Source organism: Malurus melanocephalus, unplaced genomic scaffold, assembly GCF_030028575.1.
Source record: "Malurus melanocephalus ecotype Western Australia unplaced genomic scaffold, MMel_1.1 scaffold_129, whole genome shotgun sequence".
Lineage (NCBI taxonomy): Eukaryota > Metazoa > Chordata > Aves > Passeriformes > Maluridae > Malurus > Malurus melanocephalus.
In genome coordinates, this window is record NW_026623361.1 from 107,032 (window position 1) to 169,048 (window position 62,017).

The window sequence follows — 62,017 nt, forward strand, 5'->3', positions numbered from 1 at the left end:
TCCCAATTGCTCCCGCACACAGGTGAAACAGTGTATTTTAAGACAGCTGCTGGATTTTTGTCCACTTCACAAATAGCAGCTAAGGACAGAGAGAGTTTCATTAATTTTCCTTTCTGTCTTTCTTGGGTGGGATACTGGTTAGAGAAAATCATTCTTAACTCTAGTCCCTGGCAGGAAATGGTAAATAAAGATGCTGAGATAGGTCTTTCACATTCTTATGTGCAGTCTGGTTTGCATCTTCTTTTGCCAATGTTAGGGCAATGGTATATTATTTGTTGGCATGGGACAAGCTTTTAACCTGTGATTGAAAGAAAAAAGCACACTGACATGCATAGGTAGACAAAAAATGGATCTTTTCTATCAGATAYGGTTCTCAGAAGATAAGGAAAAAGACTGGTATGGGTGATGAAGTGTGATAATATGAAAGGCTGCAAGACAGTTGCTTAAGAAACAAGAACAACAAAGGGATAAACTACTGCAGGCATCACCAGAGCTGGAATGACATTGTACTGTGTACTATGTTTCCATAGCAACTAGCCATAGGAAGATGAACGTCTCATATTCACTGTGCTCTGCAGTACATGTCTATAAATCAAACTTGCATAAAAGAGCATAAGATTTCTTCCATGGGGTGGCTCTGAAAACCAGGTTATTTTCTCATTACTAGATAATTACATGAAAGAAATATGAGACAATTAGGTCATTTTCTGTATGGAAAGTACCAATACATACAAAAGTACTAATATACCTCTACTGTGTGATACTATCAACCTAAAGGAACAGTAGCATAAAAACAGATCATGAATGCCTTCTTTTCTTCCTTAAGATCTGAATTATGCTTGTTAGCTTTAAAAGCTGTATGAGACTTTTCTGTCCACTTTTGGTTTGTAAGACATTATTCATCATTTATAGGTTCCTCCACATTCACATGCGGCTGGTTTTCAGCTTACTTCTGTCACTATTTCTATTATCATACTCTGAGGCTTTAGCATACAAATAAACTATTTTTTCTGAACAAATGCAACAAGTAAGACATATTTTGTCAGCATCTGTAATTAATAAGACGGTATAATTCGAATATAACAATGATATTCACAACAAAGAAGAGAAACAGTACTTAAAATAGTTTTTTAAGAACGTTCATCCCATGTCTTTAAAAGACAACATGTTCACTTACAGACATATATTTATCAGAAGTTAGTGTTGCAAAGGACTTGACACACTTCACATACATGTAGTTTCATGAAGATCAGCAGCACTAGTATAAAGAAATTCTTCTGTGTGCTACCCGTTACAGAGAACCCCACCAGGAAAGAACACATCACCACACCATTCACATTAGCAGGCACTTCTACAACTCCTCTGTCAAGAACATTGAGTTTTTATGGTACAAAGGCATTTTAATCAGGTGCACACCAGATGCATTATAAACCCTTAATAATTTTGTTCAATATGATTGCAATATTAGATCAGAAACAATAAATGTTACTCTACTGTTCAGGCAAGATTACAGTCAGTTAAAACAATCAAATATAAACTGAAAACTTGTCTACATTCCCCAAACTTTAGCAACAGCTGTGTGCAGTGTATTACTGATATTTGTAAGAAAACAACCCCTGAGGAAAAAGAACATCTACATTAAATATTATTTTATCAGTATGAGATGATATTAGATATCACACTCAAGAGATTTCAGTAAATTCAGTACAGCCACTGCWAAAAACAGGCCATAAACTCTGTAGTGAGTTTGCCAGGTCTGAGKACTGAGGCTTATCAGATTTTGTCTGAACTTGTTCAACCTGCCCTGGAGATTTTACTTGCTTTATCTGTTACAACAGTTCTTTCAAGGATCAGGTGGCTATGCCTAGCTTGTTCTCCTTAATTTTAYACAGGATAAACATAGCTTTACACAGCCAGTAGTAACAAGAATTTCTTCTATGTAAAATGATATATTTATGTAGGAAAATATAGACCTGGCATGATAGCAGATGTAAAGACATGGCATATGGAGTGGTAAAGGCATGGGATGTTAAGATACAAGGCACAGGCTAACACTGGAGGACCAAGACTAAACAAGTCACTTACGGTCAGTTAAAGACATGCAGAAACAGGGGCTAGACAGAAGGATTTCTATAGATGACAGAGAAAATAACAAATATCAGAAATACATAATATGTTCTATATATAGTAAATTAGAATGCAATGCAGGCTTGCAGACCTAAGAAGAAAGGGGTGGGCAAACATATTTAAATGACCCAAAGTAGACACTAGAAAGAGAAGAAAATACGAATATTATACTCCTTCTGGTGAAGAAGTCGGGAAAATGATAATTCACTCTACCATGCCTGTCCTGAACCTGTCAGTGTAAGGAGTGAGAGAGATGGTGGAAGACTGAGAGTAAATGCAGAGAAGGGTGTAGATGTTAGGAGGTACATAGCATAATTAACAGCATTGAGACATTTTGCGGCATATTACTTTTTTCCCCCCAATTATTAAATCTGTACTAAAAATATGCCTTTGATTAGATTGCTAAGATTTTAGTATATAGTAAAGATAAATATTGGCTTTAAGTATTGGGGGGGGAGGGTCTCCTTTGTAGCCATATAAAGATTTTGAACATAACAGCTGTTTACAAGTTGAAGAATAATCCATTATTCTTTAGGTTCTTGCTATATTATATTGAACATTTTAAGATTGTTTTTATATTAATAATGCATACATATGAGTGATAAATAAAATTATTTCATTTTCAAGACTCAAGTTTGTTAAAATCAGTTCAACATGTATGGATGCCCATATTATGAGCATTTTGCATGCCTACAAATCAAGTCTACTTTCTCTGAAAGCTAAATTATTGTGGTGGGGCCCTTCATTCTTCACATAAATCAATTGCTGGTATTATTCCTTCCTTGTGTTTTGCATAGCTTGAATACCTTTGTTTTCAATTTTATATCTCAGAATACGTTGAGAATTACACTCCATAGCAGAAAATTCCCTGCTCTGTATGGTAAGTAGAGAAGCTAGATATTATGTATGTGCCTTTAAGTTTTTTCCTACTTCCCTTTCCTTCCTGCCTTTGTGACACTAAGCACAGACTGCTTATTCTGCAACATTTTACTGAAAGTATAAGAAAATAATGCACGCAATAATGCATTCCAAATTAAAGGAAYCAGCAGCTGACAAGGTTTGAAGATAGCATTTCCACCAAAGAGAAAATTTTATAAATATAAAAACTCCTTCTCATTTAACAATATCACAGACCTCTAAAATATACAAATTAAGTTTTTTTTTTAAGATCAGACAAGAGAGAAATAATGTAAATTCTGGGTTTTTTTAAAAACTACTTAATACAATGTTTGCATGTAAGCTAATCAACTCCCAGTTCTGAAATGATGATAAACTGTAAGTTACTGCATTTACTGSATTAGCAAAATGTTTTAGAAAGGCAGGTATATAAAGATGAACAATCTAAAACAGATTTTATATTGACTATTCCTTTCTGCCACTGTGAACTCTGTTCAAAAGTAATGTGTCTACAACATCTACAACTCTCTTATTTCAGCTTTTATTTTAAAAGCAGACATTTTGAAAAATTGAACAAACAACTTGAAAATTTCAAATTTGCAAACCTTTGAAAATGTAGCCTATAAGACAAGCAAAATTACTTTTCAAATCTACCCTTTTTATAAGACAACTTAGGTACTTCAAACATTGTGTTCTGAATTTTTTTCCCCACAAATGTTACAATCCAGTTATTCAAATTATTAGTTCAGCTTAATCCTGCTGAATGCACTATGTAAGAGCAGTATCAGCTGATCAATCACTTAGGTTATTAATTCAATCTCAGCATCTGGAAAAGCAAACATCTCAAAAAGGGCTACTGAAGACTGTGTGCAGCAGACAGCAAGACAAACAAAAGCACAGATCTTCAAAACAGTTAAGTCCTTTGAAATAACTCACTAAAAATAACACTTCAAAAGCTACTTTTAGTTCACAGCAAAAAGCTGAATGCATGCTTATCAGATCATCCCAACATCTGATCTGCCATATGTTTCACTTTTCCTCTTTTCAAGGACCACAGCCCTGTCTGAGATCTGGAAGAAAAAGGCAGAGAATCTGAAAGTCCATCAGCTCAGAGGTTCATGATAAAGTTTTCCCTTTTTCAGTTTCATGATGAGGCCTTCCTCTGCTGTTTAACAGCAATGAGAAAGAATCTTCACACCTACTTCCCAAGAAGAATGAGGAAAAATCCCTTGTTGCTTTGGTCTCCCTTCCTTGGTCTGTCATGAGAAGTAAAAAAAAAAGACTATAGCCACAATCAAGGAAATTGGTAAAACCTGTGGCATAAATGAGYGGAGGAATATGAGTGAGAGACATAATGAGAGGCAGTAACAAATAGCTTGGGGTGAATTGCTAGGGATTTCCTTTAACAGCTGGAGGAGCCCCAACCACCACAGAGAGAGCTACAGTCTAGAACACTGCAGTCCACTGACCCTGACTAYTTATAATAACATTATTGCCATCTTTATTAGTCTAGTACTGCTTTATTTAAAAGCATCCAGAACAACTCATCTTTGTAATTTCCTTCTTTGCTTAATTGTTTCAGAATTAAATTAATATTCCAAATATTAAGGAGAAAAATCCTTACACAGCATATCAAGAGCTGCAAATATTTACTTGTTTCAYTACTGTGTAACTGTGCAACCTACTTTGCACTTAGGAGATTTAACAAACTTTTCAAATAATGGACCTCAAAAAATCTAAAATCTAAATAAATCTCCATGCAAAAAATCCCCCGTTTCTTTTTTCTCCTTAAAAATATGTATGAATACAGTCTACTGATTATGAATAATTTTAATTATATAAACAAAAATAAAACTGAAATAACCTTCAAAGTTAGAGCATAATCTTGAAAACATTTCATTATAGTTTAATTTTTCTCACATATGCTCTATACTTGAGTATAATGCTTCTGTTTACCTCTACTTTTTTCTTCTTACCTGCCATCTCATGTTTCTTTACAGTGGAGAGAAACCTGGAGTTTTCTAAGCAAACAGCATTTGCATGGATAAAGATCCATGCTGCATAAACAATCTATCTGGCATCATTCCCAGAAGTAAAGTCTGAAATAATGCATAACCTCACCTACAGATTCCCATGAAACTGATAATAAAATTAAGTGTAAAACTGAACTGGTTATCCCTTCTATATGCTATAAGAAAGTCTTTACTTGTACATTTATTCTACCTTTCTAATGAACAGAAAATGAAAGAAATTGAAATGTAAATCTAGTTTGTAAACTTTTAATTGATCGTTTCTTCTAAAATCAAAGTAAAACATAAAAATTAAGAACCAAAAATCTGACCCCTAAAAGTTGAGGTCTCTCTATTGAACAAGCAAAATCCTGATACAAAAAATCTGCAGAGGCATGTTTTTTTTTGGAAAAGGGATCCCACTTCAGCTCAATATTTAAATACAGATGAATATTCTTTTCTCATAATTTTTGATATATGACTTACACTCATTATAAACAAATTCATTTCTTGAGAAGGCAACATGACTTTGTCCTACAGGAATTTTTCCTTTATCTAATAACATAACAAAAGCTCTGCACTGCCTTTTCTTTTGATTCATTCATATCCTCTTCTTTCTGCAGTGGTTTAAAAGCAAAACTCCTTCAGCTCCACCTGCTGTCTCAATTCAAGGTTGTGTACAAGTGTACAGATTTCCAGTGGCTCTTTGCTTATTTCTCCTTGGAAAATCATATATTAAGAACTATTACCATCTCAGTTTCCAGGATTACACAGTCTTGCTGCTTTCAACTGCTAGGTTCTGTAAACATACCATTTCTGTAATAACAGAGGTTGCCCAAACATGCTGAACTGGCCTGCATGAGCAGCTTTCCATTCAATTGGATAACTATGGAAGTGAAATGACAAAAAGCAGTATAAGCTTTCCATCCATTTGTTCTTTTTCTTTCAGAGTAACATAAGAGCCCAGAAAATTACAGTATACAATTTTCCTTTTATAGAATGACTCCTGTGATAAGAGTCCCGCCTATTCATTGATCTTGAGAGCTGCTGATTCATGTGGTACTAAGAACCAGCTGTGAAGCTATGTTAACACACAAATAGGACTTAAAAATTATATAAGCCATTAGGTATTAACAAAACAATAATCTATCTTTGTATCTTAGTTCACTGCTTGTGATTCAGACATTCACGTGGTTTTTCTCTTGGGAAAACAAACAAACAAACAAACAAAACATTCTTTCTTTTGTATTTGTTACCTAAATTGAAGATTTACAAGTAAAGGTGTGGCTTAATGAGCATGTGTTCTGGCCTCAACACTAGAATAAACAGAACCAGCTTCCATAATGCCTTTCAAATACATTGATACAAATACCTGTGGAACCMTGTGGCAAAAGGAAAGAGGGAATTTATAAAAAAAAATAACCTCAGTTTTTTACCACTTCATTTTTATATGAAAAATTTATCCAAGAAGACTTGCCATATAACCCCATAAACAGAACTTTGGGTGTAATTGGTAAGGTGAAGGACAACAAAAACCAAGCAGGACTATCTGAATGAGAAGCTTATTTATTGAATTATGGTGTAGGACTCCAGTATTTTTCCAAGTTAATAGTGTATCATTATCAAAAATCTCATAGAAATTTTCATTACTTACCAACTTGAACACTAAAAACTACTAAATACTTTCCTGTCATTAATCAATATAATGTTGMTATTAAGAAATGCCACTTTGAGTGCAAGAATAAGTTCAAGCTGAATGCAACTCAGAGTCACTAAAAGTATTAAAAACTAAATGAAATCTCTTTAATAGCCATGGTCGGCTCATTTAGAGAACCATAGATCAGAAYTACGAYGTCATTTAGATTGGAAAAGACCCTTAAGATCATTTAGTCCAACCGGTGACCCAGCACTGCCATGTTCACCACTAAACCATGTCCCTAAGTACCATATCTACATGTATGTTAAATACCTCCMGAACTTCCACCACTTCCCTAGGCAGCCAGTTCCAATCCTTGACAGACSTTTCGGTGAAGTCCTAATATCCAATCTAAACCTCCTCTGATGCAACTTGAGGCCATTTCTTCTTGAACTCTTGCTTGTCAGTCAGAAAAGAGACTGACACCCACCTAGCTACAACCTCCTTTCAGGTGATTGTAGAGAGTGWTAAGATCCTCCCTGAGCTTCCTTTTCTCCAAGGTAAACAAGCCCAGCTCCCTCACATGTTCCACATGTGACTGACTCTCCAGATCCTTCACCAGCTTTGTGACTCACACATATTATTCAACAATAGCATCTATGGCATTTAAGTAACAAAATATTTTATTCTAATTAAAATAAAAAAGCCTTTTAATCCAATAAACAAAGTATATATGCAGTCCCAATAGGAGTCCTAATCGATGTGCAAATCTTAAACTCAGTATGTTTAAACAAACATGCTTAACTTTATACAGATTTGAGTTCTTTATACATGAGGGAACTGTAATATTCAAACCTAACTTCTGGAGCATCAGCAGCCACATCTATTATTTCCTCTAAACAATGAAGGAAATTTCTAGTTTAATATTCAAATTTGAAACCATATTTACTGAAAACTAGCTGGATCAAAATCAATTTGGTAAATCTGTCTAAAATAAAAACTTCAATAAAAGGAGAATAAAAATGAGGAGGAACTGGAGAACATGTATTTGCATTATTGATGCTTCTACAGCTTTTCTGAAACCCACCTCACTTTATGTACTATGTATTTCCTTTGGTTCTTACCTCAGAATTTTATCTGATAGGAGCACTGGAGCGACACATGTTGAATAGCAAATTTCCAAGATTCACTAATACTCACTAATATTAGTGTGTTACTAAGATTCATTAACAGTAGAAAAGCAATATGCTAAATTAGATGATGAAAACAATTAAAAAATATATTTAGGAGGTCCAAGGAGATCCATGCAAAACCTCTTCAAACAATGTAAGGAAAAGAAAGGGAATATATAGCCAATTAAAGGAAAGAGGCCCACTCGGAGCTATATTTATAGAGTTTTTTGACATGACTGAGTGCTCATGAGTCTGAACTCTTGCATCTATGTTATCAGAGCACAAGGAGCACATAGTTGCAGCACTGAGACAACCACCTGAGAAGAGACCATATGTGGGCAGATTCCAGAGCAACTTAAGCTTATTCCACCCTGGAGAAAGGACAAGCCAAATATGCCATGACCAGCCAAGGCTGTGTGCTCCACCTGACCTGCAACACTTTCCCCACGACCATGTCAGGCATACAGCAGACTAGGGAACCCCTTTTAGAAAGCTCTGATAAGATGTGCCAGGAGAGCAGCTGGAAGCTGTAAGCAGCCWCGAGCTCAGACCACCCTTCTCTACTCTGGATGCCAGGATGCTTGGCAGTTGGCATCTTGCTCAGCAGCAGCTGTTGACCTACTGGTGTCCTCCTGTCAAGGTACAGCGTTGGGTCAAGGAAAACACTGGGCACTGGGGGCCTGGCCTCCCAGGAACAGTGCAGAGAGTGCTTTTAGTTAGAGCTAAATGTAACAGTACCAGGAATGAAACTTCAACTTAGGAAATGACATCTTTTCGTGACCACTATTCCTGCAGTCCCTTTTTCATTTGGAACATTAAATGCCACCATCTAGTTAGCTGAATAGTTGCTGAAATATAAGAGCATTTTAGATCACTTCAAATAATTTTGGGGAAAATAGGATCACTGAACCAAACAGAGAAAGAAAAAAAAAAAGTCACATACACACAATTCGCACAATATTGCTAGTTCCCAGAAATGGCAATATTTTTATACAAATATACATACAGAATCAGTCCAACAATCAGGTTAATCTCTGTTTTCATTTTACCCGGTTATTTGCCTCAGAAGGCTTAATTTTAAACACTGACATCCAGTAAAGTTCAAAATTTCTATGAATAACTACACTAAAGTAACATTTTAAAAGTAATATAGTATTGTTATAACAAATTATTTTTAAAAAGCAGGTGGAATAGGAATGTAATTCAAATTCTTAGTTCAACTTTTCAAATGAAGAGTTCTCTCCTGACATCTAGTGGGTAAAATTAGTATTACTKCTAATTGATAGAAAAAATGCAAACGTGACCCAAAAAAATAAAGCAACAATTTGCTAAAAATTAAGTTGTCTGATTGCAGTTGATGATACGAAGTAATTGCCATTTCAACGGAAAAAACTATATTAGTATATACTGTAGTTGAAGAAACACTTTCACATAAAGAAGTAATATGTGCACACTATTCCTATGTCTTGGAAAAGCAATTAGAAAGGACTCACCTTGCCAGGGCTCTTCTTCGTAGTTTCCAAAAAAATACAAGGGCTGTTCCTACAGCCTATGATTCTGAGAATTTTGACAGAGAAGCAATATGCACAATAACATCCTCAAGAACTGGATCCTAACAATCAACTCTTGGGATTGTAACATCTTTATTTGGCTCCTCTCTGGTGCACAGAGAAAGCTGTGATTCTCAGAACTAGTTTAAAAACCACACACACGTTAAAAGGAACACACACACGACCTAGCCATCAGCAAAAGCAAAACACGTGGCTGGGCCACAAAACTTACCTAATGCACGCTAGCGAAAGCCACAAAAAAATAGTATCTGCCTCCCCTGACACCATTTAGGGATCTTCGCAATGAACAGTGACCGGGTAAARGGCAACAGTTGCTGGACCTGGGCCCACTTAAGGAGCTAGCAAAACCACTAGAYGACAGAATCAGTTGTAGAACAAAGGTTTGTTAATTTTTGTGCAGCTGCACAGACAAAATGGTCTAACAGGTGGTCACARTAGAGCCTAAAGCCATTRTAGGTGTGGCTTGACACCTTTTCAGGAAAAAATAACTAAACCTGCATCTCCTGTCTTCCCAGGAGTCCTCTACTTCTATTCTCTTTCCAAGGAGATGCAATCAGTGACTCACACACAGAACCTGTTCTGGTTTAAGTGCCTTAAGCATGTTTTGAGTACTCCTGCTGGAAGAAACATCCAGGGAATTTGACAGAACACTTMATTTTTATATGGTAAAAATAGCTAGAAGAAGATAGATAAGAAAGAAGCTGAACATTTTCAGATTCATAATTCAGCAGTTAAGACTCATGTTAGAAGCCTGAAACAATTTTAGATCTGGCCATAGTTAATTGAGAAAATGCCCACAGCTGAAATGTATCAGAAATTACTACTTGCACAGTTTAATCAAACATTTTTGTGTGTTTTACGCTAAATTATCATAGACACAATTTTGTTTATGACCTTGTCAAGACAATTTTTRTAATGTATTTAATTTTACCAATAATAGTAATTAGCACCAAGTGGTCTTTGGGGAAGAAGATTGATCAAGCCAGATAAGAAAGATGATTCATCGTTGCCATACTTATATATATACTTTATAGTACATTGGTCTCATTTGTACTAACATGCCATGAGAAAGACGGTCAGAAACACACTGTTTATTCTGCAATCTTGTGTGTTCTTCATACTCTTTCTTCACTTGTACTCACTTGAATAAAAACATAACTTCCAAAACTATAGCAAGCCATAAAATTAATCCTGTATCTTCCTGTGAGTATACAAACAACTTATTTCTCTCAATTTCTCTCTTTTGTCAAGATTTTTATAGAGCTGTAGATTTACATTTGGGAAGTCAGGGCTAAAAATGGCCAACTATTAYTTGAAACTAAAACTAGATATATTTTTGAGAATACATGTTATTTTTAGGACCTGCAGCTTTTCACATTTACAGAAACCAATGAATAAAGAAATTGAGTGTACCACTAATAAAAACCAGTAACAAGCTCAGTAAGTAATTTACTTCATGTCTTATACACCTATGAAATACAGGCCACCCTTGTGCTAATCACAATCTTCAGCAGAAAAGGTACAGGTTTGTTACTTTCTTTTTAAATAAATACCAGCAGATTAGAAAATTACTTTTAGGATCTGCAGTATTTCTGTTCATCTCACCTACAGCAATCCACTCCAACTAGTGCAGACCAGTGAGTACACAGTGCTCTCAATAGTGAGACATCTATAAGCTGCATTTTCAGAACATAAATTAAGAAGTATATATCTTTAAGGATTTCTAGGAAAAAACATTACTAGACCTACTGTAGAGTCTTCTCTGCTAAATAGCCTTTGCTATCTTTMTTGAATCCTTCAAAAACCTACAGAAAGAAAGTGATTTGCATTTAAAAACTAATAAACCTAATGCAGGATTTTTTACTTTATGTATCTGGCATGTGAAAAATAAAATACGCACTTGTTGAATAAATGCTATTCATACACTCTCTTCGAATAAAATTGAAAACTGGCCAAGTCCATTAATTTTGGGATTTTTAAGTTAAAAATAATTTTTTTCATACTTCTACATTTTATGTGCTTACAATGAGAAAGCTTTTTGCAAACTTGGAATACAGTGTACAGACTTATAGAAAACAAATTACAGTAAATTTGCTTCGACAAGATCTCAGATTTTTTTCTTCAATAATGTCAGGTAGCTTTCATTCTTAATTAAGTTGGTATATAGATATGTGGGGAAAGCGCAATGTCAGCGTAGTCAGAGGTCATTACATTTTCTGAAGTAGTTGAGGGAAACAAACAAGCGTTTCCCGAGTCTATACTTAGAGACTATGCAYGTAACATCCAAAACCATCCAATGTTAAGAGCTTTTCCCATAGAAGACCTTCAGCAAGAGTTGATTGTACAGTAATTATAATAGCGAAGGATATATCCACAGAGCATTTCAGSAAAAAGCATTATGCACAACTCTACAGACAAGCACTAAGAAATTACACAAGCCAGCTGAATTTTCAGTTACCCTTTTCCAAGAGTAGCCTGCCAATTTCATTGTATGCTGGCACTTACGGAATTCATTAACTGCAGCCATAAGCAGACAATAAATCAGTGACGAGAACCAGCGCTCAGTTCACCGCAGCAGCCAAAACACCCTTTGATGCGGCCCGCGCCCATCCTTCGATTAAATTTACACCTGCTCTCCTCCCGCTCCTTCCCGAAGTCCTCACACAGTTATCTCATTAGCGGGGCACTTCAGACACACTAATTAATACCGGGCCAACGAACAAYTATGCAAATACCGCACCTACCCATTACTAACATTAAGGTCAAATAAAGGCTCATTAGAATAATTCAGTTCTCTGACACACGCCTACTGTGCCGGCGCAGCCCCCTGAGCGCCTCACGGCGGCCGCGCGGCCCCGGCTCGGGAGGCGGGGCRGGAGGAAGGCGGGTCTGGGCCTGCTCTCGCTCCGCATCGCGGGCGCTGCCGGGGCGCCGGGCGGGCTGTGAGTGAGTCACTGAGTGAGTGAGTGAGTGTGTGCAGGCGGCCGTGAAGCGCGGCGGGCAGAGCGGGCGGTGGGGCTGAGGGGTAGGAAGCCCGCGGGGTCGGAGCGGCCACCGGGATCCGCGCGGCGCCGTGGCCCGTGCAGCGCCTCCCCCGGCCGTGGGCGCCGCCTTCCCTGTTGGGCGGCGGGAACCGCGGTGGCGGCCGCATGGGCTCTCGGTGGCGGTGGCCGGGTTCTGCCGCCTGCGCGTTAGCGGGGAGGAGCGGCGGAGGGTCTCACCGGGGGCATGGTGGCGATGGAGGGAGCCCACGGTCCCGGAGCGTTCCCGCCGCGGCTGCCTGAAAGCTCGGCCCCGTGCTCCTGAACCTCTCCGGAGAGCGCCCTGGATCGCTCACCCTGAGGGAAATGTCTATAYCATGCAAATCACATCTCTGAATTTTTGGAATGCTTTCCCTTAGGTGCGTCTATCCTAGCTTGTTTTTCATGTGCAGATTTTCACATTAGCTGCTTCCCATTCGATTGTTGCCCCCATTGCACGTGTTTCTTTGTTGCCTGGGCACAGAAAAAAGCCTTGTAGATTATGAAGTTTTCCCCGAGGTTCTGCCAAGTACAAAAGCGCAGCTCCTGAGTGATAAACAAATGGGAAAGAGGAAGGGAAACAGACTTGAACATAGCAAAACCGTACAATTKTTGTTTTGTGTTTTGTATTTTAATCCCTAGGAACATGCTTCAGGAAGGTGCACACGGTAAATGGACAGTATCTAGCAGTGATGAAAGCGCTGAGGAAAATTCTGACAGTGAGAAACCATGCACATCTTCACTATCGGATGCTGCACCTGGTAGAGCAAGTGGACCACAATATCCATGCTCTGAAGCTAGAAAAGCTGCTCACAAGAGGAAAGCTTCTCCCCTGAAGCTCACTGATAAAAGTCTTTCTACAGAAACACCTCCAGCAGTAAAACAGAGACCAAGCCAAGAAGGCTCAGGCTGGTGTCTTTCTAGTAGTGATGAAGAGCCTGAAGATCTGCAAAAGCATGCCCACAAAGAAACAGTGAAAGAAGAAAAATACGATGCACCCAAAGAACATCCTCTGAATCTTTGCAAAGATGACAAACTCTCAGAGAATCTGAAAAAAGAGGAGCATGATGAAACACCCAGTGAAGCCCAAGATACCTGGGATTTATTGAATGGAGGGAATCCTTTCAGGTTTTTTCTCACTAAAGTCAGCGGAATTGGACAGAGCTATAATTCTGGAGCCCTTCACATAAAAGGTGAACAAGTGGCTTCTACCAAAGTGGGTTTTTGCGGGAATGCTTATTTTTAGTTGGTGGATATTTTTAAATGCATATWTTTTTTGATGTACCAGAGCTTTCATATTCTAAATGTGCAGGTAGAAATTTGTTCTGTTATCTGGACTTTTCTCTTTTAGAAGTATAGTTTATAATTCATTATTTGCTGATACTTCGTTGTAACTTGAGTTATGCTGCAGAAATGTAATGTGTATTTAGACACGGCAAGTCATGSTGCTTCTTATTGCTGCTTTCCCTGTGAGGTAATCTGTGGAAAACTGCTTGACTTTGTGGCAGTTAATGAGGTGCTTTTCTTGGATGCATAACTCCCTGAGTACTTGTTTGCACTTGCCTTCATGCTCCTGAGTGGTTTGGACGTAGTAATTCACTATTAGTTGATGCAGTACTTCTGAAGTTCTGTTTCTCGGATTCATGGGTCCAGTTAAACTCAGCTGGGAGAGAGCTATCCATCAGCCAAGATGGAGTAAAGTCTTTGTTGTACAATACTGATGCTTCAGGAATGCTCTGTAGTTGTAGTTTGATGTCRGGGGAAGAACTTTGTGCACCTGTGAACATCCCCTTAGTTAAAAAAATCGTATCCATCACAACACAGAATCAGAAATAAGTATTAATAAGAGAATTATGTATAGAAATACAAAAAGTCAGAAAAAAATCATAGTTCTTTGAGCGAGAAGAAATTCTCAAGACTTGAACAATTCGAATATAACCTTTCCTTATGCCTATGAGCTCTGATTACTGATGGAAGCTGGTGTCAGAGACCTCAGTTGCTTGACTGCTGTATGTTTTTACATGCTTTATGAATTTGTGGCTTTTGGCCTGTCCTCTCTTAGGTGTCCTGCTACATGAGTAGTTGAGTGGGTGGACAGGCAGTATTTTTGTATAACCTGCACAAACAGATTTCTATAGAGCTAGGGCATTAAGTATTTTTTGCATCCTAGAAGTTACTTGTAGGGTATATTTTCAAGTTGGTGCTGTGCTCCCATTGTTGAAGTTCTTAGTCACCAGTTGGGTTAGTTTCCTGTGTTGCCATGATTTAACGATGGATACACATATCCTACAATCAGTCTGCAGCAGATAAATAATATGCCGTTATTGCTGCTACCCTGCCACAGTTCTTCAAGCCCACTTGATAGGGGAGGGAGTAGTTTAATGTCCCTTTCTCAGTATGATCTTGTTCTTTTTCCTAATCAGCTTTTAAAACTTGCTTTCTGCTTTGAGAGGATGAATACTTTTTATGAGCATATGATCCTGAGTGAATCACAGGAGAGTCAGTGACTTGAATACTCAGAATAGTAAACTTACTTGTGAATGCCTCTGTTACATCAAGTGTAAGAACAATCTGGCCTTTGTGCTGTGGTAGTAACCAAGTTGTTCAAGATGCAAAATGTTTACTAGAACATTTTTTTAATTTAATTATGCTTTAATATTTTTAATAGATATTTTGTCTCCTCTTTTTGGAACTCTCATATCTTCTGCCCAGGTGAGTTTCCTGTTTGCCAAACTGATTTCACTTGCTTGTTACATTTTATTAACATTAAACTTGATATCCAGGCTTCTGTCACATAGCTGATATTAGCAGGGAACCTTGTTAAAATACAGAGGGAATTCTAAATGTTTTCAACTGTTCAACAACTTGTTGAAATATAAAAATTATCCTATGTTCTGCTGTAGAATTCAGGCAATTATAAGACTACTTTCTCCTGATTTTGAGGAATGTACAATTGAAAAGTGTAGTTATGTTCATATCAAGGAGGTTTTTTGAAAGAAAAAAAATGCCTTGCAGTCTAGGAATTATATCTTTGTTAGTGCCTAGAAGCTTTTGCTGTCATTCATAGTATAAACACAAGATGATGCTTGAACCTAAGCTTTAGTATTATGTGCATGTTTTTAATTTTTTTTTCCTGGATGGTAATTTTTGTGAGCACTAATGCACAGTTTTGAGAAAATTTMATTTTTGCATTGTTAAGAGAAATGAAAGAAAGGATGTGAAAGTGAAAAGTACACCTGTTTTTAGAATATGCTGCATATAATGTAAGCAGTAATGTGTGACAACTTTACATAGGAAGCTTTTTTGCTGTAGTTCATTGATCTAGCAAACTGTTTTTTCTTTTTAATGAATCTGTTTTCTTTGTCTTATAAACCAGTTTAACTACTGTATAGATGTGGGATGGCTTGTAAGACAGTACCCSCTGGAATTCAGGTATGTTTATTTTACAGAGGTGAAATGATGCAATTTCTGGATCATTCTGTTCATACAAGTTCCTATTTAAAAACAATTGTTTGCAGTTGCAGGTTATTKTTACCAATTGGATATGCGTAGATTCCTAGTTTTCTTTCTACTCTTATTCCACAGTTGTAGTTCTGTTGATTTCTTGGCTGTTTTCAAGACTGTGAAATGGTCAGAGTTCAGGATAGCTGGTTTCTGATTCTAAGCAGTAAGCAATTTAAGCGGTAGATGACCTGTAGAGATAGAACAAGAACCTTTTTGCAATACAATGTACTGAGTCAAGAGCCAGATAGTGCAAGAGAAAGGTGAGACTGCAGGAAGGTCACGAGAAAACTATGAAAAGAGTCAGGATGATGTGATGGATCTGATACAGGAAGTTGGTGCATGTAATGAGARCATTTCTTGTTTGCTTGAAGTTCCTTTCTGATAATTGCAAACTCCTGCAGAGGAAGGGAGCACATAGTGGGCTTGGTTTGTTGTTTTTATTCTCATTTCACTGGAAGTGCAGTGCAGCTAGATTTCATAGAATCACAAGTGGGTAAAGTTGGAAGGAACCACATTGGGTTAAGCAGCACACTATTCCTTGTGGGATCCTCCACTACWTGTGTCAGAAAGCTGTCATCAATGCTTCTGAAGAACTTCCTGTACTGTTCATCCTTTGAACAGCTCGGTTGTTAGTCCCCCATGAGAGCCTGTGTCTKTGACTCTGAGGATGATGGTATTGCTACCATCCTCATCCACTTAGTAGAAGTAGTAGAGTAGAAGGCCTCATCCACTTAGTCCTTCTGATTGCCTGCAGCGAACACCCACAACAGTGTCACCCTTCCTAGTCKGCTCTTTTCTCCTAACTCATTATAGCTCATGGGTGTGAGCTATCCCACCATGTCTCCCACCATGTAATCACAATGAGATCAAAGCCCTGTGACTGGACACAGATCCCCAGTTGCTCCTGTTTGTTCCCTGTACTGTGGTATAYAGGTKCTTTATAGAAGGGTTTGAGTGTGCYAGTATCCCAGTGGGGGTGCAAAGGAACACCCCATAGTTMTGTCCTGTGGTTATGTCTTTAGCTGCTTGTAGTTGCTGCAGTTATCCCCATCTTTGTCCATCATTCCCCATAAGTGGCAGGAGAGAAAAGAGCCCAACTTGTACTCCAGTTGTCCTGAGGCCCTGAGGTCCCTCTTGTTTTTCTGCAGTCTTGTTGCGACTTTATTGGTACTCACTTGGAAAGCCTGTAATCAGTGGGCTRTAGCAGGCTGGGAAATTTCTTGGTGATGCCTGTTACTTGGACCCTACAAAGGCAACACAACTCCCTGTGAATTAGATCTGGTTGGCAGGACTGGAAGTTTTGTTCTGGGAAATGAATACCAAATTACTGCCAGAGTAGACCTAGCCCTCTCCTTTTCCCTGTCAGTCTTCCCATCTCTGTAAGGTAATAATTGCTAAATTGTCTTAGATCACATTGTGTGTATTAGTYCTTTTGAGAGCTTTCATTTGTCTTTTTCCAGCTACAAGGACAAGAATTTCTTTCATGATTTTGCCTTAAGAGTTTCTATTTTAATGTCTGCTTTACTCCACACTTCTTGTTTTCCTGGTTTGTTTTGTTTTGTTTTTAAATTTTCTAATGTCTTTTCTTTAGAGGCTCTATTGTAGTTACAGCTATTTTGTGTTAGTTAATAAGGATTTCAGTGCCATCTTTCTGCTGGGCTATCAGATTTAGTGGCCAAATGTCATAGCTATTTGRGGGAATGGTTTAAGGTGATTGCTAATTCACTTGATGTTTTAATGGTAATCTCCTTTTATTTAAGGAAGAAACCATTGCTGATAGTTCACGGTGAGAAGAGAGAATCCAAAGCTCAACTGATTGCAGAAGCACGGCCTTATGAGAATATTAGCTTCTGTCAGGTAATTAACATTTGTATCATCCTTTGGTTCAAGTTAAKCCATCTTTTACACTCAAAGTCTTATTAGTGATGAAAAGACACACCTTGTGTGGGAAGTTTTTTGTTATGCTTTAARGAATCTGTACCAGGGTCACAGGAACATGGTAACGATGATCCCTGTCGTTTGTCATTATGGGAGGCTTCACCCATGAAAGTTTGTACAGAATGGCTGCCCACAAAAATGTCACAGGAAAAGTTGCTCATCTTTTCCACGAAAATGTTACACTCAACTTCCTACAGTGGCTGAAAAGAAAGGGTTTTGTTGTGTGTAAAGTCCGGAACTTCATTCTAATGTCACGATGATCTTAAATCTCATGAAAGAATTATTCTTTTCCATGCATATTTTACACAAGAAAATGCTGATACAAATCATCTCCATAATGTTTAAATTGCTGTGAGCACACTTCCTGGCATGTGCCATTTTATCTCTGATGTTCTTTTTGTTCATTGTTTTGCTGTCCCTAAGTTGTGAAATCATTGACTTCATCCTGGGGGATGGAKGTGGCTGTGACAACTTGTCAGTGTTTCAAGATTTTGCCAGGTGAACTATATTAATGATTGTGGGGACATCATGCCCCTTATTAGGAGGAGAATAATCTTGAAATTTTGTTCTCTTTAGAGCAGTCTGGTGATCCTGAGCTCCCTGTTGAGYTGGTGCCAGACACAATGAGTTCTCACAACCAGTTCTCTAATCAGGTGTTTGCACTAAGTTGTGGAGTAGCAACAATTTTAGATTAAGATTTCAAATAGGCTAACTATTATTTTATGGGTTTGTACGTAATGTTTCCTTTTCATACGCAACAAGAATTTGAATGCAATATATCCCAGAAAATAAACTTGTCAATGTAGTTAATAGTAAGGACCAGGGGGAAAAAGTGTTTGTGATAATTCTCTTATTTGCATATATTGCTTCAGATTCCTCTGGTAGTCCATGTGCATTTCATTATGTTAATACTGCAAAAASAAGTGTAAATATTTTAATGTTTTCCCACCCATGTTAACTAGACACAATGTTGGAGCTGTCACTGGCTAAAACTATTTTATTAATACCCATAGCTCACATTTAATTCTCTCCCTAGAAATGGTGCTGTGAATGGCCTTTAAGAGTAAAACACTGATTTAAAAAAAAGAAGCATTTCTGTTTGGCTTTTTGCAATGGCAGCCATTAAGCTGCTTGTAACAGTTAGTTTATGCATTAGAATCATGGAATGGAAAGGGACCTTTGGAGGCCAACTGTCCTGCTCAAGCAGGGTTCCTTAGAGCCAGTTGTCTAGGACAGTGGCTAGATGAGTTTTAAATATCTACAAGGATAGAGACTCCATAACCTTTCTGGGCAACCCATGGCAGTGCTCAGTCACCCTCACAGTTAAAGTCGTTCCTTGTTGTTCCTTTGTTTCAGTTTGTGCCCATTGCWTYTGCTCCTGGCACCACTAAAAAGAGCCTGGCTCCCTTTTCCTTGTATTTGTACTTTAGGTTCCCTCTGAGCCTGTTCTCCACGTGAAATAGTCCCAGCTCTCTCRGTGTTTCCTCATAGGAAATTCTCCAGTTGGGCTCTCTGCAGGATATCTGTCTGAGTTTCTCCTGTACTGGGAGCCCGGAACTAGACCCAGTACTGCAGATGTGGCCTCACTGGTGTTCAACAGTGAGGAAGGATTGCCTCCCAAGACCTGCTGGCAACACTTCTGCAGGCCAGGACCCTGTTAGTCATCTTTGGTGCAAAGGCACATTCCTGGCTTTTGTTCAGCTTGATGTCCAGCAGGAGCCCTGAGTCATTTTCTGCTGAGTATTTCTCAAAATGCTGCTAGTRGGAGAGGCACAAATTTTGCTGGAACAGTTCCAGCAAGAGTTGCATTACCATTTAAAGTTTAACTTACAGAAAGTGGAAAGTGTATTAGAAGTACTGAGAGGGAAAATAATGTATTTTCTGATTTGTCCACTAGAGAGCAGTGAAATGAAGCAAAATTAAGAAGCAATGCAAACCAGGAATTTTTAATGATCAACTTTTTAATTTTGTAGGCTAAACTGGATATTGCATTTGGAACTCACCATACGTAAGTAACAGTATGAAGCAGAAAGGTGTGCCACAAAATTGGGTTTCATAGAAATTGTTGAGTCTTAAAGCTTCCRTAAACATCTTACGTTTAGAGATAACGGAATTGTTCTAGTTTAAGGAAGCAAATTAGCTGTTGAATAGATGTAAGATGTGCAGGTTAAACAGTTGAGGCTGAACTGGTCTAGTATAGGTGAACTGCAGTTCCTGGCTGTTAACTCATGCCTTAATACCAAAAACATAATGCAGACTTGATAGGCAGGGCAGACACAACACAGATTTACTAATCGTGTTTTTTAGTTAATGTGGGGGTTTTGAAAATAATTACCAAATTTGGGGTTCTTCTGAAAGAAAAAACTTCAATTGGGTATTATAAAAAGTRTCACAAAGTAAATTTTGTAGATACAAGTCTACAGATAAGAACAGATTTAATCGTATGTTTTAGCAAAGATCTTTTGGGTTCAGTTTGGGTTTCAGTRAAAAATACTGCAGTATTTTCAATCAGTTGACCTTTAGCATAACTTTTGTTGTATAATATGACGTTACATTAAAACATTGATCTGAAGTGCCAGTTTTTCTGGCAGAAGGTACACTGATAAACTCATTGCATGTTTGGAGAAGAAAGTAGAGATAAAAGAAAGAAGTCAGCATTTTATAAAGGAGTCTTGTTTCCTGTAAGTTTGGTGAGGGATACAGAATAAAATTAGGTTGTTTTTCAAATAATTTAATTTTTAAACATTTTAAAATACTTCAGCTTATTGACACTTCAGCAAGTGTAAGCAGCAGCTGTCATTCTTTGTGTGCTTAACTTTAGTTTTGAGTTGTTTTTTTTTTCTTCAATTAGTTTGAATTGCTGTGTATATGTGCTATATATAGTGGTGCTAAATGCTTAAAGCTTTTAACCCTGTATTTTAAAGGGTTATTCTGGGTAGTGGATTTCTGGATGTATGTTCCTACTGCAGGCAGAACACAAGAAGTTGTTAGCAGAGTAGTAAATTGGATACTGGTGGGTAATGAAACAATTTTGATTGAAGAGATATTTAATAGATTTCACCTGATCAAATATAGAGTTAAATTTATGTAATTCCTGTCATATGATGTAAAAAATTATGTCAGTGACTGATTTTTTGAGATGGTGGTGTTGTGGTCAGTCACCACTTTTATGTACCTCAATCATGCACTTATATTTTGCTGTAAAATACTTTACTGTCAACTCCAGCTGTGCTTAGATCAAGGCATAACACAGATGGGGGGGGACTATTTATTGGTATGACATCTTGCATATTGTGGAGATTGTGCAGCAAGCAAAGGATAGTATGTGCAGGTGACATTAARAGCAGAATTTACTGAACAAGTATTTGTCTAAATTCAAGCTAGATATGGCTTGTGCAGCATTATCTTGCCATGGGACAGCACTGAAATTAAGAATGCTTTTCCTTATGCTTTCATTCTTGAGCATGAGTTTCTGTGGAAGCCATCTCATCCTTTGGGATCACATAGATRTGTGTGTCTTTACAGAACTATTGAAAACTTGTGTATGAAAATTTGAGCAGTTTTGTTACAAAAAATACAGACATGTATTTTTATCTCAATTRCTAGTTTTAAAATTACTTTGTGCTGTACCTTGAGTAAAGAGTTATGATAAATAAATAGCTTTTTTGCCATTACAGTGATTGGTTAGCTACATGCATACCTTTTTTAAAGTAAAAGTCATTAGTTTAAAAAGAAGTATCTAGGTTTTAAAAAAATTAGGTATAAGTAAAGGCCTTTCAGTGTTCCTTAATTCTTTTTCTAACTATTTGCGAGGAGATCAGTTTATCTGAAGAACTGTGCAAAYACAGGAAGTGTTCTGCAAGTATTCATTTTGCAGTGGGTAGTTGGTTGCTTTAGATGTTAAGCTGTRCTCTGAAATAAAATATATGGGGGTAGTCTAAAGGCTGCCATATGAGCTTGGCATGTACATGTATTGAAGTCTAAATGCTTGTATGGTGCAAAACAAGTTTTTGAAAATAATTACCTTGGAGCTTTTTAATGAATTGCTAATTTATTTCCTACTCTCAGCRTACTTGAAATAGATGAAGAGCTTTATATCTTCTTTTTAAAGGAAAATGATGTTGTTGTTATATGAAGAAGGTCTTCGAGTTGTGATACATACATCCAATCTTATTGCTGAAGATTGGCACCAGAAAACTCAGGGGTAAGCAACAATCTCTAGCAGGTGTATGTTTAATACTTTCCATAGGTATTTGCTGCTGCTGAAGATGGGATATTAGATCAGGTGATCTAATGTTTCAAACCTTACACTCATAAAATCAAAAAAAAAATTTAAAGTGCTAGCTAAGTCTGAACTCTACTTGCTTTCTCCTGTAACCAAAACCATGTTGCCAGCTGGCTGATAGCTTAAAATCAGCCTGACTGATACAAAATTTAATTATGCTGTGTTGTCTCTTTATGAAAAAAAATTCTAAGCTATAAAGTACTGTTTAGAAAGATCTGAAACAGCTATTTAAAAATTATGTTAATACTGCAAGAATAATGTGGATGTGTGAACATTCTGGTTTTGCTATGACTTTATCTACAATGTAGTCTGATACATTTGGGGCTCTATTTTTCCTGTAATATAGTAGATGACCTAGTATTTGCCCAGTATCTTTTCCTGGGAAGAAATTTTCTTCCTGTTTTCTTGGTAGAAGTTTTTTAATTTAATGACCAGTTTGGGACATAGTTTCGTTGAGAGCGTAAAAAGTAGGATTAAGTGGCATGTTAATTTAAAGGTGCTCAACCTCTTGGGGTTTTTGGCTATTTTTATGGGAGCATTTTTTTTAGTTAGATGACTGCAGTAAATCAGGATACAAAGTATTTTCAAACTAATGGAAAGTTGCTTTTCAGAAAGTACTGTCACTTTGACATCCATTTTCCTGCCATTAAATATAGCAGAGTTTTGAGACTGTTTGCCTGGGGCAAGCTCTTTGAGTGGCAAAAATAGGTACTAATTTTTTTGCCTTTAGATTTTATGGGTGGCTTTAGTATCTTGTGGCAGTTAGCTTTTCAGAAAGCTAAGAAGGCATGAAAATACCTACTTGGGATACTTAACAAGTTCCCCTATTTGTTAAGCATGGGGAATATTTTTCTTTTYTTAGCTTTTGCATATTGCAGTGTTATGCAGTATCACAATATCCTTTGATGGTGAATTTCTAAGGATAGTATCAACACATTGTAAAGTTAATAATGCAGATTCTTTGGTTCCCATGGCTACAATAATGTCTGATTGGAAAGAAATACTAAATGTTTCCCTGCATAGTGCCCATCCTGTTTTACTCTGATGGAGATTTTTGAGGGTCAACTTACCATTGTGGGCTATACTTCAAATTATGCRAACATTTCAGATGCTTTAATTGGTAGTTTTCTATGCAGTTACACAAATCAGTACACAAATCTGCCTATCAGTTTAGCAGAATGCCTTGCAGTGTTCTATTCCTATAGAAGATATTGATGAAAGGACTCATGGTTAGTAAATCTGAGTTTGGCCAGTTTAACAGTGGTGGAAGCTGTAAATGTATGTGTGGATAGGARTGTTGTTTTAATTTGAAAGTATTAGTGTTACGATTTCAAGTATGAACCGATTGTATAGATGTAAAGACAACTCATCTGTAGTTAGTGTTGCAGTGAATCTATCAAGTATTTGTTTAGCACCTTTAGATGTGCTTTACTTACGTACTAAATCCATATGTTATTAATGTGTGGTGTTCTTGTTTATATGGCTGATTTTTTCCTYTTTTTCTTTTAAGAATATGGCTAAGCCCTTTATATCCAAGGCTACCTGAGGGAGCATCTGGTTCTGCTGGTGAATCTGCAACAAATTTTAAATCTGACCTAATAAGTTACTTGTCAGCTTACAGTTCTCCTGCACTCAAGGAATGGATAGATCTGATTCAAGAACATGATTTATCAGAGACGAGGTATAAATAATATTTTGGGTTTTGGAACTTGCGCATGTGGAGTTGTTTTGTTTGGTTCTGTTTTTTTTTTTAAATTTAAATAACTGTGTTAGGATCTGTTAGACCTTGTGTTTGTTTTGTAAGCTAATCTCGTTTCAGACTTAAGTGTTCAAACATTAACTTTATGAAGTTTTTAAAAATTAATCTTGTGTAGATTATGTCAAATTGACCAACTTCTAATTTTATATGCATTAATTTTAAAAGAATGAAGAAAGGTGCACTAGGGGTAACTTTACAGAAGGTAGCTCTAAAGTAATATGGACTTGATTTCATCTGAGCCAGTCTGGCTCAATTAGTTACTCCAATAAAATTACCGGTGGAAAAACTGTGTACTGGGTTTTTCATGTAAGAGTGGACATACAAGCAAATGTTACTGTAATGGGAATTTTATTCAGAATAAGCTTCTGTGTTTGTAAGGCAAAGTTTAATCCACATATCTATAGAATTTGCCTATAACAGGCATGGATTGGTTCTGGTGTGCAGTGTTGTGTCTAACTGGTCTTGGAATAGTCTTCTCTAATATCACATTGTTGATAGTACTTAAAATAATTTAGGATGGTTAATTTACTTCTAATAAGTAGTTCCACTTAAATAGGGTATTTACTGCAGCRACTGTAAATCTCCCTGGCAACTTAATTGATGTTTCATAATCTGACAAAAAATAGTTGAAAAGAGAAGCTGAAAGTGGTCATATACTGCAGTGGAAACAGAGATGTCTAGTTTATATGTAAAAAAGTGCTTTTGTCTGTACATGTCTAAAAGATTGGAGATGGTTAAAAAAAAAAGTGTAGTTCATTATCAGGTGGGCTAACAGCCTGCTCTGATTGAATTGATATCAGCATGAGCTTAAACCWATGAGTTGAGCCCTAGCTGATAGGAGCTGATTTATGTATGGGCTAGGAAGGAGTCACATGTTAGGGTAAGATGGGTTCCTTGCCATTTCATATACTGTAGGGGACATTCWGTCATGGATAAAGTTAGGCATGAGATGCATGCTGTAAGGAACAGCTTTTTAAAGCATCTGGTTTTTTTGTGGCTTTTGTGGGCAGGTTTCTTTACCTGTTTTCAGGGCAAAGTCAAATAGGTTACTAAACTCATTATTAGGAAGACTGTTGAAAAAGCTGTACTTTGAGTCTGAATTATTAGGTTCAAATGAAAACTCATACCTGAATCTGCTGTTTTGTAGCAGTAGATTAGCTTTACTCAAAATTATATACCCAGTTGTGTGCCAAATGAGCTATTTGTGTGTATTGCTAACATCATCTATCTTCTGCATTTTTGTACTCTGAAATAGATGTAGTTCTTGTCTCTGCTGTAAAACAGCCTAGTGGTGCATGACAGCTATATAGGAGGCTGATAATAAATTATACAGCTGAAAATCCACTTTTCTTTGTATGMTAAATCCCATGAGAAAGATTACATATGCCTTGCACTTGCATGCTTAATCTTGCTGGTAAGTTTTACTGAATACCTTCCTGCCTTACAAACCAACTCCAGATCTGCAAAAATTCCTTATTGTTTTCTTTTTTTTTAGCGTGTATCTGCTTGGTTCTACCCCTGGACGATATCAAGGCAATGATAAAGAAAAGTGGGGTCATCTTAGGCTCAGAAAGGTATGAAAACTATAATCCTTTTTGTTAATATATTTTAAAATATACATAAAATTTTGGAGAGCATTTACTAATTCCTTCCAATTTTTCTAGCTTTCATCATCAGTCTTTTAATACAGTTAAAGTTGGCAGTAACATATATAAGMTTGCAGTTTAGAACTTAATCTGTCTACTGATGAAAAAGACAATAAAATGGTTTTGTAAGTACATTAGCAACAAAAGGAGACTAATGAGAATCTCCATCATTTATTGGATGCATGGGGAGATATAGTGACAAAGGATGGGGCAAAGGCTGAGGTGCTTGATGCCTTTTTTTGCCTCTTTCTTTAATAGCAAGACCTGTTCTCCATGTATCCAGCTCCCCAAGCTGGAATACAGGGACTGGGAACAGAGTGAAACTGCCCCCCCCATAACCCGAGGGGAGCTGGCTAGCACCTCCTGCAACACTGAAGTATGCACAGATTCATGGGACCAAATGGGATCCACTGAGGGAGCTGGCAGAAGAGCTCATCAAGCCACTTTCAATCATTTATCAGCAGTTCTGACTAAATGGGGAGGTCCCGGGTCATTGGAGGTTGGCAAATCTGATACCCATTTATGAGAAGGRTTGGAAGAAAGATGCAGGGAGCTACATGCCTGTAAGTCTGACCTTGGTGCCAGGGAAGGTTGTGAAGCAGATAATCTCAAATGTACAGGGTAACCAGGTTATTAGGCCCAGACAGCATGAGAAAGGCAGGTCCTGCTTGGCTAACCTGATCCCCTTCTGTGACATCTCAGTTCCCCTGTACTTGACACTGGTGAGACCACACCTCGAGTGTTGTGCCCAGCTTTGGGCCCCTTACGACAAGACACTGAGGTGCTGGAGCAAGTCAGAGAAGGACAGCAGTGCTGGTGAAGAGTCTGGAGCATGGTTCTGATGAGGAGCAGCTCAGGAAGTTGGAGGTGTTTAGCCTGGAGAAGAAAARGCTCAGGGACAACYTWGTTGCTCTCTACAGCTGCTTGAAAGGAGGCTGTAGCTGAATGAGGGTTGGTCTCTTCTCSTAAGYAGCAARTGATAGGACAAGAGGAARTGGCCTCAAGTTGTGCCCAGGAAGGTATGAGGATATTAAGAGAAATTCCTTTAAAGTCTGTCAAGCATTGAATAGGCTACCCAGGGAAGTGTTGGAATCACYATCCTTGAAGATATTTAATAGATTTGTAGATTTGGGACTTAGGGACATGGTTTAGGGGTGTATGTGTGTGTTATATTAACAGTTGAACTCTATTGCTTTTAGAGGTCTTGTTGATTTAGGTAAGCCATAAGAGTAAAGATTTACTCTTAGGTAAGCCATAAGAGTAAATCTTCAAGATTTTATATATCAAGTTTTTAGGGACCCTTCTTGTTTGGTTGGTTGGTGTTTTGTTGAGGTTTTTTTTTGCCCCCAGAATTTGAGGTATTTCATGTCATCTATTAAATGCTTCTCATAATTGGAGAATTTTTAACCTGCACCTCCTGCTAAAGGGGCATTATTTCAAATACTCTCATGAATTCTACATGGAGTTCTAGTGCTGTCTGTGGCAGACTTCTGTGATATACAGAATATTTATGTATCACATTGCTTTTCAATATTAGGTTACTGTTAKAGACATCCTTTTGCTCATTAAGGACTTGTCCTTTCTGGTACATGTTGTCTGATGTTTTTTTGCCTCATTAGACACAGAACGAAGGAAAAATAAACCAGAGAAGGCCTGCAAGGGAGAAAGAGAGTGGTCTTGTGGCTAATGTTTCTGTGATGTAAAAAGGTTTTTAGTTACAATGCAGATAGACCTGATAACAGTACACTGATGACTGAAGCCATTAGATTGTATGTTTGCTCTAAGTGAGGTAAAGTTGGCAACTACATATGTTGTCATATGTGTCTTTACACATCTGTTTTTGATGTGACTTTAAATTCCATTCACAGCTGGAAAACTCTAAAAGGAAAATTTCAGCTTTCAATTGATCTTTTTTCCCRTCTAATTGTAGGCTTCTCTTGTTGAAGCTGGGTCTCATGGCTTTAGGATATAGGAGGAATTTTATGGCCAACAGCTACCAAATATGAAAAATATTTAGTTGTTTAAGTTATTGTGGCTTCTGAAGCTAATGTTTCATGTTTTTAGACAGAGCTGCTAACATTCTTTTCACCCATTATTTAATGGTTGACTTTGGTGCTTTTGATTAAAACCTGTGATGTTTAATCTTCTCKAGAAATGAGTTTATTTTAAAWGMSTKWWTTTTTTTTTWAAATRCAATGTTAAATATGTAGTATGAATGTTAATCRCTTTCATTATCAGAAGTGAATTATAGAGGATTTATTATCTCTTCTGATACATCAAACTGATTAAGGTATTCTTTGCCTGTTGAAGTCTAACAGTGTTTTAATTCCCCTCACTAGCTTTTGAAGGAACATGCTCTGCCAATACCAGCACAGGAATCCTGGCCTCTTGTTGGACAGTTCTCAAGCATTGGTTCAATGGGAGCTGATGGGTCCAAATGGCTGTGCTCTGAGTTCCAGGAGAGCCTGGTGGCTGCAGCCAGCAGTGTGACACCTTTTCTTAAATGTGATGTCCCAATTCATTTGGTATGTCTTTTAGATGCTGTAGACTATTATTTAACACTTAATAATTTGTTTTGGAGATCTTAATCATTGGTTTGCTTTTAACTTTTGGGAGACAGTAATGGACTTTTGATCACAAAATCATATGTGTCCRTTTAGTGATGTTTAGTTGTGTATGCTTTGCTGTTAAAACGTACTGTAATTTCCATCTCCATGACACTAGAATATATATCTCATGAAAATTATCTTTTCATTCTATAGCTTGTCTTCCATTGTATTTTGTAGATGCAGCTATTTTTTCTGCTGAGATGTAACTGACTCCTTAGTCATTAATGCCTTTGGTTGTTAGCACAATTAAGGGGAGGAGCAGAAAAGTTTGTGACAAGAGCTTGTTAAGTCCAGGAAAAATGACGGTCAAACTATGCCTTTACCACATGGTAATTGCTCCTACATACTCATATTTGAGGTGTGAGACTAGAATCTCATAAAATACTAAGAGCTAGCTTTGACTACTGTGGAAGTGGCTGAAGCAGTATTACTTGAGACTTGCTATCTAATTTTGGTTAGCTGTGTAAGAGTGGTAAAAATACTAGACTTTGTTACTGGCACAAATGTAKTAGTAAGCTGCAGTATGATTTTTTACTTTTGAAAAAGAAAGCTTTTAATATTTATATTTTTTTCAAGTTTTCTCTAAGTTGTTTGTGTGAAAATTGACAGCTTATTTATTTAAAGCTCTATTATTGAAGTTACTTTTTGTTCTGCCTCCATGAAGGTTTATCCTACTGTGAACAATGTGAGGCAAAGTCTAGAAGGCTATCCTGGTAAGCATATGAATCCCCATTTATTTCCTTTTTGTGGTCAAAATGTCCTGAAAAATCACTTTAGTGGTTGCTGTTAAATGAACATGAGTTTCTCATCTGCTGAGAACATGATAGAATAGGTGGCAGTAGAATCTTACAACTTGTACTGGAGCTCTGACTCCATCTCTCCCATTGGTATTGAATAGAAAAGGCTCTGTGGGCAGTGGCATGTAATATTTGTCTGTCCTAGCCATGTTCATATGTCACTGTATGGGAGAACAACAGCTCTTGCCCACTGCTCTTAGTCGAGTCATAATTTCATTTTGGCAGAAAATTAATGTTTGAATCTGTCAAGTTCYCCTCCTGTTTTGATTGCAATGTCATTCTGCGCATCAGATGCAATGGAGGCTAAGGTGTTATTGCTAGATTTTTTTARTATTGTAATATACAACTGTTTTGCTCAGTATATCCATATTATTTTCATGAATTCATTGTATTTGTAAAAGCATAGCCCCAGCCAACCKGAAATAGGAACTGGTACTGTAGTATTCTGATACAGTGAAGCTTCTGTGRCTCAAACACAATTTTTCAAAAGGTCAAGGCATGTGAAAGAGATTCATGAGGACTGAAAGAAAATAATGCTTTCCTGTCTTTAGGAARGGTAAGAAGGAGGATCTGGGGCCCTGTAGGCCTGCCAGCCTCACYTTGCTCCCTGGGAAGGTGATGGAACAAGGAATCCTGGAAATAATTTCTAAACATATGATGGACAAAGAAGGGAACTCGTAGTGGTCAGCATAGTTTTTTAAAGGAGAAATTATGCTTTATTAACCTGATGTTCTTCTAGATGAGATAAGTGGCTTAGATGAGTGAGGAGTGCACCTAGATGTTGTTTATCTTAACTTTGTCTTCCAACACTGTCTTCTCTAGCRTCATTACAATGATGTGATTAAGTACAGGCTGGATGAGTGGAAAGTGGGGCAGATTGGAAACTGGCTGAGTTGCCAGGCCTCAAAGGCTGTGAGTGTTGGCACAAAGGCCAGCAGGAGGTCAGCTGTTAGTGGTGGCATGTGCCAAGCACTGGTACTAGGGTCATGTGTTAATGTCTTCATCAGTGACCTGGCTGGTGGGGCAGAGTACAGCCACAGGGAGTTTCCACATAATGCAAACTGGGGTGGAGAGGTTGCAGGCACAGGTGCACGTTGAGGGTTGACCGGGGTAAACAACTTTGCAGAAAAAGACCAGGAAGTGCTGATGGTCACTACGCTGAAGATGAAGCAGCAATACAGCSTTGTAACAAGAAGGGCACCAGAATCCTGGCCTGTGTTAGGAAGTGACCTACTCTCTCTGTTTAGCACCATTAAGACCACATCTGCAGTGCCGTGTCCAGTTGTTGACTTCCAATACGATACAGATRTGAACATACTGAACCAAGTACTGCACAAAGCCACGAAGATCAATAAGGGATTGGAGCATCTCTCGTGCAAAGAGAAACTGAGAGAGCTGGATAATTCTTGGAACTTGGAGAAGTATGCATTCCTGGGAGATYTTATCAATGTGTATAAATAAAAATTATAGGAAGGTGCAAGGTAGAGGCAGATGCTTTGCATGGTGACCAAGGAAAGAACGAAAGGCTGTGGATGTACATGGGAATCTCCTGTATCTCAATTTATCCTTACAGCAAAATTATTTGCTGATGTTTAAATGCAATAGGTTGCTCATAAAGGCTGTAGAGTCTCTGTTTTTGAACATACTCTATAAACCTGTCAGAACACCAGTGAACAGTGTGTTGTGTTCAGCCCGGCTTTGAGCAAGGAGCTATCCTAGATGATCTCCAGAGGGTGCTTTCAACTTCAACAATTCAGTGATTCTTTGGCKTTGCCAAATCATTGAAAGTGTTCCTGTTCCACACTAGGTACCTATACGCCAGTGCAAGACAGTAGCAGTTGAATTCTTCTAACAGGTGGTGGATTTTGAACATGGAGCTAGCATGAATGTTTTCAGCAGTCTTTGTCTTTCTTCTGAWTGGTGTTTGGACATACATAGAAATTGCAGCTGGAGAATTTATAGGTGTATCTGGTTCCCAGACTTAATTTAGGGTCTCTACATACATCTGGGTATCTACAACCTAGTAACTTCTTACTGTAATTTCTTTCATATTGTGAAATAACTTGGTGAATTACACAACTTTGTGTTTGTGCAAATGAATGGTTCTGTGGATTCCTGCAGTTAGAGCATTCCTGAGAGTAGCAAAGCTTTTGTAACGGGTCCTATGGCATTTTCTAGGACTTGTTAAATACAGGCTTTGCATCATGCTTTTACTACACAACACTAATATAATTCAGTATGCCTGGATGAYTCTTCTTTGTTAAATCTGTTTCAAGAAATCACAATGTGCATTAGCCAAAAGCCAAAGCAATACRAATATAATTTCATTACAGAAGTTCTTGCTTACCTACCTGTAATTCTCCCTGTATGCAGTTTCTTCTTTTCCTGGTGAAAATGTGTAGTGTTTAAAAACTTGCTAAATTATAAGAATAAAAAAAAAAAAACCACCTCCATATACCATTTTATACTACTGGAGCATTTAATAATTTTCTGAAAGTAATTCATGAAGGTAGGACAGACACCTTCTTCCCTGAGATGCTTGCTGCTTTTAGAATGCCTTTCAAAAAATAAATGTACATGTTCTATTTTTTTTCTGAAGCTGGTGGCTCACTTCCGTACAGTATACAGACAGCACAGAAACAGCTGTGGTTGCATTCCTATTTTCAGTAAGTAGAACTCAATTCTATGTGGGTTTTTTTCAGGCTGTATGTTTTACAGTTACAGTGGTGTAATGTTTTGAGTGTTAAAAGCAAATTAAGTAGAAGTGGTTACAAGCATGATATTCTTAAAATTTTTAAAGGCCTTTAGTTCCTTACCTGCTGGGTCTAATCTCCAAAAKTTAGTAGAAAACATGCTGTTTACCTATAAAAATTGTATGGAATAATGTTGCTACTCAATTTAGGTTTCTGTAAACTTYTATTTAAGGTTTCCTTTTTTGAACTGGAATAATGTTACCTTTTTTTTTTAAACTTGTATTTCACTTTCCTCACTTTTGCCTCAGCATTAATAGGATTTCAACTGAGCCACAACAGAATTAGAAAGGCTTTTTTTCGTGGTTGCTTTAGACCACTTCTAAGTGCGGCAGTCCTGCTGCAAAATTCTCAGTCCCTTATGGCAATATCTTTTGTTAAAGATGCCTGACATTTTCTATTAAAAACTTCTATTTCCATGTGCTATTAGTTGTGCCAGATTCTAACAGTCTGACACATTCCTTGCCAGATGTCTCCCTCAGGCTGAATCTTTAAAGACTCACGCGTGTTTTGAGAACAATGGGAAAAGTTGTTTTGCAAAGATCAAAAAAAAATTAATAAAACTTGTAACCTCTTACAAGACCACAACTTCCCATTCCTTTCATCAGAAACTTTTAACTCTTCCTGGTGGAAGTTGCTCTGGTAAGATTATTTACTAAGTAAGATTGTGTGAAAATTCATAGGATGATTTTACTAAATTAAGAGTGTGTTAAGTTGGGTATATATTCAGGGGACTGAAATAGAATTGCTTCTTGCAGAGGGAATCCTCCATTCTGGAGTGGAGGTGATTGCTGTTGTGAGCCTTGCTGGTAAATGTTTGAAGAATGGCACTTGGGCAAAAAGTATGTGAGGCTTTGTGTCCTCCCTTTAAAGTGTGCTCTCTGAATACTTTCAGCAAAGGAAGAAAGCTKCAATCAACCTGAAGCTTTCAAGATTGTTCAGTCATGATTCAAAAAACAAGAAAATCATAAATCTGGSGGTGTTGGTGCAGTCTTAGTTCAGTTTCTGTAGTCATATACCTCATGAGAATCTTACTAGAAGAAGGATATAAWTTTTTTTCAGTTAGTCACTTACTTMGTACACAGAACATTATTTAGTAATGATATAATTAATTGATTTGTTCCTTTTCAATGAAAAGATGCCWACATACCTGGGTCTGGGCATATAGAGTCCTGCTCTGGCAGCAGAAGGGCTGTTTCAAGTTCATCAGCCAAACTGGCTGCAGATGGCAGTGGTCCTGCATAATTGTTCTGTAGTGACTACCCAGATGCAGGGCCTTACCCTCCAGTAATGCAGGATACTAGCCCTTGAGGAGAGCCTGCATGTGAACKCTCACCCCAGGGCAGGTGACAGACAGCAGTCTCTTACCCATGGAACCTGGGACACAAAAAAGAGTAGGCTTCAATAGATGTAAATACAAGATGAGCTGTTTTAAAGACTTGCTATAATGGCAAGACTTTGGGCAGTGGAGGGATTAGAGGAATTTCAAAAATTACTGTTCATACTGGAAAGTAGTATGAAACCAGCAGGAAACTAGGGATTCTACCAGGGCTGAAAGAAAAAAAAACCCCAAACTCTTTATGCTTACAGTAAAGGAGAAGGAATAACTCCTTTATTAATGGAATTGAAAAAGAGTGTCCTGTAGCCTCTCACCTAAAGRGGCGGGACCTCTGCCCCAGGCATGTAATTTTTAATAAATCTGTGGGTTGTTTTCCTCTCTTCTGCCAGCTGAGTGCTTTTAACCTACAATGCAGCTCTGAGCTGTAATTTTTCAGAAGAATAATGTGATTAAACTTAGTCTTGATTTTACTTTTCTGATTGTAGCAAATGATTATAAGATTGTTTTCTTAGATTAGCTACTGTGTAAATGGTGTCATTTGCAGAGTTTTCTCTCTAGTATTATTGCTGATTTTTCCTTTCAGTATTACTTATCAATGAGGAGAGATTTGCAATGCTTAATAATTTTTGTTAGTTGCTGCTTTTGAAACAGTTGATCAGCTTTAATAGTAGATATTGTATTTTAACATTCATTTTAATTGATTGKCTTTTAGTACCGTGTGCCTTACATTTGTACAGTTACCTTGTCAAGTTTTTGAAGAAGGTTTGACAAGTTTGTTTGACACAGGGCTGCCAAGTCCATAATAATTGTTGTATTAGAGTTTTTGTGTCCTTTAGACCTAGAGAGTTTTAAAGAAGTTTTGAGTTTTCTTCTCAGTTTGAAGAAGTATCATGTTGTTTCCCTAAAATCATAAATTATGAGRGACAGAGCACCTACACAGAGAGCATACTGTTCTCTTAGGTTGAAACTAAAATGGTGTGAGTTGTTGCTTTGTTCAAGCCTAGTTGCCAGTATCTTAAGATGGAAAATCCTTTCAGTATTTGAAATAAGAGAGTTAAATGATAAAAGAGGCGGTGTTGTAGAAAATTAGTTATTTCTGGCTCTGCTTACGAATTAAGTATTTCTGCACCGTTAAATTTCCAAGACTTTGTGGTTTAATACTGGCCAGCAGCTCAGCACCACAAAGCCACTTACTTGGGCTCTCTCACCTTCCTTTCCACCCCCCTAGTGGGATAGGGAAGAGAATCTTAAGAGTAAAGTGAGGAGACTTGTGGGTTAAAATACAGTTCAATAATAAAGCAAAAGCTGCACATACAACAAAGCAAAATTAGTTCATTCACCACACCCCATGGGCAGTCAGTGTTCTGTCATCCCTAGGAAGAGTGCTCTATCATGCCTAATGGTTACTTGGGAAAATAAAAGCCATCACTCCAAATGTCCACCCCTTTCTTTTCCCTCAGCTTCTTGTGCTGAGCATGATGGTGTATGGTATGGAATAACCCTTTGGTCAGCTGGAGACAACTGTCCTGCCWGTTTACCCTCCCAGCCTCTTGTGCACCCCCAGCCTATTTGCTGAGGCAGAAAAGCTCTGTGAAGAGACAGCTAAAACATCTGTGTTAGCAGCTGTTTCCAGCACAAATCCAAACATAACCCCATACCAGCTAGCATGAAGAAAATTAAGACACACTATTTGTATCTGGCCAAGATGAGGCAAAACTGAGTAGACTGAGATACTATCTCAGTAGACTGAGACACTATCTCAGAATTACTGCAGTTACTAGTGAGGGGAAAAGTTGGTCCCAGAGTAAAACAGTGAGGTAAATCTAAAGCAAATAAATTTAAAATTCCCAGTTCTACTATTTTCCCTGGTTTAAATTTTTACAGTTTTATTGGAGTTACCTAATTATTTTTGTCCTGTAAACTTAAAGATGCTTGCCTAAACTATCAGTTTTGAGAAAAAAGGTATTAGAAGGGTGGTTGAGTCATGATTCAGCCTTACAGTCTGCATCGTATGTGGAAAGTGTTGTGTTCTGTAGGGGAAGAGGGGAGGAGAAGCTTAATCAGCTGATTCTGTATCATATGTATCTTTGTCTGTCCTATAGAGACAGACTTTGATGTGGCTTGTGCTGAAACATAAAGAAGTCTAGTTTGCATCTAACGTGCACAGARTGTTTCAGCTCTTGGCGTTTAGGAATACAAGACCGGTTCTCAGGGTTTTTTTCCTTCATTGGGGGAGTTAGGATTGTTAAAGTAAGTCGGTCTTCACCTTTGAGCTACAAAGCCTCTTAATTTCAAATTCACTATGTTTAACTGCTAGTCCTGTTAGTTAGGTAAATAATTCCAGCCCTTCCAAGTCAGCCTTCTCAGGCTTTTAGAGGAACACAGTGCACTTAAGAGGAATTTCAGAGCTAATTGATTCTATTTTGAYTTGTGTATTAGAGGAGAATGCCAAGTTAGGGAAACAGGATTGTGGCAACTGAAACCAGAGTCTTCCTTCTGGTCTGGGGAAAGAAAAGTCTGTGGGTGAAGGATGGTGTGTTAAGAAGCCTTATTCCTGAATTTGAATGAGGACTAGCAGCTGTGAACAGAAAGTGCTTTTAAATGCCATGACTGTATACCTTCAGTTATGTATATATATTTACTGCTTGTTTGTGGTTTAGTTGTGTAACACTGATGCTGAATTAGTACAGTAATGGCTTGTTATTTTCTACTAGTTCTATTATATACCCATGGATAGGACCTCTATTCTCTCAAATTTCTCAGTGGCTTAGGAGCACGGAAAAGGGAAGAGGAAGAGTAGTGGCAGCAGTCTACCAGTTGCTTGCTGCCTCTGTGTCATGGATAATAAATTGTAATAAACTTGGGGAATTTTGTGAGGCTTAGTTCGGTGCAAAACTCAGTTGCCTGAAGTCATAGGCATCRGTAGTCTTCAAAGAAGAAATATTGGCCAGAAGTTTAGACTTAGCTTCCTGAGTGCTGTCTGGACTGGAGGAATGGAAAAACTTGTTAGGAGGACCTGACACACTGAGGAGAATATCTCTCTGGGTTAGTTGTAAGGAAAAAAAAATCCTACCCTTCTGACTACTAGTAGAATTGAAATTCAGSATTAACAGTTCAGTTAAATATGGTATTTTAAGACTTTCTCTAGGGGAARTAAGTGTTGAATGTGACAAGTATAAGTAGTGTTACTGAAACTATGTCGCTGTAGTGTGGTATTTTTAGACATCAAAACCATGTATGAAAAGAATTCCTTTTGTTTTTCTAGCAAATGGTCAGCAGAAGTCACAGGTCGAACTCAAGCTATACCTCACATTAAGACCTACATGAGACTCTCTCCTGACTTCCAGAAGATTGCATGGTTCTTAGTAACAAGGTAAACAACTAGCCAATAYAGCTCTCATTTAAGAACTTGTACATATAGACTTTTTTTGTCAACTGCAGGCCCAGGTGAGTTACTGCCTTTACCTTCATAATGCTTCAATTAGTGATATGCATTTTTGTCCATATTTAATGTTTCTCCATTGCATTGCCCCATTTGAGGTTGCAGATTGAAATAATTATGTCAGGAACTGTTGGTAATTGCACCAAAATCTTGTCTGAGCTTTGACCGTCAGTTTTGGAGTTCAACACCAATCTAAAGTGATAAGTATCTTTTAAATCTTGGGTTAAGTTTCTTTAAGACATACTATGGTATGGAATGAATGTACTGGTTTCTACAAAATAGATATGGGTTAAGATGAAGGTATCCTTGGGCTGCCCTATTGTTATAAAACATATAGGTACATAGAATTTGGAATCTGAACTTTCRTCAGACTGAGTTGTTCAGCAGTCTGCCTTGAAGTATAAGCTTTATATTTCTTTTATTTAGTTTTTAAAGAAGTCAGAAGAGGAAGCAAGAAATTTCTTGACTTGAAGAGAGAATGTCTTGTGAATCAAAAATATAGATATGTTTCAGTTTTGCCGAAAACTGTTTTTTTATGCAACCCTGTATTCTACAGATTATGGTCTTTGTGTCCTTACTCTTAAATGCTCAGTTACTTTAATATTTTTCTTCTTTTTATGTTTGGTCTCATTAAATTTTATGACTCACTGATACTGTTGCCTGCAATAGTGGYAGTGATTAAAGTGCTTTTAAAAGGTTTTAAGTCAGTTAAATGTGATGCTCACTGTGCCTAATACAGAAATTCATGGTGCTTTATTTTCTCGTGTTTCCTCTGTTCCACCATTTGCTGTTACCAAACAGCATCCAGTATGACCATCAGTTGAAACATAATGTGCAAGTTTTTTAATGTGCTTGAGAAGTAGGTTTTGGCAACAGAATTGCATATATTTTTGACTCCCAAATTGATCTTTGTAGCAAATGCTGATGAAAGATTAACTACATCATGGTGCTGAATAGCAAATTGAAACAAAAATACCTCTTTCATAAGTATTTGTTCTCATAAATAGTTCAAAGATCAAAATGCCAGGAGCAAAAGATGCTGTTTAACACTCTACTAAAATGTAGAATGCAAACCCACTGTGTACTTAGTCATATTTGAGCTAGCCCTTAATCTTCTTAAGTCATCAAATTGAAGCTATTACCAAATTCCTTTCTGAAATGTGCGGAGGAGATTCAAAAGGCTGAATTTGTCTTGTAGATCTGTATGACAGAAATAGRCTTGTATAATTATCCACATGTGTTGTATGAATGCCTTTCTACATATTGTCTCTGTTGCTCCCACTGTGCTATAAAAATAGCAATAAGGAATAACACCCAAGTCACTTTTTGTGAGAAGACTATTCCAATGGAATTCAAGTTCTCCTGAAAGAAGGGCATTGCTACAGCTGTCATTTAAACGTTTTCTGCCCTGAACACTCACGCTTTGTTTCTCTTCACAGTGCCAATCTATCTAAAGCAGCTTGGGGAGCTCTGGAGAAAAATGGCAGCCAACTGATGATCCGTTCTTATGAACTTGGAGTTCTTTTCTTGCCTTCAGCATTTGTAAGTTCATCCTTAAAGCACAAATCCTGGGATATGACGAAAATCTGGAAATATTATGAATACAATGTAACTGAATAATCTAATMAGCAGGTTCTGTATTTCCAGATTAGAAAGTTAATAGGAAATGGAGTTTATGTGAGGTATTCATAGAATCTTCTTTTCCTACACAGCAGGTATGGATTCGGTATTGCTGTGACTTTTGTCCTCTTACTGACAGGCAATAATATTTTAAAATTTTAAAATATACTTTAAATGTTACTGGAGAGGACTATCAGATCTTTTGTGCTATTTAAAACTAGGAKATGAGTGCATATTCACGTTGAAGATCTATGCTTTGTAACTTGAGAAACAATTTCTAATTTTGCTCTGATTGCTATTCTTGCATATTTTSTGAAATATATTTGCAGTCATGTGACTGTCTCTTAACACAGGTTCTTTATCTCTTTAATCAGGTTCTTTATTGAACTACACTTGCTGGKTTTTAGCCCTGTACAAAATACTGGGGTAGTGAATCCTGTGACATAATCACTATATTTAAGAAAACAGCTTCCCTTTGTTCAGGTTGGGTACATACTCAGATCTATCACATGATGGGGGGAAATGCCAGTTTTTTGTTATGTGGCTCATTCCTCCTTCTCTCTGCTGAACCTGATAGTACTGAAATGTTATCAACAGCAGTTAGTCTATGATCACAAACCATTCAAACATCTTCCTGTGTGAATTTTTTTCTTTCCAGGGAAGAAATTGCAAGTTTCTCTGAAAAAGTATTTGTACGCTAGAARCCCTTAGGAATATTTTGCTGGTGAAGAGTATTTATTTCCTAGATAATGCTCACAGATGATCACATAATGTTCYGTCATTTCTGCTGATTAGTAATATAGTCCCAGATGAATACTTACTAATATTATGACATTGTAAAAATGTTTGCCTACYGTAACTGGATAATTGTAGTCTCTTGGGATTGCATATTTAGATTGATGGTTTCTGACTGCAGCTAAAGAACTCCTGTAATCTCATTCTTGACATTGATAATGAGTTTGCATAGTAGTGAGGTCTTTGATATTAGAGATGTTATTCCTCAGCATGCCTTATGTGGRAAGAAGCTTTTGGAGGAAACATGTATAACAGAGGGTGAAATAAGAAAAATCCTACAGCTTCTGTTAGTAGGAAGCATTGYTTTTTTTATATCACTGAGCTCTAAAGAAGCAAACACCACTCATGTAAACAACTTTTAATAACAAAATAATAAAGCATTGGGCAAACAATTGTGCAAAAATTTGACTTTTAGCAGCAACTGACCTCAAATGTAAATTAATGTTATTGGAAGTTGGCTACTGTTATCTACAGGTGTTGCCAGGCAAAGTATTTATAGTACTGGTGTATTTGTACCTAGTAAATGATRGTTTTAATATAAACATAGCTGATCACTGGATTACACAGTAATGTAATGAGATTTGAATATTCTTGTTCTTACTCGGGCTTTTCTGTGCATTGTTAATTGTGGGAAACACGCTTCAAATGGGTAGAAAATTAGGAATATTTGAGTTAGTCTTTTTGCCAAGAATGACCATACCTATTTTAGATCTTACGAATCTGCATACTTTTCACTTAAAAATGCCCATTGAAACATCAAAAAATCCCCTCCTCCAAACCCCATGAGAAACATTTGGCTTGCATTCTGTCCTGAATCTTGCATTCTGTCCATCTGCTTTTTTATAAACTCTCTTTAAATACTGGAAGGCTGAAATGAGGAGCCTTCTCTTTTCCAGGCTGAGGAATCCCAACTTTCTCAGCTTCTTTTTGTATGAGAGGTCTTCCAGGCCTCTGATGATCTTTATGGCCCTTCTGTGGACTTCCTCTAGCAGGTCCACGCTGGGGGCTCCAGAGCTGGGTGCAACATGCAGTTGAGGTCTCATCAGAGCAGAGGGGCAGAATCCCCTCCCTGGCCGTGCTGCTCGCACTGCTTTTGATGTAGCTCAGGACACTTTTGGCTTTCAGGGCTGTGAGTGCACATGGCCAGGTCATGTCCAGCCTCTCATCCACCAGCACCCGCAAGCCCTCCTCCACAGGGCTGCTCTCAATGACTTCTCTTGGTTTGTGCTCATGACTGGGATTGCCCTAACCCAGGTACAGCACCTTGTTCTTGATTCTGTTGAAGCTCATGGAGTTCTTATGGGCCCRTTTCTTGGGCTTGTCCACTTTCCTGTAGATGGCATTCCATCCCTGAGGTGTCAACTGCCCCACTCAGCTTGGTGTCATTGATGACTTGCTGAGGGAGCTCTCAGTCCTGCTGTGTCCTTGGTGAAGGTGTTGAAGAGCAGCAGTCCCAAGAGAGAGCACTGAGGAACATCAGTTGTCACCTCTCCCCCCCTGGACAGAAAGTCATTGACTACAGCTTTCTGGCTGCATCCATCCAGCCAGTTCCTTTTCTTCCTAAAAGTCTACTCTTGAAATCCATATCTTTCCTATTTGGAGAGAAGGATGTTGTATGGAACTTTGTCAAAGGCCCTTCAGATGTCTAGGTAGATGACATTGGTAGCAGTAGAATTTGGGGCAGATAGTCCAAACTGCAGGAACTGGAGTTTATATAGAGCCCTGGTAAGTATCATGTTTTGATTACTGTATTAGCAGTGTCCACATTAGTTTAAGGCTTCCTCAGGCATATCTGTACAAGCTGTCATTACAGTCTTTCATTACATGTCTTTTATTAATTACATTTGTGATGTTTTAGTACACCAGTGCTTTTGGCAAAGTTTTTTCTTTATGCAGCTTTAGGAGTCAGTATTTCAAGAAGATGGTTTCAAATGTCTGTAAATGAGACTTAATTTAGCATCCTTAACTTAACATAACTCACCCTAAGGCTGTTTTAGTTTATGTACACGCAGTTACTGCATATTCAAGTTGTGCTGCTTAGCTTATGTATTTCTTACGCATACGTTCTGCAGTTAACACTGCATAAAAAGTCTTACTTCGACAACTTAGTCTGGTTGTCACACTGGTTCATTGTGGTTTTAGAGTGCTAAAACCAAGTGAAGCTAACAGAGAACTGAGAACAGACTACAATTTTTAGAAACATAAAAGTTTGTTCACAACCAAAATTATGCAAATTATGAACTAGATCAAGTGCTTTGAATCATAATTGAGCATTCCTAGGCCTCGAGGGACTCTCTCTGAGTGTTGATTTAATACTACCAGTTTCTGATAGTTCTGTTTCTTTAGGTTATTTGATGCAGTTTTATCACAAAGTTCATGACACTTATTCTGGTAGAAGACTTAGCATCACAGAATCACAGAATCATTTAGGCTGGAAAAAAGACTTTTATGATCATAAAGTCCCACCATTAAAGTATCTCTGGCATAGATRTGAGTTGAACCCATGTCCCAGAAGAGGTTGGAGCCTTCATCAGCACCTTGGACTGTTTGGGCGTGCTACACTGGTGTACTTGCATAGCACACACTTAATGTCACCTGTCTTAAGAACTCCTCTAGCTCTGCAGTTTGTGACTTCTGYTTTCTGCTGAATACAAATTTGGGAGTGGATCGTTCCTCACTTGATATCACTTGCTAGTTTTTGTCTTTTTTTTAAAAATGCTTCAAAATTATGCTTTGAGGTTTAGTCTTGGCCTGGTGTGCTAATACAGACTCTCAGAAATATGTTGAATGGTTGTTCTCAATATAGCAGCAGCTGTTACCATTTACAGTTTTAGTTTTTAGGGAAAAATCAGCTGATGCTGGCATTAGATCACAAGCTTCTATTGAGTGAAAAATAATATTTGTACAATAGATTATATCCTGTGTTTGAACTACATTTCCCTTTCCATCTCYATTTCTCACCTCCTACATCTACACTCTTTTTTCAACTTGCTCTTTCAACTCCTGGGGATTCCTTTCCAGAGGCTGAAATAAAGTACATCTTTAACAAGTAAAATATGTAGCGAGAATGCAATGACCAAAAAACATGGAGTTCTGGGAAGCATGTTTCAGTAATTAGTTTGTTTGAAAAACCTTGGAAGTGTCTACTGGGAGGCCTTTTAAGTTCTTCCTTACAGCTTATGTGTTTGATAAGAKTCTAAATAAATTGAGCTTGACCTGTAGTTAATCAGGTCAAATCCTGCAGTTATATCTAGATAATCAAATGCAGACAACTGACAACAGTATTTCAGATTCCGAAGTGCTACATTTATGGTGAATACTCACTGGTAGTGGGTGAAGCTATTCTTTTGTAGTTGCCTCTGGGGCTGGGTGTATGAACTGAATCTGGATGAGAAGCATTATACGTTTGTGATTTTCAGAACTGAACTGCTTAAATCTTTGCTGAGTTCAAATTACTGAACCAGGCACCCTCACAGTCACAGCTCAACTTAGAGCAGAACCAAAACTGAGTCAGTTAAGCTCTTTGAYTGTAACATTAACTTCCAAGGTAATGTAATACCACTTTCTTCTTTGGTATCTCTAGTTTTAGATGAAGTCTTTTATCCCATGCAAGATAGAGTAGGAGCGGGAAAGTTAATATAATGTRAGTAAACCAAGATTTTATATGTAGACTTCAGGATGTTAAGCCTTGCTTTAAGTGTTCACAGGGTTTTCTGCCACAATGTTTTCAAATTCCACTGTTAAAGACACCTAGACACATACTTTCCAAACCAAGAAACTTTGGGTTTCGATACCTGAATTTGTCACTGTATGCTTCTTACCAGAGAAAGGGGGAGGGAAAAAACAACAAAAAAAAAACAGTACATCTGGTATAGCTGAATAAAGTTCTTTTTTGAATAAATGTGCCCAGTGTTGAGGAGGGATTTTGCTGTGTATTCTGCTGGCCCAATAAGCATGGCCACTGCAATGTTTGTGTGCATCCTTAGTACTTTGCTGCCCAAACTAGTAAGTCTTTAAACAGTTTTGCCAAAGAGCAGACTATTTTTCTGTTTACTGTCATTGGAAGCAATAGTCCCGTAATCATCCAGTGGAATAATCAGTTGCCTCCTTTTAGAAGTTACTTCTGTAGGATCAAAATGCTGTAATGATATCAGTAGTCAGTAGGGCTAGCAATTCTTACCTTTATCTTATGTGATTTCTTTTTTATGGCCTGCATTGTGCCTTGTGTTTGGGGAAAAAAAACCCGATCAACTGGAAGGCAGAATTTTAAAAGCCATTATACTTCCTATTCCCATTCTTCTTCCCAATGACTGCTTTTACCATGTATGATGCTAAGGCACTAATAGATGCCATAACAGAATAATAGAAGCCTAAAGTTTTAGAAGTACAACAAAAAATTCTTTCCCAATTGAGACATGTATCTATTAACATTTCATAATGTCTTGCTGTAAGCAGCAAAGAGCAAAACAAAGCTGCAGAGGGAGAAATTCTGAAAGAATAGAATTTAACTGAGGAAAATTTAYAAGTCAGACAAAATTGTTTTAGGCGAGATCCTGCTGATTTGGTTTTTGGAAACAGCAATGAGAGCTGTCAACATTGAGGAAATGCTCAAAACAGACAAACTGTGTGACTTATTTCAGTTTCTATGTGAAGATAGACGCATGAGTTATTTTTAAAAGCATGTGAATCTCCTCAGAGAGCCTTGCTAAAGAATGCATTCCATAAACTAGACTCTTACTCCAGGGTGCTTTGGGGAAAACTACATGTCTTTTCTTTGATGAATATTTCCTGAATGGAAGAGCTCTACAGGTTAAATTTTGACAGATAAGTAAAATAATATTGGGATGAACTGATGGAGTCAAGCAGCATTGGAGGACAGCATCAGAGGAGAAATAAGGCTCTCAGAGGAGAGGAAAGTATAATTGCTGAGTACTGAAGGAGAACAAGGCAGAGAACAAAAGAAGGAAACAAAATCCTTGAAAAGAAAGATACTGAAGTTATAACAGGGCATAGAGTATAGAAGAAATTAAGCAGAAACAAAAGTATTACTAGGTTGAAGAAAAGGATGGATAATGGGGGAAAAAAAGAGATTAAAAATGTCCTTACTTTGTATATAGAGGCTGAAGTAGGTTGTGTTYTACACAGTGCTTTCTGACAGCAAGGATTTCACAGATGTCCAGCTCAGATGGTGCCAGGCAGCAGTTTTGCAATTTTGGTGCTGTTGATCAGGCAAGTTTTTTRTAGAATAAGAACCATCTCACGATACAGCAGAGAAACCTTCTCTGCCATTCGACATTTCTCCCATATGTGCATGCAGAAGACGAGAAATCCACAGGATGTCAGGGGAAATCAAACCTCATATGTGCCACAGCCATGCTGACAATTTAAATGTCWTCTTGTGAGTGGTATCTAGCAATACATACCTTCCAGCCCCTCCACCAACTGCAACCTGATTACTGTGAGTTATGGAAAAAACTCTTGGCAYCACCACCACTTACACAGTTCCTGTATATGAGCTCAAGAATCCCTGGCATATTTCATATTCTTTCCACTACAAACAGAAGTATGGTGATTTGCATTTTTACATGAAATTTCTACCAATCCCTGAGTGATTTAAATTCATTGGAAATAAGGCTATACAACTTGATTGTTGTGTCTTGTCTAAGTAATTATGACTTTCCTAGAGTCAATTTCAAAAACTTCAGATGTTTATGAGCTTTTAAAAATAAAAAAATCATAATCTTGCATATTTACATTGGTTTGTTTTGAACATATTACTTGTTACCCCAAGGCTGAGCTCCACAAAATGCTGTAACCTAGTTTAAATGAATATTTATTATAATACCTGTCTTAAATGGTATAAGAAATGGAAGTTCAAAATGGATTTTCATTCATGCAGTCCTTTAGTATGGATCTTGTTTCTTGGTTTCCTCTGTTCTTTCATTTAAAAGGTGGTGGCTTTTGCCTAGTCCTTGAAATAACACATAGTGTTTCTTACATTATTACCAGCAGTTTGGTCTTACTTTGGGTCATGGGACAAAAGAAGCATCTGTAGTCTAAAGGAGATTTTTGAACTGACTTGATAGAGCTGCTGTAATACACTGACATTGTCTTTGGCAGCTCTCGTTTTCTAGGTTTCTATTCTTCTTGAATATTAAAAAGGTACAAGGCTGCATTCACCATGCTTTGTGTGGTCATGTGCATGTTTCTATCTCCAACCTAAAATGGTAATATTTGATGGTGTAAAACTTCTTGAAGACTTGCAGTATTTTATATAGATGGGACTCTTCAATTCAGCCAGCATGTGTTTGAATACAACAAGATTTTGTAGAGGTAGTTAGGATGCTTGCTTGCACTACCAAAAAACAGTAATGCAGTAAAACTTGGAAGCATACAGTGATGGACCGTAGAGTGTGAATAAAGTGTAAGTTAATATTCAGGCATGAGCTGGCACTGTGCACTCACAGCCCAGAGAACCAATTGTATGCTGAGCTGTATCCAAAGCAGCGTGAGCAGGGCAAGGGAGGCGTTTCTGCCCCTCCACTCTKCTCTGGTGAGACCCTACCTGGAGTGCTGCATCCAGCTCTGGTGTCCTCACCACAGAAAGGACCTGTTGGAGTGAGTTCAGAGAAGACCCATAGAAATGGTCAGAGAGGTGGAACACCTCTCCTTACGAGGAAAGACAGAGAAAGCTGGGGTTGTTGAGCCTGGAGAAGAGGGGTTTCCAAGGAAATTTTGTTGCAGCCTTTCAGTGCCTAAAAGGGACTTATATGCAAGGTGAMGACAGACCTTTTAATAACACCTGTAGGGACAGGATAAGGAGCAGTTGTTCTAAACTAGAAGAGGGTAGATTTAGACTAGATCTAAGGAGGAAATTCTTTACTGTGAGGGTGGTGAAACATTGGCCCAGGTTGCCCTGAGAGGTGGTAAATGCCCCAATTCTGAAACCTTCGGGGTCAGGTTGGAATGAGGCTCTGAGCAACCTGTTACTAGTGGAAAGCGCGCAGGGATTGAACCAGATGACATTTGAAGGTTCCTTCCAACCCAAAGTATTATATGATCTTAGAAAGAAAAAATAGTTGCTAGTAATACCTTATAAATAAATAAGCCTTTAAACTTCTAGTTTGTTCTAATCAAATTACTTGATTGACAGTAAGATATTTTAAATCTCATAACTAAGAGATTTTGCTTTTATGTAAATCACTACATTTGGGATTGTGTTTCTCTGGAGAAGTGGCTAAGCAGCACCATCTGCCCCAGTTACTTGAATCACTTTAAATCTTTCTGCCTTTGTACTGTATTGCATTATAGCTTTTTTCTTTTTATAGTCCTTAACCTTGTTTGACAATAATGCTGTCATTCTAATATAAGTGTAGTCTTTGAAGCTTTTGTGCAAGCAGTTTCAAATCTGCATTAAATCTTTTTATGCCCAACATCTTGGGATTGTGTTACCCAAGATGTCTGAAAAGCATAGCTTGGAAAACTTGCTTCTATAATACAAAGTGATTTCTGGTTCAATTCATGAAAGATACTGAGCATCCAATTTATGTGGTCAGGATGAAACAAAGCAGCAAAGAGAAGTTTTTAAAACTTCTCACTTTAGTTAAATACTAAACACCAAAGGTGTTCACCTAGTGAACAGATAAATTGGTATATGTGCAAGGGCCTGAGAAGGGCCTGAGTATATCCAGTATGGACCCGCATGTGGGGCCAAGCCGATGCGTGTAGTAGAAAAAGAAGAGTTGAAATAGTAGAAATAAGAGAAGCTGAAGTTTTAAGACATGAAGGTGCTTCAGGGAGTATCTAATCTCAGTAAAGGAGGTAAAATGTTTTGTTCATTAAAATAACTCGTTGAGAAAACATCTATTGTAGATTGTGTCTTTTTCCCCAAAAACTTTTAAGTCTTTTCTTTTGTATGTTTGCCTTCTTTCATAGGGATTGGACAAAGGTTACTTTCATGTAGGAGGGAAAAAGCTTCCAGAAAGGAAAGATTCAGCRACATATTTTCCTGTACCTTATGACCTGCCACCAGAACGGTATGGAAGCAAAGGTAAGGTATGACTTYAGAAGAAAAGTAGGCATTTACTACATGAAGCAAGCTAATTTGAGTAACTCTGAGTCAGTTGTATACTGCTATATTTATTTTAACCTTTTTGTGGTGTGTTTATATGTGATATGATACCAGTTTCACATTCTGCTTGTGACTTCAAAGAAAGCAACTATAAGTTTCTTTACTCTAATTTTTTTCTTTACTGTTGTCTAAATTTTGGATCAATAACTTCAATGCTAGTTTTTATTCCTCTTCTGGGTTTCTTATATGCATTAGGAAAATAGATATTCTTTATGGAATCAAAAAGTTTTTTTTGTAAAACTAATAGGGGAAGGAATGTTGAAAAAAGAATGTTTAGAAAGAGAGCGGATGTGAGCTAAAAATCCTCTGAAAGCGGTGTGAAAGAAATAGAGGAAATATGAAAGAATTGCTGTAAATCAGAAGAGTTGCTTTTGATCTATTCTGTATTTCATAGGTTGTATTTCATAACACTTGAAGAGGTATACAAAATCTCAACTGTCTCMGTTCCTAAGACTATCTCTAGAACATGCAGATGAGGAAAGTGAGAAGCAAGCGCAGCTGTGGGGTGATGATGGCTGAAATATATAAAAATATATTGAGGATAATGTTTATGTGCAACCTGCAAWATTTGGGAAGAGTAAAAAATTAAGTTTGGTTCTTAAAACTAAAAGGTTGTAATTAAATTCCTTTTTGAGAAGTTTTGATCTAAGAAAGGCTGTCTAGAGCAGAGCTTGAAATAGGAGTAACAGTTTATGTAAACTCAAATGTTTCAGTATACCTTTGAACTAAGGGATGATGTGGGGGGAAAGAACATTTAAAAGGTAGTAAGTCAATAGACTTTATAATAGAGTATCACATAGTAAATAGAAGCAAAGCTCCAGGGTGATTGAAGCTCCACTGCAGGATCAGAGTCTGAGCCTGGTGCTTCTTCYTGTAGCTGAAGTAAGATGGCTTCACCAGCATGTTCTTCATTAGCGACCTGTAGTAAACAACGGCCATGAGGTTTCCTTTGCTGACTTGACCTCTATTTGTTCACCTGTATGCTTTCACTCATCAGTGCTTTTCAAAAGAGCTCTGTCCAGTCCATCCACTCGTTTTCGTATAGAGGAAATTGCCCCCTCTTTCTTCTTTCTGAACAGTTTATAGCCACTAATTGCAGTGCTCCAGTCATGTGGTTGAGCCCACCAAGTTCCAGTGATACTGATTAGATCACAGCTTTCTAGCTGTACAGTGAACAGGCTCGTAGCTCCTGTTTGTTATCCATGCTGCATGCATTGGAGTAGAGCAGCATCAGCAGGGCTATTGACCGTGTCACTCTTCTAGAGGAACAAGCCCTAATTGCTTTGCAGCATTTCACAGGTTGGTTCACCCTGTTGGTTCTTAATGCAGCAGGAGCCCTTGGCTCTTACGTGTTGYTCCATTCTCTTCCACTAAATCTAGACTAAAGCCCTGCTTAAAGTTCTGGCCAGCTGGTTGGCAAAGAGGCATATGCCTCATTGGTCAGGTGAATCCCTTCAGCTTACAACAATCCTGGCTTCTCATGCGTAGACCCAGGATTGTACAAGTCCAAACCTTAAATGTAGCAACAGCTAAACAGCCAGGCATTCACCTCTTCCGTATGATGCATGTTCTGTAACTTGGGAAGGTGATTGTCCTGCTCTCAGAGCTTACTACTTACCTAAAAGACCTCTGAGTTGGTATTTCCACTTTCCCWGAGAAGAAATTTGGGTCCAATGTAGAAATGGTGATACAAACTCTATGCTGTTTTATTTAGTATAAAACATGCTGCCTGTTTGAGTATTGTTGCAGTCATGACGGGGAGCCATGGCAGGGATCATGCTGGGGTTATCAACTAGCTGTTGTGCTCTGGGATAGGTATGCACTGTCTGCTTGTTAACTAATGCTCAAACTGATGGGTTTAGGAAGGCTTTTCTAAGAAGTCATACTTAAATTTTTGGAAATTTTAAAACAAAGATTAACAGAATCCATGTTTGTTCTCAAGTGTTTCATATACTACCTTCCTTGTGCATAAATATATAGTTAATATTGTCCTTGGTTTTATTCCAGCATTTAACCTATTGTGTCAATGAGTTTTATGCATATCTCAACTAAATGTAAAGGGTTTTTTCCAGATTATTGTTTTCACTTTCTGCATGGAAAGCTTACTTCTCTAGAGAACTGGTTTGACTGTAGTTCAGGCTCTGGGTATTAGCTTTCTCCTGTGATATGTACAGGTTGCATTCAGGTTTCTAGGCTTTGGCAGTGAAAGTGAAGTCAGTTCCCTGTGCCTTTTCACATCTGTTTCSTGAATATTCTGTTGCAGTTCATCAGCCTTCTGGTGGAAAAGATGTTTAAAGAATTCCCATGTTGAGGGATGGACTCATAAAATAATCAGTCCTTAACAATACAGTTGTCAACTCTCAAACTATCTGGAGAGTGATATAAATAGATTTATTTTAATAAAGTCTTGAGAAGCAAAAATGCAAGTAATTATCCTTTCCCCAAAGAAACCATACTGACTGATCCTTATAATTGAAGGAGAAAAGGCTCTGGGGGATTTTCCATGAACTCAGATTCTCTAATCATGGGAAAACAAAGTACATGTCACTTTCGTATAATCAAAAAAATCTTACTAGGAGCAGGAAGAAGAATTGGGGGGAATAGTGAAGAGATGGTCAGGAGCAGGGCCATGCATTTGCCATGTAAAGTTCTACTTAAAAGATTACAAAATTTAAAAAAATACATTGKTTTTTTCCTGTACTTGTACAACTTCTCATCATAGATCAGATATACTTAAAGAATTCTATTATTATATAAGGCAACRAAAACAGTTCCCTAGTTAGTGGAAATAATTTAATTGCAGAGATTCTTTGTCATTCTGTCACAAAGGCTTTCTGTCATACTAATTGGTATTTATCATATTTGACAGGACTTAAGCATGCAAACTGTTACAATAAAATRAATGCATCTTGCAAAGTAATAAAATATATCTCAGGACATACAATAATAAACTTATCAGTAAGTGATGTAAATAATKTGTCTGGTTTCAACCATAATAATGAAGTTGATCCACAGCCTTTAAAGTCCGTTAAGTTCAATAACATTGAAGTAATTTGTTCCCTGTCCTACTTTTCTCACACCCATGTAACAGGGAGGAAAAAGATRCRTAAGTCTTGTCCTACTTTGCCTCGTTTGCCTCATTAGTCAGTGGGTTTCATTCTAAAAYTCAATTTTAGGTAAAACAGCAAATAGGTTCTCTTGGAGAAATAATCATGAATATTTTCTTCCTGTTCTTCTTCTGAAGATTTCTGAGGAATATGAATTGAGATCATTGTGAGACAGATAACCAGTACAAATCCAGGAAGTTTTCTCTCCTAGAGAGATGGTTTGTCCCTCACTGAACGTAATCATAAGCTATGGTGTAGTCACAGAAGGATCATTGATGCACTTTAAGATRTCACCAGTAGGGAAATTATAGTATATTGTCTCCATGACACATACTTAGTTTTCCTGTTGCTTTAATTTAGTTTTCATCTGTATTTCAGACTTGCACAGAGACATGTTATACAATACACGAACAGGTAAACTCTAGCTACTTCTGCCAGAGTCATTTGATCTCCTTGAAGCAAACGAAGAATAAAATGTAWCTGAGTCTCAAACCGAAGCTGGTAGGAGCATAGTCACTTCAAGTTGTGATGGGGAGTTTGTAAGATTTCTTCTGTGAGAGAAATCATACCAGAAGCATTTTTAAGCAGCTTGACTACATAGGATGATATAAAAAATTTTAAAAAACCACCAAGCATCCAATTAAAGCTACCAGAAAACACCATAATGCTTGAAAAAAATATATTAGGACCTAAAAATGCTAGAAAATAATGATTGTGCAATCGATTAGCTCAATGAATAGTGAATCTATGGTTTATATATACTGTAAAAGATACTGTTTTATTATGATACAGTATTTTGGGCTACTTCATTTGGTGTTTTTCCCAGTGAGTTGCACAACTTTCTAGTTACATGTAAGTGTGATGAGATTTCTGAGTAATTGGCTCTGTTTTCTGCTTTTTTAGGGTGATGTGAGCAGGTGAAACATTTCTCTATTACTCTGCCAGATTTTAGATTTATTCATCTTGTGTACTTGTTGCAGGACTCTTAAGCACTATAGAAAAGGGGATGAACTAAAAATAGATCTATCAGCAGTTCCTTGAGTTATGACTGGGTTACAAGCAAGAGTTTATAAAAGCTTTTTCTGAGCTCTCGGTGCAAAATGCTCTGAAGTTTCTTAAACCCTCTGGAAAAGAACCCTGCAAAATAGTGGGGTAAATGCATTCTGATAAAYCAGTTCTTTCTAATTTAATTTTAAGTGTATATTTTTAAATCAAAGAAAGAAAGTATTAGCTGAATAATAGTATATAGAAGATAAATGTGTATGCATGAAAAAAAAAGATAYCTTCCAACTTGGTTGAGATGAATCTAAATTTAGAGTGAAGCTACATATTAGTCTCTACATGCCAGTTACATGAATTATATTGGTTGTTTTGCCCTTTTCTGAAGATTTATTTCCTGAACAACTCTCACAACTTGTAAAAATGTATTAAGATGTATTTCATTATTGTCTAGTGGGAAAATCTGTTTTACTGGGGGTTAAAGCTGTCAAATCTCATGCTGGAAAAACAGTGAGGAGGCTGGAAAATGGTGGGGAAATGAGATGAAAATTAGCTTTAATTCAAGTTGAAGCATTGTGCAGAAATTGACAGTCCACTTAACAATTCATTAATTCTCTAGCYGAAATTTTCAACTTCTGACAGCTCTGATTTCATTAAGGATTCACAAAAGGATCTTTAACTTATCTCACAAGAACAGCTCTCTCCCTTGTGAAGGGCCCTGCTCACTGTTCAGTGTTCCATTGCCACACTTACATGGAAGAGCAAATTGGCCTTTTTCTTGTAACTTCAGATGTTCAGTGCTTGATATTTTGTCTGGTTTTCAATGAGTGGGATTTGGGAGTATGGTGAAATTACATGTGGTAAATATTTTTAGTGATTTCAGGAAACTAGTAACACTGCATCTCATTTAGTACGATATTAACTGTTGTGCTGCATAAAAGGAAAAAAGACTTCATGGTTCATTTGCCTCCAGCTCTGGTAGGTTTAGATATCTGTGTTCCCTAAAGAGTTGAATGAATTTTCATTTATCCTGCTTTGGGCTAGTGGCACACTGGTTAAAAGAGGAGATCGGTGTTTYGTCCAGTAAAGCTATAGGAATTGTTTATTACTCTGAGCCCCCTTTGCTGTATCCTCAGGAGGTCAGGTACAATATGGAAAAATGTCACTGCATGTGGTCTCTACCTTTCCCACCTTTGTTTCTTGTTCTAAGTTCTAGAATATTCCACCTTGTCTATTAAGTAGTTAAAATATTTTTCAAGAAATTGAGGAAGAAGACTTCTGGGAAAGTAATTAATATTTTTTCAATGACCACTTTTTTTTTTCTAATTAATATTGCATTKCTGCATGAAACCTATGTACTTTCTAGGGTTTAGGAGAACTAAACTAGCAGCATCCTATGTAAATTTTTAGAGAACTTCAAGTACTTTCAGTATGCTTAATATGGTATAAAGCCTGAGAGAATATTCTTTCTTCTTAGTAGATGACAACTAGAAGCTACTCCTATTTCTAGTGATTCTAATACATTGAATAGAAAATTTCACTTATTTAACATTCAGAGCAATGGTAAATGTAAATCTGAGTATGTTTAGAAATTTTATTTTCAATTTTTCAAGCAGCAAGTATATTTTGTCATTGTAATTCATAGCCCAGCGTGAAGGGCAGGAAGCCAGAGCTGAAACCAATCTTATCTGTGTTGGCATCTGTTTCCATCCTTAGCAGAGCCAAAGCATTATTATCGACTGGTAAACCTACAGTTTGAGATTGAAATTCTCATAAATGCAGCTTGACATCAGACACTTCCTCAGATGTCCTCCCAGAGTCCAAGTGTAACATATGAGTACACTTGTTATCCCAGCTGTYTATAATGATCACAAAGAAATTAACACTTTGCACGAGAAGAAACTTGAGTTACAGTCACTTTTTAGGTTGACCACTTGTATGTAATGTCTTCATCTGGTGGCAGACTTGAAGACTAGAAGGAGCCACTTGATTGTCTGATCTGCTTTGCTACATCTTACTAGCCAGTTTCTTGGAGCTCAAAGTTCATGCTTGGCTAGGGGAGATGTGCTTCAGATTATTCGTCAGTAGCATCGTATGAGATGGCAAATTCACCAGATGATTAATATTTTGCTTCAATTGTTGGTCAATTCAAGAATTTAAAAATTTGGTTTAGTTTGGTTATTTTTTTGCAGGGTAGATCTGTGATGCCCTGTCTAGTTATGGAACTTACATGTGATTTGAGCCATCTTGTGCAGAGTGCAAGGTTTGTAGTTGAACTCTGAAGAAATGGACCAGTATGACATCCTGACAGATGAGAGTTAAAGTTACACAGAGGACTTCTGCCTGGGCATTTTCCATTTAGAGTATTTCTTCCCAGCTGCTTTAAATTACCAGCACAAAAGTGTTACATTATGCATGATATACATAGCTTGCATGTTTCTTGCTGTCGGAAATAACATGCATGTTTCACATCTCGCAGTTTTAAAATAAAGAATAAGATAATGCCTATTCTGTTGTGACAAAGGACCTCATTATTTTTTAGCAGGCAACATGTGTTGCGTGCAACATGTACATTATTAACTCTTTTCATATTGCTGTTTTGAGCAATTGTAGTTGATCACCTCTAATAGTCAGCTGAACAGCTGAAGGCCATTTGTGGGCAGCACATGTGTCTTTAGGGCAAAACAATTAAAGAATTTTAAAAATTATCTGTACTAGTACAGATATTATCTTATTATCTGACAGTACTAGTTTATATCTAAACAAATAAACCATATAGATACATCAGTTTCCTGAAGGCTTCTGTAGATAGATCAGGCTGTCATTATAAAAAAGCCTATCACAAAGCTSAGTGTATCAATGGTACTAAGATAAATGAACCCTATAGATTAGAGGTATAATTTGAGAGTTTTTTGGAAGGGAAGCTGAAAGTTATCTAGTCTGGTATTTGGGAAACATGCACACAACAACCTATCTTACTTAGCAAGATGTCTTCATAAATAAAATTTCCTTGTGTCTTTGATAGTACTAGGATTTTTATTTCCTTGTAGAATCTTTCCGATGAGTACAACAATTTGGTTGTGTAAGATTCTTGTTGTATAACATTATCTTCTCATTGAACTCTATCATTGCATCTCAGTTGCAATATTGCTATTACCTCTCTTACCAATACAAGTTGCCTGCTGTAGTTGAGGAATTTCACTTAATTTGTGGATAGATATTATTAGATATTACACAGCTTACTGACTAAGAAAATCATCTGTTGTGTGAAGGGAACTCAGAACTTTTAATTGTTAAGTATATCAAGATTTTTTTTATAACAATTTGGGCGAGGCCTAAGAAAAGTCCGAATTACCACTTCTTTTTTTTTTTTTTCCCCTCATCACATCAACACTTTGAGAAAAAAAGCAAATCCTGTGTTTAAAACTTTAGTACTGGCTCGTGCTTTTTTCCCTCTCTTTCTCCCTAACAAGTGGTCATTGTCCTGGCCTTCACTAATCGTTTCCTTGTTTGTGATTATTATAGATAGATCCCACATCTATTCCCCATCTGCCTTTCCTCCTTCTTGAGATATTTAAGTATGATTTTTGCATTGAGAGGAACGAGATTAGCTCCTTTTTAAATGCTATGTTTATCCAAAGGGAGGGGAAGAGAGAGACTGAAGTGTAGTGTGCACCTTTTTCAAATGCTTAAAGAACAACTTTCCAGATTCATGTAGCAGAAGTGTGTTTGCTATGTTAGAATGTGTATGTACAGTGACTTGACTGTATAGAATGTATATGTAGAACAGTGCTGGTTATTTGTGAGTAACCTTTCTCTATATGTGAATACTTTTTACTTTGAAGCTACCTTTTTCAATTAAGTTGATGTAAGAATCCAGTCTCTGGGTTTAGAAACCAACCAGGAGGGCTGTCATTCAGATCTCCACTCACAACACAAAAGACACCTGTAGGAAGAGAATCACAAAGATTTTTCATTGTGTTYTATACTTTGCTATTCAATTGTATGTTCCTGGCTTTGACTGTACTGCCATCTATCATATTTATGAGAACATGAGGGTTTGAGGTGGCCTGCCAGCATGGATTCTTTGAGTCACTAATCAGGTGTTACTCAAAAAGAACTTGCCTTGTTCTCCAGAGCCTCTATCTTTAGGTAAAATGTGGTAGTGTATTCAGTTATGAATGTTCAGAAATCCGAGTATAACTGAAACAGTGCTCCACCTGAGCTTTCTGATAATGTTGAAGTAGCAGTGGGACTGGAAAGGTCCTGTTTATTTTACTGAGTCAGAGTGCTGACTCTATTGCTAGAGTTCTGCTGCTTGAACATGAGGCAAGAGCAAAGCTGTGAGGTGCCAGCCTAGTAGATAACACTAACTCCACTGAGGTACAGTTGAGAGAAAATTGGGATATCAGAAATGAAGCACTGAACTAGAAATGTGTGGAAGGTAGGTATGTTAAGGACACTTAAATAAATTCTTAATGGGGGTTTTATTTCCTCCCCCCCCCAAGAAGGTGAAAGGAATTAACTTTGAGAAGTTTGGCAGTCCTTATGTTTGCAACTGTGAGCAGCTGCAGTCATACARTATTTGTACACAGTCATTGTCCTTCTCTTGCTGATATAGCTCCTGTTAAAAGTGATGACTAATTTTAAGTTGGATCTGACATTTCAAAAATAACTGAATTATAATTTATATCAGCAATAATTCTACACATGGCWTATTAAAATACTGCCAGGTGTTTTATAAAATCAACAGCATCCCATTAACAGAACAAAGTTCCAAGCACATTAATAGCTGTCTTGAGAAAATTTTGTTTAGATAATCACAATTAGAAAGAACTAAATTAGGTATTGTGGCCTCTCAGCATACTTAAGGGGGTGACTGAAGTTATTTCTGTACATCTTAAGTCTTCCTCTGCCTGCATGTTTTGCTGAATTAAGCAGAGTAACTGCCAGATGGTAGGGAAGTAGGGAAGATGGATAGGTCCAAGCTGCTTAATATACTCTGAGTGACAGATTCCAGTGCTTGAGTGGGACTGGATTTATTCTGATGTCGTAGATAGAGGTCAGTGTTCAAATCTGAATGTATGCTTGAAATCCTCAGTGCTTTTCCCAACATTTGCTGTATTCTGTACCCATTTTAACTGTTAATGTTTACTATGTGGTAAACACCTAAAATACAAAAGGTACATGTGGCTCTCCAGCAGAAGACTGATAGAAGAAGCTTAGGGAAATAATGGTGCTATTTTTTTTCTTTTTTAAGAGATCACTCGAAAGTCTGGATATCCTCCAGTTGAGCCAGAAACCTRGAGAGCTTTTTTTGGCAGTGCACTATGAGTTATGTGGTAGAGTTTCTTCTAGTTTCTGATGCCTTTTATTTTTTATGTGCTTTGAAATCATCTGTCCACTGTAACAAAAAGCCCAATCAACTACCCTATTGCCTTCTTCCTGCTGTAAGCAGACATTTTAAAAAAATTTGCGTAGCTGGGATATGTTTCACTGCAACATACAGAACTACAGTATGAAAATTAAGGACACTCTAGTAGCAAGTAATCATGACTACTTGGTAGCAATGGTCTCTCTGCCCCATGTTTAATTGTCATGGTACTTGCCACAGTGTGTTCTTGTGTAATTTATACAACCCTTCATTACTGTTTTTGTCACTTTCTTACTCTCCTTGCTACAGTAATTCTCACTTCCTGTATTGTCAGAGTTGTCATTGGATCCTGTAAACTTAAAGTTGGACAACGGTAATTCTAATCAATAGCTATTCTTGTCATCCTTGGTGCAATTCAGTTTTATCTRTGTATTGTACAGATTTTTATCACTGTCATTCCTTCAGGGTCATTTTGTAGATTAAGAGAAGAAACAAGCTAAATTTATATAAACTTCTTAATTGAGAAAACTCACTGAAAAAAGGGTTGAAGGATTTTTCTCTATTTCAGTRGGAGTAGCCTGAGAGAAGTAGAATAATAGCTTGGATTCATAGAAGAGCTGCATTTCTGCCACATGTATGTGGTAGGAGGAAGAGCATAGAGCAGGTTGCAGAGCTGAGAGTTAACTCCTGGTGTGTTGCCTTTTCTTTTTCCCAAGAGTGGGAAGAGCTTCTGTATACTGAGAAGTGGAATGTGGTGCAAGCTAGTTGTTCATCTGAACATTTAATGTTTGAAAAAGTGAGGGGTAAATGTGAACTTTTCAGAGGTCAGGCAGTGTCATTCTTAGGTACTGAATTCTTACTGTCCCTGTGAAAAATATTAGTACGTTAATTAATATTTTTTAAAATATTTAGTGCTTATTTAGAATTCCACTGGGTTAAGAGATGCAGCACAAAACTTGCTGGCACTGGGCCAAACCACATTTTCCTGCATTACTGTTCTTGTATCTTGTCTGAAATATAATTCTTATACAGCTGGTGAGGAGCATGTTGGGTTATAACTATATTTAAAATATTTGAGGGGAAAGCAAGGCCTTTTGAAAACTCCGTATCTTACAGTTTTTAAAAAAAGCTGAAAAAAAATTTCTACTAAACTGAAATTGCACATGCTGTTATCTGAAAATCAGTAGGAATTCTGACCTTCCTCTTCCTCCAAAGGGAAAAGAGGAAGAGAATTGAAATTTTGCATTTCATAAATGAATTTGTCATAAGYATGGTTTTGTTTTGGTTTACAGATCAGCCATGGATTTGGAATATTCCTTACACTGATGCCCCTGATACACATGGAAATATGTGGGTTCCATCATGAATGTTTCCAGTACTCTGTGATGTTCCACATGCTGGAACTGAGCCTGCCATGATGCTTGCAAAACTGTATTTTTGTTCTGTTAGCTATAATGTCTGCTATAATGACTAATTTGTACTTGAAAAAAACGTTAAAATGTTAATAAGGGAGAGTTCTTGGTGAATCAATAACCATTTTAGTACAAGTGAACCTGCATTTTTGAATACCTTTTTATATGCTTTTTCTTTACTGTGGTTCCTAATACGGTTTTCAAGATGAGAACTGCTCTCAGAGAGTCTCTGCATTTTTAGCTGTAATTAATTTAAAAATTACTGTTCTGTGAGACTGKCAGTTGACCCCTGTAGCTGGAATAAAAGTTACTATATGTAAAATTTAAATGAAAATAAAGGCAATCTTGTTAATATATCCTTTGTMCTGTCTTCTAAATGTGTACATTTCAGACTGGGTTGGGATTTGTATCTTGCAAGTGTACTACTAGGTGTTTTATAAAATCRACAATATCCCATTAATGGAACACACTCCTTGTATCAGCAATAGTGTGGCCTGCAGGACCAGGGCAGTGATTGTCCCCCTGTACTGGGCACTGGTGAGGCCACATCTTGAGTGCTGTGTCCAGTTTTGGGTCCTTCATGCCAAGAAAGACATTGAGGGGCTGGAGCGTGTCCAGAGAAGGGYGGTGACACTGGCGAAGGGTCTGGAGCACAAGTCTTATGAGGAGCAACTGGAGRAGCTAGGAATGTCCAGCCTGGAGAAAAGGAGTCTCAAGGGAGATCTTACTGCTCTCTACAACTACCTGCAAGGAGGTTGTGGCCAGGTGGGGATCAGCCTCTTCTCCCTGGTAACAAGCAAGGAGACAAGAGGAGCCTTAGGTTTGGCCACAGAAGGTTTAGRCTGGATATTAGGGGAAAATTCTTCAGGGAGGATTGTCAGACATTGGAACAGGCTGTCCAGGGAGGTGGTGGAGTCACCATCCCCGGTGGTATTAAGAGATGCGTGGATGTAGCACTTAGAGATATGGGTTAGGTGGTCGGCTTGGTAGTGTTACATTAATGTTTGGACTAAATGATCTTAAATACTTCTATGATTCCCTACTTCACATTCAGGGGGACAATCTCCCAAAGATSCAGTTTGTTAGAAACTTCTTGCAGCAGGGATTTGGAAAAGTTTAGCCTACGCTAGATGTCATGTTTTACATGTTCATGAAGTTTTGTATTTGTATTCTCTTTTTTTTCCGATTAGTTGTTAGCATCATTTGTTAGAATTCTTCTTGTTCAGTATCAAAGGTAATGAAAGGCTGATTTTTTTGGTTCTCAATCAGGATATTACATTATGTATAAAGTTTGCTCAGGAGTAAATTGCAGCAATTCCATAGCTTCACCAAAGATAAGCAGTGAGTTTTAGTTAAATGTACCAGCTAATCACTTTCAAAGGAGATCTTAGTACTTTGTAATGAGACACTGTCAATGAGAGTAACCAAACCTCTGCATGAGTGTTCCAAGTAATTTGATGGTGCATTAATAATAATTCTATTCTGACCAGACACTTGTTAGTAATCATTATTAGGGTAGTCAGTGACTGTAGCTTTCTTAATTATAGGGTTGTCATTCCACACTATCAGCAGAACTGGTAAATGAATGCATTGATTTTTTTTTTTTCCTATTATTTTACAATTGTGCTAAGCTTCACCACCACTAATCTGTTGTCACTAAATGCCTCCACACAGACACCAGGGAGCTGTGTGCTTCTGGTGCTGAGGGGTGGGGAAAACACAGCGGGTTTCCTGATAATGATGCACAAGTGACTGTACTGKGGTTAATGGCATTGCTTCAGGCTCACAAGATGTTAACTTTGATGTGGGGTTAATTKAAATGTCAGCAACGTGTTAAACCATTTTTTTTTACCTGAAACTTAAAGTTATTTGTCTTTTTTTGCTTGTGCCGGTGAACACATTGTTTCTTTATTCAACCTTGCTTAAATATTCTGAACGGATGACTCTCATTGCACTGTTCATGCTCTCCACACACTCCAGTTTTTCCAGCAATTTACSCAAGAGCAGTGGGAATGGTGACCTGTTTTACAAGAAAGTACCTTAATTAAAACAGGGGAAATAATGGAAGAAAAAAAGCTTAGAACAATAAAAGGTGTGACACCTTTGATACTTGTCAGCCATATTCTCATTTTCAAGATTCCTGTCAGTACCAACTTGCTCTTGTTCTATCCTTTAAGAGGGRGCATATCCTTAAAAGCTGCTTTCTCAGGAGATGATTAAATCACTGCCAAGGTAAAATTTGACAAATCAAGGGAATTTGCAATTTTTTATGACCAGTGACAGTAGTACACTTGTCTTTCAAAACTGTGCCAGATGATCTTACCTGCATTAATGTAATAACTATGCCTGAGAGAAACACAAAAATAACTGTTCCACACTAACAAAATAGTTTGTATGTAAGGATAACCTTGTATAATTTGCCTTGGACAATCCTTTGGATAGTGTGATTGTTACTTGTCTTTGGGCAATCACATTGACATCGTGGTTGTAAGCAGCTAAARTGTCTTTTCCCCACTGCGCTGATCCAAACAACCCTTGACCAGCTTCAATGGATGGAGCCATTGGTGTGGACAGAGGGCGCTCGGTCAGTTCTGCCTGTGCTGGTTGGGAGTGCGCTGATTGAGTTCTGCCTTTTTGCTGACTGGCAAAGCAAGGAAGTATATGCTGGGTTGGTTTCTTTTCCCCTCTAATAAAAACTGTCAATAATTTTAAAGATACACCAGCATTTTTTTATGTAAGTATGTGGTTACCTTTAGATCTTGGCACAGAGTCTGGTTAGTTTGGWATGCATCTCATCTTCCTATTTTTGGCTATTTAACATTTTACTGTATTGTTGCTAATTTTAATTTCCATGTTAAAGTCTATGCTGAAGACTAGTTAAGAGGGAATAAAATCCTGCAATATGATAGATCACCCTATCACCTATGAATAATAMCAAATAGGAAAAAACAAAACATTACTCCCATTCATCCCTGGCTGCAGGTTTGCTCTGCAACATGACAAAAGGACTTGTTTTCCCTGTGCCTGCTGCTCCAGCAGTCATTGCCACACAGATGGTAATCTTCTCTCAAACAGTGGCATTGAAACTGCCCACAGTGCACCCTTGGGGCTCATACCAGAACCCAAATATATCTCAGGCTGTGAGACCGTCAGTGGCTCTTAACTGAGTGTACAATTATCCACTATTAAGGGAGATTTCTAATTGATATCAGTGTTCATTCCCATTGCATTTTGACTGCAACACAATTAGTAGAAAATTGGGAATGTGGGGGGACAAGAAGTAGATGTTATRACTCATTAACCTGTGTTCTTAAAAAAAGATATGCAGGTTGTCTTTCACTGGAAAGAATCCGCTTGTATAGAACTATTATATTTAGCACACCTGAATTCCAGCCCCCAATTGTTTAAAAGTAGAATTCAGCACTGTAACAACTACCAGATATTGCTGAGTTTAACTTTTTCTACTTATAGTGAGAAGGATATTTCCAGAAGATTTGGATCGAGAGCTTTGCTCTTTGAACTTGCAAATAACGCATTTTTAAACCACGTTACAGCTGGAGAGCTGCTTCTGTCTTCCCTACGCCGTTTCCCTTCGGCTGCCGTGCGCTGAAGGACGGAGATCTAACGCCTTTTCGGCAAGGCGGTGCGTAACCAGACCTGCAGAGCAGGAGATGCCCTCTTTTGGCGAAGGGCGGTAATTTTTATGGCTTGGATAATAGGGGCATATCATCGACTAAGGGGTTTCACGGCCGGCCTCTGTAAGAGACTCCATTGCCTGGGCGCTCCTCGGCCCCACAGCCCGGYGCCGGGTACCTGAGGGCGGGAAGGGGGGCAGGTCACCGCCCCTCTGAGGGCTGAGGTCGCGGGGCAGCCGCCCTCCCCCAGCCCGCCCTGCCAGCTGCCGGCGCTGAGCTTCGGGGGCCGCGGCGCCTCTGCTGGGKAGAGCTGCCCTCGGGGGCGCGGCCCGGGCCGGCCCGCCGTTCCTCGGAGGCCATGGTGAGGGCGGCCCGCGGCACCGGGCGGCGGAGCCCCGCCGGTAAGGGCGGGGGGCGAGCGGCCGCCGGTCCCGCCTCGCCCC

At 37.8% G+C, this 62,017-nt stretch overlaps 1 protein-coding gene across 4 annotated transcripts; it reads left to right on the plus strand.

The window, feature by feature from the left end:
• The first annotated feature begins 12,289 nt into the window (after positions 1–12,289).
• On the plus strand, positions 12,290–58,287 carry TDP1 (tyrosyl-DNA phosphodiesterase 1). Of its 4 annotated transcripts, none has more exons than XM_057370578.1 (16): positions 12,290–12,374; positions 13,075–13,625; positions 15,101–15,144; positions 15,809–15,864; positions 17,697–17,793; positions 19,848–19,882; positions 21,986–22,078; positions 23,670–23,840; positions 25,414–25,492; positions 27,904–28,089; positions 28,838–28,886; positions 31,570–31,636; positions 36,325–36,432; positions 37,941–38,043; positions 46,852–46,966; positions 57,820–58,287. In XM_057370578.1, the coding sequence occupies exons 2-16, from the start codon at positions 13,079–13,081 to the stop codon at positions 57,891–57,893; spliced, it is 1,824 nt and encodes a 607-aa protein (XP_057226561.1). In that variant the 5' UTR covers positions 12,290–12,374; positions 13,075–13,078; the 3' UTR covers positions 57,894–58,287. The 4 variants fall into 4 exon arrangements, with proteins under 4 accessions (XP_057226561.1, XP_057226560.1, XP_057226562.1 ...); XM_057370577.1 differs by having other exon boundaries at positions 12,290–12,370; XM_057370579.1 differs by having other exon boundaries at positions 12,290–12,358.
• Positions 58,288–62,017: the final 3,730 nt, after the last annotated feature.